General features: G+C 37.7%; 1 long non-coding RNA gene across 1 annotated transcript; it reads right to left on the reverse strand.

Moving 5' to 3' along the window:
* Nucleotides 1-32729: 32729 nt before the first annotated feature.
* LOC149224937 (uncharacterized) lies at nucleotides 32730-34167 on the reverse strand. Its single transcript, XR_016249114.1, has 3 exons — nucleotides 33965-34167; nucleotides 33443-33577; nucleotides 32730-33301 (listed from the first exon to the last, which is right to left on the reverse strand). It is a non-coding gene; the product is annotated as an uncharacterized LOC149224937 (long non-coding RNA).
* Nucleotides 34168-72089: the final 37922 nt, after the last annotated feature.

Raw genomic sequence — 72089 nt, forward strand, 5'->3', positions numbered from 1 at the left:
AATATCTGTCAAGTCCCACGAGGACCATAGGTAGAGTATGGACCTTCTAAGCAAAGTGACCTAGGATCAAACCTCAGAGGGGGTGGTTGTGCCTTGCGCTAGGGGAGGAGACATGTTGAAAAATACAGTCAGCTGAGAACTAGTGATCCCCGGGGTTAGTCAGCTGAGGACTAGTGATCCCGGGGTTGGTGTGGCTCAAGCTCAGTGTGATTCCTGGGTGACTTGAGGGGAAAAAAAATTGATTTAACTAATAAATTTACATAATTTTAATTTAATTAAATATTAAGATAAGTTAAAAAGTTAGAATGTTGTCTTTTTTTTAAGAATAGTGAAAACATGGTTGGTTAAATTGGATAGATATCAAAACACTTCAAGATACATCTCAAAATATCAAGATTAAAAAATATCATTAAAATAACTAAATTATAACTTTATTTTAAATCATTATTTTCTCTTATGTGATTTCTATTGAAAGACTTTGCTTAAATCATTATTATTATTAATTATACAAAAAATATATAAATTAAACATATATACATTTAAAAAATCATGTAACAAGATTCTAAACCATGGAGTTTCACCCCACTTTACTATAAAGATTTTTAACCTATAAAAAGGCTTTGTTACAATACCTTTGGTCAATATCATGTCTTACTAATATCATATGTTAAGAACAAACTAATTCATGTTCATATGGAAAATATTTTTAATTAATCAATTTAATTAAAAAGTTAGAAAGAGAATAACAATTTTCAATATAAAACTCAAATTTTATTTTGTGACTACCACTAAAAATTATTAATAATTATTAATAATTAAGTTAAATTTTTGAAACATTATTTAAAAATAAACACACTTATCAACCTAATCAATTTATTTTTTATTTGTTTATTTGATCAAATCAACCATAATCATATTAATTTTTTATTTATTTATTTTATCATTCTTTTAATTATACATTTGCAATGTTTTTTCCACGGAAAAATCACAACTTTATTCATAAATGAACAAAATCACATATTGTAAATGCTTAAAAAAATCATATGCATAAATAGCTCATCCTCAAATCCAAGATCAAAAAACAAAAAAACTCATAAAAATTATACTCCCTTCTACCTTTCTTTTTTTCCACTTTCCTTCAACCATTATTGTTGGGACTAGAAGATACAATAGACATTTGCATTTCTGCTATATTTGCAACTGATTCTTTATCGAAATCTGAACTTTCTAATGCATGTATCCTTTTGGTGATGCTAACGTCTTTTCAAGTTGGGATTTTCTCTACATGTTGTATGGGAGACATAGGAACTATTGAGGTGTTATTTTTTCTGCATAGATTCCTGGGGCTTCTAGACATTTTCATTTGTAGGTTTTTCTGTGATTCTTCCTCCTCTACTTCAGCTTCCTGTGATTCAGAAAATTTGTTAATTTTAGATAACAATGGTATGTTTTATGTTCAAGAGAAATTTACTTCAGTTTTTCTTATTAGCCGAATATCAATTTCCAGATCAGCAATCACATCGGCATGACAGTAAATGCAGATAGAACATAAATAAAAATAATAGAAGACAAGCAAAGAAAAGAGGACACAAGATGTGGTACATGCCAAGGACAAACCCCAATGTGGGGAAACCCTTTGATCAATTCTTCTTATTATTCTTCAAAAGTTCAGTAGAGAGAGAGTACAATATACAAAATTCACTTTCCCAATCAAAGTCAAATTTGTCCAGTCAAACTGCGGTCACAAGAAGCCCTAACCAGAATGTCAACGCTCATCAATGTGGTAGAATTTCTTCTAGAAATTAGCACGGTCAAACCTGGTCAATTCGGCCTCTAAAAGCAATCCAAATCAGCCCAAAATGGTCCCGAAATTATCATTCAAACTTGGTCAATGCAGAGGTCAAACTTATGTTCAACATTGGTCAAACAACTCAAAATTCCTCAATTTATGTGCCCATAAATGCGGCTTGCCCAAATAGAATATTCCCTAAGAAAAATGTAGTCAAACTTGGTCAAGTGTTTCCTAGTCAATGCTGCTCAAACCCTCCTGCAATTCAGTCAACGCCCAAAATAGGAAAGTGCAGACTGGCCTTCGCACGTGTGGAGAGAGAGGCTCCTAGTAATGCCTTCGCACGTGTGGAGAGAGAGGCTCCTAGTAATGTGTACACCCAATCTTATGAGAGAGAGAGATGTGTGAGAGATGAGTGTCCAAATGAGGTAGATGCTCCTTCTATTTATATACAACATTGAGGATGAATAGACATGTCTTTTGGGCTTCTGGGCCTACATTAGATTTGTTGGTTGGCCTTGACAATTTATCCATAAACGAAATAAATTCATAATTCCATTTGTACATGTCAGAATGAGATGATCTTTACATAAATCCTACACCTCTTAGAAAGAGGAATCCAATAAAAATATCAATTGCATCATATGAGTTGTCCAAGGTGGAGTTTGGCCCTAGTTTCCAAATTTGACAAAAGTGCTCTCCTTTTGGTTTTGAAGCTTGTAGGCTTTTATTTTTTGGATCTGTTTTTTCTTGTGGACATGTATTTTGAAGGTCACCGGTTTGTAAACACATACAACAACGAAAGGTTGTATTCTCTTAATCAGGTGGCTCAGTCCACTTTAGATTGTTATGGAGCAGAATAATTCTACTGGGTAATCCTTTACTGAGATCTACCTCTACACGTATTCTCGTAAAGGTGAAAATGTCTTTTAAGAATTGGTCTGCATCCACTTTTAAGAACTTCCGAGGGAATTCCCTATTCCCTGTAATACTGTGTGATGCCAAAAGTGAAAAGGAAGATTATGTAGCTGGACCCAGACTGGTATTTTGGAAACCACCATGGTATTTGCGTTGAAATCTGGGAACCATGGTGTCAAGAAGAGACCTGTATTACCCCGAAACCATGGTCCCTCTTTTAAAACATATTGCAAATCTGTTGTTCAATCAAACTTGAATATGAAGAACCCTTTTGGGCATAGATGAACTTCACAGTTTTCTGTCTAAATAGAGTATATCCATTGATGTAAATTCTTCGATTTGGGCCAAAATCCATTGAATATGAATATTATTGCTTTTGTATAAAATTCTAACTTCTGGCATGTTGATTGTCAATGCCAACACCTGGTTCACTTTCTCCACAATATAGGGTTCAGGTATATTGGGACATTGTTCTTCATCTCCTTTTAACTGTGTCTTTGAAAGAAGTTGGGCCTTTGGAGCTGGATCCCAGATAGCCTCCAAGTAAACATGATTTCAGGATGATGGTAGAATCAATTCATATACCATAGTCTGGTAACTTAACTCCTTGTAGAGATTTCACTGCATAAATCAAACTTTGAAAATGTTTTGGAATACCTATGTATTGATGAATATTCTGCTGCAAAAATTGTACTTATTCCCAAATCCTAATCCTCATACTTACTAACGGCCCGGTCAGGGATTTAATACCAATTTGGGTTAGTTCTCCTTCATTCTGATATGAGGGTTGACAGCCCAAATCCACCCTCTTATGGGTCAAGTCTCCAACCTCCATCTCTTGATTCCACCAAGCCTTGTTTTTAAGGCAGACTCTATTGTTCCTTCCACCGGATCGGCGAGTGAGAAAGAGGGAAGACTATCTTGACACAGTGACTCTTTGGCGAGTGAGAAAGAGGGAAGACTATCTTGACACAGTGACTCTTCGGCGAGATCGAAAAATTTATCTGCACCTACATCAAAAAGCTTCTGATAATCAGTAACCTTTGTTGAGATCACATTTGTTCCCACTAGATCTTTTCCATGTGTTTTCTCAGAGCACAAATTTCCATAATGGGGGACGTCGTTTAGGTATAGAGCCAGATGGAGTTCCACAACGTCAGGAAATTTGTAAGTTATAACCCTTGCTATCCATCGCTCAACGCTTCAGCTCTCTCTCCAACTTATACTTCTGACCCTAGATCTACCAGATCCACAGATTGTTTGGCTAGGGTCGGGTCTAGAGTGCTCATGTCTCCATGGATTGCCTAAAAGGATTTTGAGTTGCTTCTTGTGAAGCGTATCCCCATCGACGTAAGTATTTGCCTTCTTTGCCTTAAGATCCAGTACGGGGGAGGCTGGAGCTATAATTACAAAGACAACTCTGCATAAATCTAGCCGTGAGTTTTCAATATGATCTATGTTGATGTGCAGATAGTAGGAAACCTCTGCTCGATTAATAGTTATACGCTGATGCTCGCACTGATCCCAATCTTGCCCAATGATTTGAGATTGTGATCGGTGCATGTCACTTACAAACTTGGAAAGTTTTTCCTCCCATGCGCGAGTCGTTTGGCGCGTCTGTGACTGGTTATCTGAAAAATCTTCGTCGATCTATTTCCCATCCACTTTCGGGGAGTGGAACCTCTTAGCTAGTCTTTCTCTAACTCGGCCAGATCTGCCCTCATCCAATTCTTTGAAACAGAGAGTTCCATATTCGCAAAGAGTTGCAATGCCAAAAACCCTAGCCTCTCTGCATTCGCCGGATCTCGTCATTTCGTCCTCATATACATTTACAATGTTACTTTCTATTATAAACTATATTACATGTTTTATCTCTCTTGTATTGCAAACTTTTATATATATATATATATATATAACTAACATGATAGTATGAGTGGTAAATGAAGGAAATATTAAAAATAAATAAATATGAGATGGTTCTATTTCTTCCAAATAGTAGAGACATGAAAATCATTGATTTTTAAATATCTCATGGTACTATTTGCTTCATAAAGGAAACATTAAGAAATTTGATCGAATTTATTGTGATACATTATCACCATATTCTCTTTTTTTTCAAGTTTATTGTTGTGTATATGTAAATAATAAACTAATCCAATGTTTGTTAATTTTATTATTGTGTATGTATACGTGAACAATAAACTAATTTTATATATATGTAATGAAAGATAATTTTAAAATTGATTTTTTTCATGATAGGAAAATCTCATATCCTCTCATGCTTGTGATCTAAATTTAATTGTAAACATTGGTTTATCGCAACATATAAGATTCAATGACATCATAAAAAGCATAATGATAGTGTTGTCATTATTGACATAATGATACAAGATTCAACGATATCATAGAATGCATAATCATAGTGTTGTCTTTATTGACATAATAATTGATGAATTGAATTGGAATTAGATATGCCAATGACAAAAAAAAATTGGTTTAGTATATGAGATGCATTTACGAAAATGAGGGATGGAATCCATATGCCAAGAAAATAGGTTTGAAAAATATAGGAATAACTAATAAAGACATTGGTATTCTAATTGTATGATTAGATGAGAAAAAGGTAAGTTACATCACCAAGAAAAGAACTTCAATAGGAAGATTTATGAGAAACCAAAATTTATCGCTCCATTATTTTAACTAAAAACAAAAATTTGGAATCTCTATGGAAGAAAATTTAGTGAGGAAGTTAAACTCAAATAAATATTGGAAATTTATAAGTGGGAAAATACTAAAGTGAAGGAGAAAGGGTGCCAATATTTTGAGCCTCAGACTTTATTGTTTACAAGGAAAAACTAGGAAAACATAGTAATTAAAACTCAACCATGATGATAGGAGAGAAACCTAGGAAAGTGATCAAGTTTTCATCTAATTGAGTATACTCATAAATCTCCAACAAGAAATTATGAGAGAAATAAAGGTGTTGTTTATGAAGGAAATCACCAAATGAGCAATTATATGAGTAACCAATTATGTTTTCAACAATTGGGATATAGTTGTTTAGTAGTATTTTTTAGACATTATTGAGAAATATGATCATTAGATTCTTATAAGTCACAAGTTGATCTCCCAACTTGTTCACACAACAGTTTTGGGCTTACCTCTAGAAACTACGCAATCCTTGAAGGCAGTCAACCTTGATGATTGGAATTACGTAGTTCAAACTGGCAATAAGCCTTGAGCTCAGAAATTGTGCAGACATGGAAGGAAGTCAGCCTTGATGATTGGAATTGCACAGATCATAGTGGAAGTCCACCATGAGCTTAGAAACTACGTAGTCATGGAAGGCATCCCAACGCTAAGCTCAGAAACTACACAACCCTCACTAAGCCCAAAAACTGTGTAGTGTACACTGAGCTGGAAAGTTTCTTAGTTCCCCAAAATTGCGCAGTCTTTCCCGATAGTTTGCACGGCAAGCTTCCCCGCATAAAAGAAATAAAACTAAAGGGAAGAAAGAATCCCCATCAAATAGGGATCTATTTTTAGTATCCCAAAGGAGGCACGTTCACTATTTTTATAAACTTTCCCCAAGTGTCACCTTTTCCTTGACTTTCGGAATGTGCATCATAAATTCCAATTTTCTCAATTCTATGTAATGGAAACCTATAGATCTCATTTGTACATTCAATCATCAAGCTCTAGCACTGAGGAGATCAATGAACCTTCAAAACATTGTTGTCACTTTTCCAAGTGAGTTTTTCTTTTATCAATTTTTGTCATTTGTGTGATTGTTGTTTCACTTGTTTCTCTTCTTGGTTACTGGCGTTTTAACTTGCTTTATCTTGTGGAAGTGGTGTTTCAGTCTAACATTTTCCTTTCACAAGTCTCACATTGATTTTCTTGTTTTTGCACCAATGGTCATCGTCTCGGTGACTCTCTTCACATACTTGAGTTTCTTTTTGTTTGTTGATTTTCTGCACTTGTTTTTCATGGACTTATCCTCACTTAGTTAGATATTCACTCAAACTTGCATTGTCACTAAGTTCTTATCATTTTTCATGCCTCCATCGAGCAGATCTCCACCTCCCTTCGCTAGATTTTTCCTTGCCTAGCTAGGCAGTGCACAATCCTAAGGCTCAAGCTCCAAGCATGGCCTATGGAACTGCGTAGTGCATAGTACAGGCTGGCCCAGGCTCATAGTGCAATTCCAAGGCTCAGCCTATCAACCTTAGCCACTGAGACTATGCAATGTGCAGTCTCTCCCAGGCTCTGCCTAAGATTAACTGTGCATTGTGTAGTCTCAAGCCTTAAGTTGCACCCTTGGCTACTGGGACTGTGCAGTGCACAGTTCCCACAACCTACCAGTCCCTCTTATGGGTGAAAATTGTGCAATACCTCTCATTATATTCTCGTATTTCTTCTTGATCATGCTATGAAGTTAGATTTGCAAGATCTAATGATCTGGATTTAAATAGGAACACAACAAATTACAGATATAACCATACATATAGAGATGCAATAGAAATAATACTTCATTTCATTACTGTAAAATATTGAAATATGCTTACAAATAGAAATGGAAATAAACTAGCTAGGACGATGGTAGCTTATCTCTGAGAAGAGATGTGGTGGCTACATGCCTCTGAATTGTGCTAGAACGAGGCTCGAAGGCCTATTTATTGTTGAGAAACAATGGAAAACCCTAAACATCCAAAAGCCTAACCCTAGAAGACGAAACGCAAAATTGTGGGCCTCGTTTGGGTAAATTGGTACATCAACTTCCCGGGGTCGTAACTTTGGATACGATCTCTGTCTAACGTGCACAATATCTCGTTAGAAATATCTATCCAAGAACTACAACTTTGGAAAGAGAAACATTGGTCTACAGACCCATGCTCCTAGTTTTCCTAAAAAATGTTGTTTAGGGCCTCAAAACGACTCTGGAAGTTCACAACCCGAAAAATTGCTAAAAATAGTAAATTGTGCTACAATTAAAGAAACTAAAAAGCTAAAAGAAACAATGGTGGGGGTCCAAGTAGACTTGGTGGGTGGCCACCAAAATCCACCTAGATCATTCCTCCCCCCAGGAAGCAATGGTCCCCATTGGGTTGAGTTCCTCCATGAGATGAGGAAACTTCTACAAAACTTGGTCCTGGTGAGCCACTTGCCCTGGTGAAGGAGTTGGTCTGCTTTGACAACTCAATATAGTTGGATATTTTACTGGCGAGTGTGCTTGATCTATGTGTCCATGATCCGATCAGTGGCAGCTTATTCCATGCAATCTGGATTTAACTCTGTGGGTGTGAGTTATTCTACAATGTTAGATGTGTCTACTAATAGTGGAAAGTATGGTTGAAGGTGATCCACATTGAACATGGGGTGCAGGCCAAGGAATGGGGGTAAGTTGAGCTCAAATTCATTATCTCCCACAGCCTTGGTAATGGTGTAAGGCCATATCGGAGTGGTCTAAGTTTTCGATAGGCTTCGGTAAGGCGTTCCTTTTGTAAATGCAACCAGACTTTGTCGCCCACCTGAAACTTGTGTGGCACCCGATGTTGATCATGTCGCTACTTGTACTTGGCATTTGATTTCTCCATAATGTCATGGACCTACTGGCGAATATGTTGGATGTGCTCAATGAAGTTGTTTGCCTTATCTGTTTCGAACTAGACATGAGTCGAATCTGCGTGAGTAGCTACAAATGGCATGGCCACATCAATGGGATATATTGGCTGGAATCCCACGCCCACCTGAAAGGGGTTGTGGCTAGTCGAGCTGTGGAGAGCCCAGTTGTAGCTGTGCTGAACATAGGGGAGGCTTTCATCCCATGTGTGTGGATGCTTTGAGTTATACATGTGTAGAATGTGTATGATCATCCTGTTGACAACCTCTGTCTGGCCATCAGTTTGAGGATGGAAGGTTGTGGACTTAGTGAGTTTGGTGTCCAGCATCGACCAAAGACTAGATCAAAATGTACTGAGGAACCTGTTGTCCCGATCTGAGATGATAGACTGTGGGATCCCAAAGTGTACCCACACTCGTTCAAAGAAGAGTTTAGCAGTGGCTTCTGCTGTGATATTCTTCTTGCAGGCCACCATAATGGCCATCTTCGAGAACCTATCGAAAACCACAAAAACACAGTAATTTCCACGCTTAGTAGAAGGAAGGCCCGACATGTAATCCATCGAGATGGATTCCCAAGGTCGACTAGGGGTAGGCAACAGGGTATAGAGGCCTTGCTTCTTGATGGTCGGTTTGGCAATGGCGCAGGTAGTGCATGATCTGATGTACTTCCCGACATCCTGTCAATATTTGGCAAGTAGAAATACTTCTATAGTACTACCACCATTTTCTCGACCCCGAAATGCCCAACAACTCGACTGTAGTGTGCTTCCCAAATCATATTGGCACGCTTGCTTGAAGGAACACAAAGGTGACCCATGTGGCATAATAGGGCATTCTGGAGGTGAAATACTGGAACATGCTGACCCTCCAAGAGTTTTTGATATGTGTCGCCGAATTCTGGGTCTCTTTTGTAGAGTAGTCGCCAATCAAAAGTCTTGTGCCCATAAGAGTTGAGCACGGTGGTTAACGCCATGGTCGGTGGTCAATTGAGGCAATCTACAACATTATTGGTGTTTCCCTTCTTATACTTGATATTCAAATGGAACTGTTGCAAGTATGTGGACCACTTCTGATGGTGATCATTCTACAATTTCCCTTGGGTCTATATGAACTGCAGGGGTTGGTAGTTTGTGTGGATGACCGTTTCCTTCCCCAAAATGTAATGCTTCCATTGTCGGTAGGCCTGCACAATGGAATACATCTCTTTTTCATAAGTGGGATACTTTTGAACTGTGTCTAAAAGTGTCTCACTGTGATATGCCATTGGATGCTCGTGTTGAGTAAGGACTACCCCAATAGCATATTCAGAGGCATATGTGTCAACCTCAAATGGTTGCTGCAAGTTTGGTAATGCGAGCACTAGTGCTAAGCACATGCGATATTTCAACTCTATGAATGTCTTCTTTTGAGATTTATACCAAAAGAATCATTCTTTCACTCCTCCCTTGGTGACTTGACTCAAGGGCCAAGTGATATGAGAAAATCTCAACACAAAACTGCGGTAGAAGTTGGCAAGACCTAGAAAGTTGCGGAACTCTATCAGAGTGGTTGGAGATGGTCAATCCCGAATGACATAGATCTTGGATGGATCCACATGCACCCCCATTCATCAATAATGTATCCTAGATACTAAACCTGGGTCATGCCAAAAGTGCATTTCTCTAAATTGGCACATAACTTGTGTTGTCGTAGTGTTTGGAGAACCTATCGGTTGTGGTGGAGGTGCTCTTCCCAACTCTGGCTGAATATTAGGATGTCACCCAAGTATACCACTACAAATGAGTTGATGAATGGCCACAAGATGTCAGCCATTAGCCTCATGAAGGTTGCAGGAGCATTCGTCAATCCGAAAGGCATAACCAACCATTCGAAAAGGCCCTCCTTGGCTTTGAAGGCAATGTTCCACACATCGGAGGGTTCGATTGGTACCTGGTGATATCCTGACTTCAAATCAATCTTGCTGAAATATTTTTCCGCCTTCAGTTGGTCCAGGAGGTCATCAATTCGTGGGATCGGGTACCTATTATGGACAGTGATCTTGTTCAGCGCCAGATAGTCAATACAGAGTCTCCAAGTTCCATCCTTCTTCTGTACCAACATGATCGGGCTCCCACATGGTGATGATCTTGGATAGATGTGACCTTTCTACAACAACTCCATAATCTACCTCTTGATTTCATCGCTCTCTAGAAGGGAGCACCGATAGATTGGTCCATTAGGCAACTACACACCTGGGGTCAGATCGATGGAGTGCTTGAAAACCTGACAATGCAGAGGAACCCCTGTGGGGGAGGTGAAGATGTCCTCGTACTCCTCCACAACCTTGTCCATTTATAGTTTTTGTGTGGAGGGGCCTTGTCTAGAGCTATGGCCACCGTCTTCTTCTTTCCTTGAGGGCGTATCATCAGGAAAAAAAAAATTCCTGGTTTTGGAAATGAGCTTACTGCATTGTTTTACAGTAACAAAAGAGATGGCGATAGGCCGTGCTACCTCCGGTATCCTATACAACTTATTTCCCAAAGTAAAAATAGTAGCATGGGGCCTTGATTCATACACAAGCATGTCGCTTCCACAAGTATGGTTGTCCTAATAATACATCACAAACATCAAGGGGAGCAACGTCACACAAAACCTCATCCGTGAAGGTCTTGATGTTGTATGGAAGATGACACTGCTGGCTCACGTGAAGATCCTATCCTTCGTGAAGCCACCCTATGGTGTACGGTTGTGCATGTTTTGTGGTCGGTAAGCCTAGCCGCTTCACGACCTCTACCGAAATGAGGTTATTTTGGCTCCCACTGTCAAAAATGAACTGTAGTAGGGAGCCCTTTACCCACATCTGGGAGTGGAAGAGACACTCCTCCTCCTCTGGATCTTCAGGTTCCTCCTTCTATATCTTCGTGGTGGTAACGGTGGCATTGGGCTCCACATCGATAATCTGCTTCTCTTTGCATTCCCCTTGTCAGGTTCTGACTCAGAGTCAGAACATGCATCTGATTCTGAAACCTTTAGCTCGGCCACCAATGACTTCTTGGCCTGACACTCACTTGTGTTGTGAGTGGAGCTCTTATGGAACTCACACCACTTTCCCGTGTCCTTTTTCGGCTTCGCGACGCTGTTCATTTCTTGTAACTTTGGCGAGTTTTCTTCGGCCACCCCACATTTGCTTTGTCCTTTGTTTTACGATTTGAGGGCACCTTTCCCTTGCTTCACATTCATAGATCCAAAGTCTCACTTCTTCTGTTTAAACTTTTGCTTGATCTTAATGACATATCAGTATGTCGTGCCAAGTGATGAAAAGAGAAATTGGGGGTTAACCAAAATCCCTTTTCCTTTAAAAAATCGATCTTGAGGCCAGTGGGTTATGGCCCCACTAAGCCTATCGGAAGAATTCATAAGGCTTTAGCCCTTTGAAATTGGACCACATAAAATATCGGAGCCTTTTTCCATTATCGGGAGCATTTAGATATGCTTTTAAGTCTTTAAAACCCCAACCATTTGACTATCGGAGATATACGAGAGCAAAGGGCTTACAAAGGAAAACCCCACTCCGCTGCACTTAGCCGGACCTCAAAATTTATTAGTCCACGACTATAAAATCAGTGGTTCCACTCTTGCCCCATCGCAAGTCCGCAGCGCCACTCCAACCTCCAATCTCCAACTGTCCCGATCGCCAATCGCTGATCGGCTTATCGGTGATATCACATTATTGGCCTATCGCCTTATCGGCGTCCCATTGCCGACAGCCCTCGACCTTATGAAATGTGATCACTAATTTCTTCTAGGCCGTCGATCTGACGCCAGATTTGACGGCTCTCGCTTAATCGCAACGCCGCATTCGCAATCGTACTTTAGTCGGTTCCGATAACTAATAAAGAGTTCTGCCGATGCGATAAAATCCTGGCTATTGATATTCTAGATCTAACGATTCCTGTGCATCAATTCTTCATTTCCTCTTGGACTTGATCTCTTTCGATTTGATGGGTTTTTGTGTTAAAACACGGATCTACCACAATCTGGAAACACACGACATAACAGTTTTAGATTTCCATAGATCCATACAGTGATCGATGGTCGATCAACCTACAACATTTGAACACACTTATAAATGTTGGATTTTAAGTCATTAACACATATATATATATGAAATACATATAGGCGCACAATCAACACTGAAACACACAATTTACTATTATATACAGAATGATTATAAGCTAAGGCATTTTAGCCTTAGAACAAACTCTCCTCTCGACTATATTGTATCTATCTCATGATATCTCTTGAACACGCAGGCTTATCAACTAATATATAAGGAAACATTGGATCAGATCACTAAAAGGATCCGATTAGATCTCTACATGATTTTCTCCAACAAAAGCCCTAAACATCACTACATGCATACACATGACAGATTACATTATATATATATATATATATATATATATATATATATATATAAAGGAACATTGGATTGGATCATTGGGAAGGATCCGATCATATCCCTTCCTCAAATCTCTCAACTAATTCGCATACATGGCAAATTACATTTAAATCAATTCTTGGAGAGACTTATCCACTCCATATTTTAAGCTCTCCTATAACAGAATTTTTCCTGTTTTTCTCCCTGGCCCACGTCCTCCTCTTCACTCCACTTTGCATTCCTCCTTTTGACTAAGGGTGTTGGATGCTCCTGCATCAAACTCCCGAGGCACAAAAGTTTATGACCTCCTGGTCATATGCTTCTCCTTGTCCTTAGCAATTCTACCCACTTCACTTCTTCAGTGGAGCTTCTTTTATGATCTTTGTGAGTTGTAACCAACCTCTGCAGTAACAGTCTCCTTCTTCTACATGATACCTCACCAAGCTCTCCTCACTCATTCTTTTGGCATCCTTCTAGTTCACTCCTCTGGAACCATGTGAGCATTCCATGCTCTAGGTTTGCTGCAATCTTCTCACCTTCGTATGTCATTCTATGTGTGACAGTAAGACCATAACTCTCCAGCTCTATCAACTATACCTCCTCCTCCTCTACTTTCACCCCTTCTTCCTTCTCTTAGGAAATTCTTTAATCTTCATGAAGAATCTTCATCTGCTCTGATACCAAATGATGAAAAGAGAAATTGGGGGTTAACCAAAATGCCTTTTCCTTTAAAAAATCGATCTTGAGGCCTATGGGTTATGGCCCCACTAAGCCCATTGAAAGCATTCATAAGGCTTTAGCCCTTTAAAATTGGACCACATAACATATCGGAGCCTTTTTCCACTATCAGGAGCATTTAGATATGCTTCTAAGTCTTTAAAACCCTGACCATTTAACTATCGTAGATATAGGGAACAAACGGTTTACAAAGGAAAATCCCGCTCCGCTACGCTTAGCCAGACCTCAAAATTTATTAGTCTGCGACTATAAAATCGGTGGTTCCACTCTCACCCCATCACAAGTCCGCAGCGCCACTCCAACCTCTGATCTCTGACTGTCCCGATCATCATATCGGCGATATCACATTATTTGCCTATCGCCTTATCGGCATCCCATTTCCGCCAACCTTTGACCTTCTGAAATGAGATCACCGATTTCTTCTAGGTCATCGATCTAACGCTAGATCCGACAGCTGTCACTTAATCGCAACATTGCATTCGCAATCAAACTTCGGCTGATTCCAATAACTCATAAAGAGTTCTGCCGATGCGATAAAATCCTAGCCGTTGATCTTCCAGATCTAACGGTTCCTGTGCATCAATTCTTCATTTCCTCTTGGACTTGATCTCTTTTGATTTGATGGGTTTCCGTGTTAAAACACAAATCTGCCACAATTTGGAAACACATGACATAACAGTTTTAGATCGCCATAGATCCATATAGTGATCGATGGCCAATCAACCTACAACATTTGAACACACTTATAAACACTAGATTTCAAGCCATTAACACATATATATATGAAATACATATAGGCACACAATCAACACTGAAACACACAATTTACTATTATATACAGAATGGTTATAAGCTAAGGCATTTCAGCCTTAGAACAAACTCTCCTCTTGACTACATTGTATCTATCTCAAGATATCTCTTGAACATGTAGGTTCATCAACATATATATAAGGAAACATTGGATCATATCACTAAAAGGATTCGATCAAATCTCTCCATGATTTTCTCCAACAAAAGCCCTAAAGCTCGCTACATGCATACACATGGAAAATTACATTTAATATATATATATATATATATATATATAAAGAAACACTGGATCAGATCACTGGGAAGGATCCGATCATATCCCTTCCTCAAATCTATCAACTAATTCACATACATGGCAGATTACATTTAAATCAAGTCTTGGAGAAACTTATCCATTCCATCTTTTAAGCTCTCCTATAACAAAATTTTCCCTGTTTTGCTCCCTGGTCCACGTCCTCCTCTTTGCTCCACTTTGGATTCCTCCTTTTGATTAAGGGTGATGGATGCTCCTGCATCACCAAGCAAGGAGATGTTTAGAAATTATATTTCTTCCTAGATGTACCTGTGCAGGTAGCCGCGGTATTTGAGTACCAAATGCTGCTCCAAATCCTTGATACCAACTTTGTGTGAATGGTATGGAAAATATTTGTAAACTCTGGCACATCTTGGTCCCTTCCCTGCCACAACATGGTCCACTTTATGTATTGATCCTCATAGCTTCTGACAGGGTAGTACTTCTCCTTCATGGTAGTCCAAAATGAATTCCAAGTGCGTGTGGCTGAAAACAGTGACGTTGTACTTTCATCCTTCTGCTCGCAGTAGGTTTCCCACCAGTCCTTGACGCGGGGGGCAACTTTGAGAAGAGAAAATATAATATTTTCCCGATCGAAAAAATCATGAATAGAAAAATACCCTTCTAGCAGATTTAACCATTTATCTATAGTGTATGCATCTATATGACCCTCAAATATGGGAATGTCAAAGTTAACTTGTACCTTAAAGGGTGTGGCCCTTCCAGAGTATCTACTGGAAGTAGATGTGTCGCCCCTGGGTAGCTGCTAAAGGATCTAGGAAAAGTTTTCCATCATCGCGTTCCTTTGTCACTCGAGGACCTCTTTAAGCAAGATTTTGATAGGATCTCCTGCTCCCTCATTTTTCTTTTCATCCACCCTAGGAGGCTGTCGGGATTTGCAAGGCTGGTCTTGCAAAGGTTTGACTAGTTCAAGCCCTAACTCCTTATATCCCGACGTCATTGGAGACATGCAAAGAAAGACATAGAAAGAGCAGACCACTCTGATACCACTGATCTAGATTTAAACAAGAACACAAAAAATTACAGATATAGCCATACATATAGAGATGCAACAGAAATAATACTTCATTTCACTACTACAAAATACTGAAATATGCTTACAAACAGAAATGGAAATAAACTAGCTAGGGCGATGGTAGCTTAACTCTGAGAAGAGATGTGGCAGCTACATGCCTCTGAACTGTGTTACAATGAGGCTCGGAGGCCTATTTATTGTTGAGAAACAATGGAAAACCCTAAACATCCAAAAACCTAACCCTAGAAGATGAAACACCAAACGGTGGGCCCTGTTTGGACAAATTGGTACATCAACTTCCCGAGGTCGTAAATTTGGCATACGATCTCCATTTGATGCGCACAATATCTTGTTAGAAATATCTATCCGAGAATTACAACTTTGGGAAGAGAAACATCAGTCCATTGACCCATGTTGCTCCCAGTTTTCCCAAAAATGTTGTTTAGGGCCTCAAAACGGCTCCAGAAGTTCACGACCAGAAAAACTGCTAAAAATAATAAAATGTGCTACAATTAAGGAAATTGAAAAGATGAAAGAAATAATGGTGGGGGTCCAAGTGGACTTGGCAGGTGGCCACCAATATCCACCTAGATCATCTAATGTTTACTTCTCATGAGTGTCCTTTCTCTCCCACGGGTACCATACTCATGAAGAACTTCTCTCCAATAGTCATTATTACCATGGCAACAAAGAGGGCTACCTAGAGAGAGACAACTGAAAGAAATACTAGGGAAGCAGTTGGACAAGTGCCATTTAACTTTCCAATATATGTGGACACTTAATTGTTCATAGAAAAGGAGTGAACACTAACATGGAAACAAGTCTAGCAACAGTAGCAGAAGGCAACAATCAAGTACAAGATCAGGGAAAGAGAAAGTTGTTGATAGAATAAAGGGAGAACAAAGTTGTAGAGTGAAATTGAACTCAATCTTCATGTAGGCAGCTTTGGTAGTAGAAGCAAAAGTAAGCAGAGGATACAAAGAGCATAGCAGAGGAAGAGAGAAAAGTAGAGCTTATAGGTAGCAGAACTAAGATCAAAGCAAACAGAAAAAGAACTGAAGGAAGAATGGGAGTTGAGGAAGAAAGAAAAAAAAGAGAAATAGAGGAAGGAATAATAATAAATACATGCTACAATGACAGAAGAAACGACGCCAATTAAAGAAAAAAATCACCCAGTAGCATAGGGAAAGAGCAAACAGATGCAGGATGGGGATCTTGCTCAGCTGATCAAATATTTGATTGAAGTTGAAAAGAAGGATTGCAATAGGAGCCGTAGATTGAAGATGTTGACCTGATGCTGAGAGAAACACATGTCATCCCTCAGTCTCCACCACCTCCGATAGTAGAGGCAGACCCAAGAGAACAAGGAAATGTTGTTCTCCTTTATGATAATCTGTCATGGATGTGTACAATCTATCAATGGATGAGTTTCACAAGAAGATTGTGCAAGCATGGAGGAAGAAATTTCCAGATGATCATGCATAACCTACATTCATAAAAGAAATGGTGATAATGTCGGACACCAAAAAGCATCTAACTGCTGTCGAATCCATCTTGGCTTACGTAGGAGCAACAAGATCAAATGTTTCGTATTTGACGGCTGAGAATGAGAAACTAACACAGAATCTGCAGGATGCCATGCAAGAGGCAAAACAACTCTGAGCAACAACATAGAATGCAATTTTCGCATTGGGGGATATGAGAGCAGCAATACTTGCTAAAGTGTCAACACTTGGAAAAACCATGCAGAAACTCTATGACAAATTTGTCACCGTGAATAAAGAATTTGTTCGTTTACATGGCCTACAGCAGCAAAGAAAATAATTTGTTAAAACTCTAAAAAACATACATGTTGTTATCACCTATGTACAGGAGTGGACAATGCGGTACAAAGGAGCCCCACTTGAATTAGTGAAGAAGATGAATCCACAGGTAGAGATGGAGAAATAGAAGGTTCGAATGTCAATTTAGAACTACAAGCATCTTGCCTCATTCATTGGTAACATGCATGCCTCATATGTGTGGTTGTAAAATAGTTTGGATGTCTTGCTGAGAACAGACCTGATCCCATCAATCAGTTCCCTCACACAAGCTAAACCCAAGAAACAAGTCTGGCAGGAGGTTGAAGAGTACCTAGAGAAACTAAGATAGGATGCCACCAGGGAAGACTTGGTGTTGAGTGCACAAGACATGTAAAATTCATCGGTGGTCCTGTCAAAGTCAAAACAATGTTGCTCATGCTTCAGAATGAGTTGGATAGATGTTCCAATACAGTGTACCTAGATTCCATGGAGGCTACAGTCCGCTTCCAACAAGACACCATTAAGCAATTTAGGGACACCATCACACAGTACCAAGCTTGGCACCAATATGTGACCAAGAACCACCAAGTGGAGGTTGTTGAGTTGGAATTACCCCAAACTCCAAAATCACAGTGTTGTGTCTTATTAGGTTGTCCCTACCCTATTTTTTCTTATCTGGGTACAAGTGGAAAATGTAATGTTATTTGTAATTATGTTGTAAGTGAATTTCCAAGTGTCAATATTGGAATATGAAAATTCATCATGTAATGTAATATGTTATTTTGTGAAGAAGTTGTAGAGTCATGAGAGTAGTCCAAAGGTCGCAAAGGGGAGTTGAAGAGCTACCCCCTCTTATTATAAATAGAACCTCATAACTCATGTAACATGCTTTTGGGAGTCATGATTTTGGCTATGCTTAAACTTAGAAACTAAAAACTATGAAACAACAGGTTTAAACAACATATTTGTGCGTAAGGATCTCACACTTATCTGAGAATCGCTAAGAAGCATTGTTCTCTTATAACATTAGGTGTGTTATCATTTATTAGTTCATAGATACATTGGTCATTCATTTACAAATCAAAGCATGAGGAGATCCATACATCATCATTATCATAATCCATGCTTATAACTAGCATAATAACAATAGAAATATCAAGGACACCTCAACCATAGAATCCACATTAAACCAACAAATTTACACATAAGATCTCAAGGAAAGAACCTCTTATTAATGAATTAAAAATCCAACTCGAGATGGGACTACCATGTTCCACCCGACCATAGATTGGTTGAGCCAAATATATCTTCAGCCAATCACCCTTGTGCCATATTCCAAGCATGAATGTGGGACTCAAACCAAAATAAACAACCAAGGCATCCCAAGGCTAAACCACCTCACCCTCATCAATAGAAACCAGGCTTTCACGAAATCCACATCAGATCACTGGGCCAAAACAAGCATGGATGCCACCGATTTCTCCACCTACATCGTGAGGAATTTTCATGTCTCCTAGTCTCTCAGGCTTTACCACAATCCACAGTCTGATCCAGGGATCACTATGCCCTAAACCGAGACTCCACCCTCTAGGATTTACCATATATCCCAGCATTCACTAGCAAGGATTCCTAGGCCTAGTCAAGGGAAACCACTTCTAGGATTTATAGTATAGTCCGCCATTAATCGGTCAAGGATTCCTAGGCCCGCCGAGGCACACAAAACCTGGATTTATCACAACCCATAGTCTGCCTCAAGGGTCACTATGTCAGTGGATTTACCACAATCCATACTATGGTTCAGGGATCAGTAGGTCATGTGTTCTTTCTTTCAGAGATTCACCTCACTCAGCTTTGAATCCATCCAGAAATCCAACTCAACCAAAATATGAGAACCCCATCACACCATGGCTATCTGAAAATGGCAGGGCTAGGCTGAAAACACTATCACACTTGGAAAAACCCATGCCATAACAACAAACAACCACATGCAACACCACGCATACAAAATATAGCAAGGAAAACACACATGAAAATCGATACCTGGAAAAAAAAATCCTCCTGTAGTTGCTAGATCTTGCTCTTCCTTGTTGGCTCCTTCCTTCATCTTTCCTTCTTTTCCTTTCTTGATCCAATGCCAAAGTGCTCCAAGAAAACTATAAGTTTCCAAGAGTGAGAGAGAGAGAGAATAATGAGAGAGCTCCAAAACTAAACGGGCAAAAGGCTCTAAATTGATCCTCATATGCCTTTTTATCAATGAGGCCTCTGTTTTCTTCAATTTCCATTATTTTCTTTCATTTTCCTCCTCACACGCAACCTTTGACCTTTCACCTTCCTTTTCTCCTATTTTCCATCATTTTCATAAATAAATGTGCCAAAAATGTCATTTTTCCTTTCCAAAGCCATTGCCTTTGCCAATTTCCTTTAGCCATAATAACCGAAATGAATACCGACTAGTATGTTTTTCCCACCATTCATCTTGGAATACATGTCGCATGACCGTGGTATTATATATTTTTACATGGAATTTTAACCAAGGTTGTTACATTCTCCCTGGTCTTTGACCAAATATTATGTCTCTCTTATTCTTAGTTTCCTTCTATTGTGCATTGGATTTATCGTTCTATCTACAATTGTTTATTATTATTATAAGATTGAATTACATTGGATAAATTGATTGCTAATTGAAGAAGAATTGGTATAAGTTATTCATGTTAAGTATAGAACTCTAGAAAATAAACAGTTCCAAGCATAACCATTTGGGACTCTGGTTCGTTGCCGGTGGTTCTAGTTATGAGAAGCTATCTAGTGTCGAAACGTGTGGGTTACCGAAGTGGCAGCGTTGTTCGTGTCAACTGTGGAGATTTTCTCTTTTTCTTTAGAGAAACTAACACTCCCTTGTTTGATTTTCATTTTTGTTCATATTTTAATCGATCAAGCCTTTGTAGTGGTTTTTGGAGTGTTCTTGGGTTTCACTAGGGTAGCCATAAAAGTTAATGGAATCCCAAGCATGGCTTGCACCCATTTTCTCCATAGTCATTTGTCTTTGGAGAGGAGGAGTGAAAGTGAATTGGGAGCTCTCAAAATTTCATTTTTTTGGGAAGGGTTTAGATGTCTATTGTTGGGTAGGGGGTTTTGTAGTAGTGAGAGTTTGGGGCATTTTCATTGGCGTGTTAGGTATGCAGAGTGAGGTAGTTGGCTTGATGAAATTTGTAGGTTGAAGGGTGGTCGTCTTTGCAGATGTGGGAGTTTTGATGCTTAGTTGTTTGAGAGGGGAGTAGACTAGTCAGTTGATGTATTACCTTGGGTCCATGGGAAGTTCATCATCCCTAGAAGTTGGGTCTCCAGTTTTGACTTTTCATGTGGGTTGTGTGTGGTGACCAACTAGAGCACCATGTATTGCCAATGATGACGGGCTTGGAGAGGCATTGGTCCTCAAATCCAAGGGGTAGTACATCGAGTGGAGAACCATGATGATGGAGAAGGGGTATAGAAACAACCAAACACCTTGCTAGGATGATTGGACCTTGCTCCACCCTTTAGAGGTGCAGATATTCCATGTTTTAGTTTTGGTGGAGAAGTTGGCCCATGACCGACATGATGATCGCAATGAGGTCATAGCCTTTATGAACAACCTCTAACACAATCAATGGCACTTGATGGATTAGTTAGTCCCTCTTCGTCGATGATGACAACTCTCGGAGAGGTTGGACACATTTGAAGGTACGATGGCTCATATGGAGGCACATGTATACGAAGTTTTTTGTTTTCCATGTGGAAATGGTCCAAATGACCCAGCTCTCGATAATATTGTTGATTAAAGATGATTATGAGTTGTATTTTGATCCTTGGGCATTTCTGGTTACTTTGGGCAATCTATCTATGGTCCTTAAGTTTTTTGTTGTTACTATCAATGTTTTCTTGGCATTAGCATCTAGCCAACAATTCTGATGGGAATGAGGCTGATGATGTTTTTAGCCCAAGCTCCTCATGATGTAATTTTTTTATGAATTAATAGCATATGTTGATTTACAAAAAAAAAAATATTAAAAATGTATTAAATATATGAATAGTTTGAAACGTATCGGCAATTTAAAATATTATGTGATGGATCTGGAAAATAGATCTTTGAATGTATAACATATTTTCAAATATTTTTTTTATAAATTAAAACTTGAATTTTTATTTTTATGCTTAAATCTATTTTATTAAAATAAAAAAATTAATTCAGCCAATTAAACAACAAGATATATTTGAAAATATAAAGTATAATATTATTGTTTCAAAAACCATAAATAATTTAATACACATGTTTTTATTATATTTAAGTCCCTAGGAGGTAGCTCAATTGGTGATGGACTTGTAAATGAAGTACTAGTGAGAGGAGGACAAGTGTTCAAATTGTTTTATGAAAATGTGGTTTGTTTAAGATTTGATTCATGGAAAGAAAGAAGCTAACTCGTGATGAACAAATAACTACTGACAACATGTTTTAGTAGTGTGAGGTTATCCAAGTACATGATGAATCTCACTTTGAAGTTATTTTCTTTTATCATATTTCAATTATTTCTTTCAAAATTTATCATTTGTAGGGTGTTGTAATAAACCATTATACACTAATCCATGTGCTATATAGGGATCAACAACCAGCAAGAAGAACATAGGATTGATCGGAATTTTTAACAATGTTCCTCTAGGAAATCTCTCAAATTCTAGAAACAATTGGGAAACTCTTTGCATCTCATAAACAACAATTTCTGAAAGAAATCAAGAACACATATTCCTCTCTAGAAGTGATAGAAGACCAAAAGTTCCATGAGCCATAAGAAAATCTAGAAGTATTTTATGATCACATTCATTAATCTTCCAAGGAGACCAAAGAATCATGGGTCAAACTTGATGGAAAGAAGCCATTATATCAAGGAGTTCCTAACAAGCCTTGACCATAATGTATTCAAGGGACCAACCATTCAATGGAAAAGTATCTTTATGGCATGAAAAAGGAGGACATGTCAGTTGAGCAAGAGATCCAAGAGCATTATGACTACATTGAACATTGGTTCTTGACAATCATTAAGCCAAAATACCACTCTCTTCTTCAAAAACTCTTCATAGCACATCATCTAAATTAGTTGGTTTCTCACGCTATGGTATACATTGAAGCTTACCTGTCAAACTTGAGTATGAATATAATTGTGATCTTGTTACATACATGGCTTCACTGGAAATACTCCTACACTTGAATGAGAATGTTATTTTTCAAGTAGGGTAGGATAGTATAGTAAATAAATGAATAAAATAATAAAGATAAAAATAAGTCTAAATGTAAAAACTATGCAACTTAAGTGACTAGACATGAAACTTGCTTGAAAACCAAGCCTCCTAGCAAGCAAGCTTCACAATAAATTGTAACTTCATGTTGATTTCAACAGTTCTCCGAATTTTTTTGGTTCTATGATCAAGTTTGTTGATATGGGATTCCTTAAGGCCCACCTTCCAATAGATCTTGTCCCATTGAATTCGGCACCTTATTTGGGACCAAGATCAAAAATATTCTTTTGGATGCCTTAGAGTTTCCATACATCAATGGCAGAATTACTAACTGACAACAAGGGAATACCTCAATGGCTCTTGATTTCCAAATCTCATAGATGACTCAACTTCAACACATCCATGCATAACTTTTAGAATGTACTCTTGCACTTTGACACTCATTGACATCAAAGGTGATTTACCTTGCCTAGTTAACAACATCCATCAATGGTTAGTAATTCAATGATTTCTTTGTGTTTTTTACTTCAGCAAAATTTATTCACATAGATAAAATTGTGCTAGATGCAGGTTTATGGTTCATGATTCTAAGATAAGTTGCAGCAACATGCCAACAAAAAAGAAGTGAGATCCACTCTCCAATATTAGCTTATAGTTCCCTAGTCTCATTTTGGTTTCAACATTGTTTCATTAGGTATGTATACAACCTCAAATTCAATTCAGGTAGCAGCTAATATACATTAGCATCAACCCCAACCTTCTTTGATCACAACATTGGTTTCAAATATCTTTCCTCTATACAATCCAATATTGATCTCCACAACCTTAACATGCTTAGATATAACATTCTATTAGTGAATGCTAAATAAATTTTGAGTTAAAATTGCTTTAATTCTTTTAATTTATTCGGAATAAAGGAAATTTATATGGAAATTCTTGTGTGCTTGTCATTTTACCTTCTCCATGCCTAATTTCATCCCTTATTGTTATACCATCTATGTCCCTTTAACCATTTTATATAATTAGTTATCTAATTTTCCCCTTCCCGTTGTAGTAAAAATTCCATATTGTTTATCAATTTCCTTAGGTTTTGAGGACCCCTTCTGACCTATATTTATGGTTGGCTATTCTTTTATCATCCACATTCATAGTGCAAAAGGGAAATGCATTTGAGCAGTTTGATGAAAATATTACGAGTACAATTGTGACAGAGTAGCAATGGATGGACAGAGAACCCTGTTGCTTTATTCGGGTTGATAGCTTTTGTTTACATCAATAAAATAAAGTCGAAGGTGAATTAATTGTGGTTCTCAAGAGTTCTTCCAAGTTGAGCCTTCAATGGCTTCTAGAGAGTTTGTTTTCACTCTACTAGTATTTTTAGTCTCAGGTGCAAATTGCTTCTATCTTCCTGGCGTAGCCCCTCATGAGTTCAACAAGGCTGATGAGCTCCAAGTTAAAGTGAGCAAGTTGTATTCCATAAAGACATAACTACCTTAAGAATGTTATTCATTTAATTATTGTAAACCAAAAACAATGGTCAACAATGCTAAAAATATCGAAGTTCTTCACGGAGATCGCATTGAGAAATTTCCTTATGTATTCCACATGAGAGAGGAGAAGCTCTATAATTATGTACGTCAGATAAATTTGGATGCAAAGTATGCAAGGAAATTTAAAGAGAAAATAAATGATGAAAATTGCATTAATATAATTATGGATAATCTACCCGTGGTTGTAGCCAGACAAATAATAGATGCAAATTTAGTTAATTCATATGAACCTGGCTTATGTGTTTGGTCTAAAGCTCGCTATGTAGGGAGTTCAGAAGAGAAATACTTGATACCTCTATTACACGGAACTGTTTTCAAGAGTTGGGAAACCTGTTCCAATGGTTCCCACGCTCCCAAGAGCTTTGGAACTGTATGGAAACGTTTCCTTTTCAGGGGAGCTGCAATGGGAGCTTGAGAAAGTTTCGGGAGCTTTGAAGACTGTTTTTTTTGGAGTTCCCATGTTCCTTGGGGTTGGGGAATACAAAGCCTGTAGAGAAATATGTTAAACTGACCACAAAACATGAGCCTAAGTTGAAACCTTCGCTGGAAGAAAGGCCAAAGACATCCTTAACACCGATATCCTTAATTGAGAAAATGAAGCAATCCCTTGATGGGTTAAGGAAGTGTGTGGGACCTCGATGTAAGGGTGATATCTGGGATGTTATGCTAATGAGTATTTCTTTTGTTGTTTATGTATATATATGGCAGAAGATTGTGTGTGCACATTGTATGTGGTAGTCAATGCTTAAACATCAGAGTTTCTTTACTTTTTCTCTTAAAAATAATTAGAAAAACATATGTAAAATTGTTCCTTTGTATTTTTAAGCCATATTGATTCAAAGACTCGTCATGTGTCATAATGTTAATATTTTATATATATAAAAGCCAAAGACTCAAGGAGAGAGACACCCAAAGAATATATTTATATATAAGAGAGATTATATATTTATTATTTATATATTTAAATTGATTTTAATATTTGAATATTTTGATTCAATATGATTTTTTATTATTATATAAATTATATAATTTAAAAAAATATTTTTTATTTTTTATTTTTTTATCATATAATATTACCGTTCCTGATTAGTCATTTTCTGTAAATTTTGGGGAAACCTCTAGCCGTTTTGGACACCCGTACCTAAGTTTCCAACATTCCCACGTTAGAGAAACTCATGCAACATAACTTAATACACAACCATCTATCTTTTGAGGCCAAGTTTCACAAATATTTAGAAGCTCAGATTGTTGGATTTGAAGTCACACCATATAGCGTCAAGCATGAGTATGAGAAACCTTGGTATGAAGATGATCCACCAACAATTTTTTCTGTGTGTCATTGATCCTATCTAAGTGGATGGTCAGATCCACTTTTCGAATTGGCCCAAGTGTATTTCGCTTTTTTATGAGTTATATCCAGAAGATCCCATTTGATGATTAGGTCTTCCATCTTTTATTGAAAGGAATCTCTAGTGACACTTCCTCCAAGTTTATCCATAGGGAGAAGAACAATACCATTTTATAGATGATAATTACCATTTTAATAGATGATGGGTGATAATTAACTGAAATTGTAGTTTAAAATTAGTGACAAAGGTTTCATGCATTCATAAATTTTGGTGGTAAAATATTTATATGGAAACTAAATTTTTAGAGTAAAACTAAAAAAATTTAATATACTAAAATTTCAATTATGGGTCTTCAACCTTCACTTTTGAGCGTATATAGTATAGCTCTTGCTCCTTCCCTTCTAATCATTTTCCTCCCAGTTTGGTAGTCCTTGGCCTGTGCTTTGAGGTCGTTTGTCTGCTTGTTATGCTTCTTTTCAGTGTATATTCTTGGCAGTCTATTTAGTGACTCTTTGGGTCCCTTATTTATTGGGTAGTGCTCTCTTAAGGCATGTATTGTTTGCATGTTCTGCTAGTCGTCTTGGATTCAGAGGTATCATGGCTTTATTGAAGTCTTTGTTACTGTTGCTCTATGTTGCTCTATGTTTTAATGGATGTAGAAGGGATATTGATGGTTCTCCTTCTAAATTTTAATATCAATTTCCACAAGCTGATGCCTTGCTAGAAAAGGTCTAGGACACCAGACTTTATGTGTTTTCTTGTGTATTGCATTCATATTTTAGTTGCAGCTCAGAAAAAGACAACTTCCAAAAAGGATTCTAATGAATACCATAATAGTATTGTCGAGCTTCTGCTCTATTGGAGGATACTCTAATGGAAAAGCTACATCAAGAAAATCACGAAGATAAAAGCATCATCAAGGGTCATCAGACTTATAAATAAACAAAGTGGCTGAATTGTAATTGTAATTTTTATTTTTTGATTAAACACATTTCGTATTATGATAAGAGATGTAATGGGACTACTAGCATGTAAAAATGAAATACCTATAAAACAAAAATGGTTTGAAACTTGAATAAGAAACTAAAAAAAGGGTCCTTTTAATCAATTTTGGCATGTACAATTTGACTAACTTCAAAACCTTATTTCCAATTTGAATATTTAGTATTAGTTAATTAACACTTAAACATAACACATGGATTCTCATAAAATAACACTTAAGCAAAGCATGCAAAATTGGCATGATTAAGACAAATGTTCATCATAGCAACAACAACCGAGAAGCTTTCCTGGTTTATAATAACATATCCACAAACACAGCGGCAGGAAACGCGACTCTTTCACCCAATTCCACAATATCCAAAGGGTCGCCTGCGTTAATGGCCATCTCACATTCCTTAGTATCCCCCTTCCCATCCAAGACAAACATCACGGACCACATCCATCGCAAACCAAGATAATCTCCGGAGTTGTTCTGTTTGAGTTATTTATAGATTTTTGGTTTATAACCATAACCAAGAGCTGTCATTGGGTTGTTATTTGTCCAGGTTCGAATAGATTATTATTTAGTTATTAAAATACCCTGAGGTTAAGATTAAGTCGATTGTTGTCAATTTTTTGATCGCGTTCATGTCCGTCTGATCCCAAATATTTGAGGAATCAATGGACATAAAGATGCCCTTAAAATACTATAATGATCAAAGTCAAAACATGTAAATAATTAAAATAACTAGTTCATATAAGTTTTTATATTTAAAATAACGAATTTAAATAAATTCACATTTCCATAGATGAGTTAATGGAATATTAATAAAGACGAATAGCTCTAGCTCTATGTACATATATGTATAATTATACAGCTATGTTTAACATCGTAATAAATCTAGAAGAGATATAATGTTATTTGTCTTTGTTTAATAGACTAAAAGATTTTACTTTTTTATTTTTTTATAAATTTAGGGTTAAGATGGATCTAGATTGGTTTAATTTCCTTTTATCAATAAATTATGTTCTATATAAATACCATGGATCAATATCGTAGATTCTTATATCATGGGTGAATACCATGAAATTATTTTTATTTAAAAAAGAAAATAGTATTTTTATTTTATTAAATAAGCTATATTCCACATTAATACTATGGGTCAATACCATAGGTTGTACTACCATAAATAAATACCATGAAATTATTTTAGTTTTAAATTTTTTTATTATTTTTATTTTATTTTACCTTAATAAAAATGTTTTAACATTATTAATATTTTTTAATATAATTTAACCTAATCAAAATGTTTACTAAACAATTATTACTAATTGTTAAAATATTTTAATAACCTAAATCAAAACATTTAAATAATTAAAATAACTAGTTCGTATAAGTTCACATAATGGATAATCATTCAAGGCTATCATGAAGAGCTCTCACTATGTGTATATAATCGAGTTATATATTCACATTAATAATCAAGTTATATATTGACATCATTGATTTATAACTCATTGATTTATACCCAAAAGCATCACACTTCGTAACATAAAAACCATATATTTTATAACTCGTTGATTTATACCCAAAATCACCACACTTCCTAATATAAATTACACATCTCATTTCCACACTTCCTAATATAAATTACACATCTCATTGGAAAATGGAGAATCATCAAAGACTTTCCATTTAGAGTTCACACTATCCATATAACCATTACGAAGGTAATGAACTCTCTTACCATTAGTGGAAAACTAAGATATGTTTGCAGACGAGTTGCTTTGTTTTAGTAGACTAATTCTATGCTCCTGCTACTTTATTTATATCTATCATAGCTATATTTTATGGACCATCATAAGCTAACCATCTCTAGGTGTTGGTTTGTCAATCGCTAGGGTTTTAATCTATAAAGGTGCTTCACAAGCATGTTTGTTGTTTGCACTTAATCTGAAATAGGGAAATTATGTAAATATTGTAAATATAAAAATAAGGAAAGTGAAGAGACATTTGAATTTGGATTTCAAAATTTTCTCTACAATGTACTTATCAATAATCTTAATGCAGATACACAATCATATTTGTGAAATTACTCTTGACTTGACATGATATCAAAGTCAACTCCCAAAAATAACCTTTTTGTTGTAACTCTGGCTATTGTCCTCATTTTCCCTGCCCTTATTCTCGGTCCCTCTCGGTCCCTCTGCCGAATTTGACGTTTTCACCTGTGTATCCATTTTTCCTTGTCTTGTGTTAATGGTTACGTTGAATTTTCTGCGCTCCTATGCGTTGAGCTCCTGCAAAAAAATGGGTTCATTTTTTAATGACTGTATCATAGCAGAGGCATTAAGTTGAATTCTTGGAATGGTGTTGGTTCGTATGCGTTGAAAGGAGTAGAATTTTATCTGTGTGCATTGAATGATGAGAGTGTGAAGGCGTTTCAAGTTTTCAAGGACTAAGTTGAATGGTATGGTTGTGTTCAATTTTTGTGTGCATTGAACCATAGGTACCAAATACGCCCGTATCAAAGAAATAAATACGGAAATTCGGCAATTCGATTTGAGCATCGAATAATACGATGAAAATTCAATTCTGTTTCTGGTAATTTCGTTTGGATAACAGAAAATTCACTATTTATAGTTTATTATAGTTTATTGCATGGATTTGTTAATTTGTCTCTCAGATAATAGTAAGTTCAGTGATCTTTGTTAATTTGAATTTTTGAGAATAGTAAAGTAGTAATCCTTAATCATAAAATAGATAGATGCCTTATTGCAGTAGGAAATGGAAAGGCCACCCGATTGTATTGTAGGTAGGAAATGGAAACAAATTGTGAGTGGAGAAAATTTCTTATTTTTAATTTGAGTATTGCTTCAAAGGATTTAGATAATAAAGAAAGAAGCAAAATCTTGAAGAGTAAATTTTCTAATAATTAATTGATTTTCTAAATATAATATATTTATCTTAAGAGGAATCTTATAAACATATTTTTGAATGTTTAATTTTTAAATATGTATTAATTATAAAAGATTTTAGATAAAATTTGAAATTAAAGAAAAGTAGTTTTGAGTTTAGAATATTTAATTTTTAAATAAATATTAATCATAAAATATTTTTAAATAAGATTTGAAAGTAAGAGGGAAGTTTTGAATTTTGAAAAGAAGAGAGATCTTGGAGCTAAGACAAATGTGGTTAGAGTTTTAGTAAGTAAACTCTAATTTTAAAATTGTCTATATTGATTAAAATTATTAAAAGTTATTTAAATTTCAAAATGAATGGGGAAAAATTGAACGCATTGTTGTTACAAGAAAAAGAGTATATATATTTAATTGTTTAAGATATATACTTTCGAATTTTTTCCGAATTGAAATTTTTCCAGTCAAAATTTTATCGTATCAAATCTAAATGCGAATTTGGTAACTATGCATTGAACCATCGTTCACATGTTCTTGTGCATTGTCTTAACATTGCATATATTGTATAGGGAGACCTGACCGTGTTTTTAGGTACGATGACTTTCCTTGAAGGCATAAATATGTTGGAACAAGTTCTTACGGAGGACCCAAAACAGTGAATTATGTATGTGATGAATGCCTTGGTGCGGTGTGAATCCTTCATTCATTAATATATTTGTTAATCCTGATGTAGTCATATATATGATACGTTGAGTTTTTTTGTATAAGGGTCATATGGTGTTCTTTTAAAGGACCGTAGAATAAGCCAATGAAGCGTTATGTAATGCAATTGTCATATTTCAAGTAATTATATAATGGTGTTTTAAAGGGGCCGAAGCATATGAAGTTTTATGTAATGGCATAAGAAATTTATTGAACCCTTTTTTTTAATGGCCATATCAAATTAACATATGGTATATGGAAGGTATAAACTAGCATTTGCAATTAATGTTGCAAAGGAAACACCGTAAGGCATAGAGTGTGGAAGAATATTGAAATGTGAATGGGCATTTATGAAAGCAAGGGTCATAACAAAACATCACTAAGGGTTCCAATTCCAAGATAACAATTTATAGGTTGACAAAAATAGATTAAGACAAGGTTACATCTTTTGTCAACTATCTGAAATAAGAGATCATAACAAAACACCCACCGCATTCATGAGCAGTCATTGAACATATAAAGGCTATATGACAAGCATCCCTGCAAGATATCCATATAAAAGCCTAATACCAGCTATGCTTGCTCTGGATACTGTTGTAATCATTCTTGTGACAAAACATCACTAATCGTGTGCAAATTGTCTTATTTTGTTGCCTGAGTAATGTCATTCAAATAAGGAAGAACCATTCTTGAGACAAAACACCACTAACTCTCTGCAAAATGTCATGTTTTTCTACCTAAGCAGTGTCATTCAAATAAGGAAGAACCATTCTTGAGACAAAACATCACTAACCCTGTGCAAAGTGTCATGCTTTGCTGCCCGAGTAGTCACTCATTCAAACAAGGAAGAACAATTCTTGAGACCAAACATCACTAACCCTCTACAAAGTGTCCTGTTTTGCTGCCTTACTGTCACTCAAGTTAGGTTGCACTGGGGTTATCCCTGTCTACTGAGGGGAAATAGAACTAATGAGGAAGATCGGAGCATAGAATTGAATAATGATGCAGAGCTTTGATTCCAGTTGGCTGTGAATCCAGCCCAATTCTTATCATCAAATGGTGAAACTCCACTCTGGACAGCTAAAAACAGTCACCAAGGGCTTGCAGACTACTTCCTCAATTTATCCTTTGCACTCTGACTTATTTGTAATGCAGCCTAGCATGTGAAGGGTGTGCTAGTTAGCAAAGTAGGGTAAAGTCTAAAAAAACGATAGATGAGCAAATCCTAAACTCCAAAATGACAGGAACTATGGCTTGTAATTGTAGTCATTCTTTTAACAAAGATTTCCAATAAATTCTATATCTGGGCTGGGAGAGGTCTTGAATACTTTAAAATCAATCTGCGTTGTTATGTTATACCTTACAGCCTCTTATGTGCATGCTTTGATTTAAATCAATATCACGGTCACTTTATCTTCAAATTTAGAAGTTTAAGGTCACGTTATCCTCAAATTTCACAAACCATGCCTCACATGAAGAAATGGAACAGGAAAGCATCTATAGTCATGGTCATTGTATGGGGAAATCAATTTTGGAAGAGTGGGAAATAATTGCAGCACAGTCTTTAGTCATGGCACAGTTTTTAGTTGTGGTCACTGTATGGGGAAATCAATTTTGGAAGAGCAGGAAATAATTGCAGCACAATTTTTAGTCGTGGCCACTGTATGGGGAAATCAATTTTGGAACAATGGGAAATAATTGCAGCACAAAAGGGCAATCTATTTTTTCATAAGAAAAAAATGTTGATTTTAGAATAGTGGGAAATAATCGCAGCACAACAGGGAAATATTTTTTTTCATAAGAAAAAAATGTTTTTTTATTACAAACAATAAAACCAATAAATGTGCATTGTATTTTCATGCAATTTGCAGAAATTGGTTCAGCGAGTAAAAATTCAGGAGAGAGAAAAGCCCCTTCATCAATGATGTATCCTCTCACATTTCATCTATGGTTTCATATTAGAAAATCAACACTTTTATAATCCTTGGACATAATAAGCCCCATCATTTATGAATGAGCTTATAACAGAACATGTATTTAGCATAAGGAGAAATGCACAAGCCAGTTGATATAATTATGCCATTTCATCTAACGAGTTATCATTGTGCATATCAATAACCATGAGCTTTGAAGATTCAGATTAAAAAAAGTATCTCATAAAAGCCTCATGTAAATAATGTTAATGATTGAGAACACAGCAAGCTTGGTGTCATTTATAACAAACAAGATTACGTGCACTTGAAATAAAACAAAAATGGAGGTTGGGAAATCAATTTTGGAACAGTGGGAAATAATTGCAGCACAACAGGGCAATATTTTTTTCATAAGAAAAAAATGCTGATTTTAGAACAGTGGGAAATAATTGCAGCACAACAGGGCAATCTTTTTTTTCATAAGAAAAAAATGTTATTTTATTATAAATGATAAAACCAGTATATGTGCATTGTATTTTCATGCAATTTCCAGAAATTGGTTCAGCATGTAAAAATTGCTATATATGTCAAAATTATGAAAAAACAATCCTCTTTAAAATATCAGTCATACTTATCTTCTGATATGCATAAACAGTCTCTAAGATTATCTATCCATATACTTTCATTAACATATAATTATGTTGTCTGGAAAAATACCAAAAAACAGAAAGGGAATGTTGGTATGACCAAAAGTGTCACTCAAGGCAGTGCCTAGTCCCATGTAATGTTGTCCACCATGTATCTCAATTTCATAATTCAGTAGGGCTCTCTAATGCTATCTTTTGACAATTTGTCTGGCTCCAATGCAGCTTAATTATCTATGAGAGATTTAGAATCGCTATAGATATATAGATAGTTTAGTTAGTTTAGTTTCTTTGGCTGTGCAAACTAGAATAATGCCCTAAAACGATTGCTTCAGCTCTTTAGTTTCTTTTGTTGTGCAAACCAGAATAATCCCCTAAAACAATTGCTTCAGCGCTTATGTTGGTACCTGTGCCATGCTACTATACCTTGAACCTTAATTTTTCCAATAGTTTTCTTTGGCTTAGGAGCCGTTCCTTCCAAGGCAACATCTGCAGTATAATTTCTCAATAGTTCTTCCTCTGGTTGCAACAGTATTTGCTGTAGTCTACACAAGTTGCAGACATTTCAATTTACACAATTACTTAATAATATGCAGAGTATTACCTTCATTGTAAAAGAATTTTCATTTTCTGAACAACATGACAATTAAAAGAAATCAACAAAGACAATTTTGTTAATAACCTACCCAAAGGCATTACGCAAAACAATGCACTCATTATGAAGGAATTCAGGAGCTTCCATGTGACCACTGGCCCATGCCCAGAGACAAAGACGCACACAGGCCTCATAGGCAATGAGGGCTTGTCAGGCTCCCTGCCCACTACACTCAATAATTGCAAGCGCATTATTGTCAAAATGCATAGCAGATGAGAAATAAAATCTATCTGATAAATAATTATTGATCCACATTAACATGAAAAACAAATATTAAGACATCCTGGGCATGGACCAGCTACAATCATGACAGCTGGCTCATGCCTAGAAACAAAGGTGCACACATCCCCCATAGACAATAAGGGCTTGCCCACTACACTCAATGAATTGCAAGCACATTCAGGTCAAGATCCAGAGCAGATGAGAAGAACATTCTATCTGGTAATGAATTACTGATCCACATTAACATGAAAAATAAATCTTAAGGCATCCTGATTGTTTCTTTTTATATATCAACATGCACAAGACCTTAGGTAGGAAGAATCAGTCAAACCTGAGGTGAAAAGTGGGTGGCTGGCTTGCTGAAGCTGTTGATTGCCGGCAAGAACCTGCTGCCTCTTTAACATTCACAGAAGTGGGCCTGTAAAAGCAAAATCAGAGACTTTTCTTATAACAGTTTGAAGTTTGAACTCATGTATGACTATAAACAAGTGTACTCATTTACCCACTGACTGCATCACCTGCTTCAACATTAAAATTGTTGCATACTCTTTGTGTTGAATATCTCCTGCTCCTTCAGATGCTGCTAAAACATTGCAAGACGGGCTTGTAAGTTAACTAAACCAGCTGCTTTACATGACAGAACAAAACTTAATTGAGAGACATAACGATCTATGCGGCTCCCAGGTTGATCAATTTCAGACATATTGCAGGTTGAGACATGGCAGGTTGTTGAGACATATTGCAGGTTGAGACATTCTTTTTGAGATAAAGTACATCAAGACTATAAATGCAATTCTATTTTGAGAATTCTTAGCCTCATAAATCTTACATGGTCTCCATGGTTTTCAGTGGCCGTAAAGAAAAATATGATATTCTGTTATTATGAATAGGTCACAGAGGGACAATATATGCAAATGGGCAAAGGAGAAATGCAAGTGCCATGCCTGCAAAATACAATCTATTGGACATTCAAAGCATACTCTGGATCGATTGATTATCTTCTTATGTAAAGACAAGTGAATTGGTGAAAAAACTGACCAACGTAGGACGATATGCCAGCGATGGCACAAGCCAACAGAAACAATGCAGAGAAGATTAGTATAGCAAAGCATTAGAGAACTCTGAAAAGGCTCAGGAAATGCTGTTGCTGCCTTGAATCAAATCTCAGCTACCTGGTCCTCATGATGATGATCCTTTGGTGTGGGATCAAATCCATCCACCACCACTTGATTGTTATAAATACACAGCTCAACTAATCTGAAAAAACAAAAAGCCCTAATCCCTAAGCCTACTGCAAATCTCTCTCAGGGCGAAGATTAATGTGACCCCAAGGGCCCACTACCATCTCTGTTCTCCTCCTTCGTGAGAGCTTTCACATGAAAAATTGAAGTGGGAATTAAATGGGGAGATCCATTGCCACAGAGCAGAGAAAACTATTCATTAATCAATGTTATGAAGCAGTTGATCATGGTAATTAGGTTTTGTGGATGAAAAACACATTTGGCAACAGTAAGATGCAATGGGAATTTTGGAAGAAAAATTGTTTTGATAAAGGTCTAGTGGGTTCTGACCAGGGCCAACAGGTCCTGGAAATATAAATGCTAGGTTGTTGAGACATATTGCAGATTGAGACATGGCAGGTTGTTGAGACATATTGCAGGTTGAGACATTCTTTTCGAGATAAAATACATCAAGACTATAAATTCAATTCTGTTTTGAGAAGTCTTAGTCTCATAAATCTTACATAGTCTCCATACTTTTCAGTGGACGTAAAGAAAAATATGAACTGCAAAATTTACATTTAGTATCCAACTTCAAATAACACACAAAAGTAAGGATCAGGCTTCGGCAGTAATGACGATGAGTAGATTAAGCCATTAAATTACAAAAAAATATCTCTGAATAATAAATATTACTGCTCGATGATGAAAGTATTGCAACTTTAAAGAGTTAGGGGCATATTGTTATGGAGGATGATGATATATAAATAATTTATAACTTAACAACAAAAGGGTATGTATCAGATAATTCCATCAAAGTATATATGCTCAAGTGCATTACCATTTGCACAAATACACTTGATTTCATCTGTACCCAACTCTTGCACCTTCAAGTAAAATTACCAAAAGAATGAAATGCCCCTCAAAATAGCAGTTACCCACTGATTGCATCACCCGCTTCAACATTAAAATTGCTACATAGTCTTTGTGTTGAATATCTCCTGGTCCTTCAAAGGCTGCCAAAACATTGCAAGACGGGCTTGTAAGTTAACTAAACCAGTTGCTTTACATGACAGAACAAAACTTAATTGAGAAACATAACGATCTATGCAGCTCCCAGGTTGATCAATTTCAGTGAGAAGATTCATTTCCTAAAGAATGAAATAAAAATGTCAACTACAAAGTTAACAAAATGCACACAAAAATTCTGTTATTATGAATAGGTCACAGAGGGACAATATATGCAAATGTGCAAACGAGAAATGCAAGTTCCATGCCTACAAAATACAGTCTATTGGATATTCAAAGCATACTCTAGATCGATTCATTATCTTGTTATGTAAAGCCATCAAAGTATATATGCTCTAGTGCATTTCCATTTGCACAAATACACTTGATTTCATCTGTACCCAACTCCTGCACCTTCGAGTAAAATTACCAAAAGAATGAAATGCCCCTCAAAATAGCAGTTACCCACTGACTTCATCACTCACTTCAACATTAAAATTGTTGCATACTCTTTGTGTTGAATATCTCCTGCTCCTTCAGATGCTGCTAAAACATTGCAAGACGGGCTTGTAAGTTAACTAAACCAGCTGCTTTACGTGACAGAACAAAACTTAATTGAGAGACATAACGATCTATGTGGCTCCCAGGTTGATCAATTTCAGTGAGAAGCTTCATTTCCTGAAGAATGAAATAAAAATGTCAACTACAAAGTTAACAAAATGCACACAAAAATTCTGTTATTATGAATAGGTCACAGAGGGACAATATATGCAGATGGGCAAAGGAGAAATGCAAGTGCCATGCCTGTCAAATACAGTCTATTGGACATTCAAAGCATACTCTGGATCGATTAATTATCTTGTTATGTAAAGCCATCAAAGTATATATGCTCAAGTGCATTACCATTTGCACAAATACACTTGATTTAATCTGTACCCAACTCCTGCACCTTCGAGTAAAATTACCAAAAGAATGAAATGCCCCTCAAAATAGCAGTTACCCACTGACTGCATCACCCACTTCAACATTAAAATTGCTACATACTCTTTGTGTTGAATATCTCCTGCTCCTTCAGATGCTGCTAAAACATTGCAAGACGGGCTTGTAAGTTAACTAAACCAGCTGCTTTACGTGAGAGAACAAAACTTAATTGAGAGACATAACGATCTATGCGGCTCCCAAGTTGATCAATTCCAGACATATTGCAGGTTGAGACATGGCAGGTTGTTGAGACATATTGCAGGTTGAGACATTCTTTTTGAGATAAAGTACATCAAGACTATAAATGCAACTCTGTTTTGAGAATTCTTAGCCTCATAAATCTTACATGGTCTCCATGGTTTTCAGTGGCCGTAAAGAAAAATATGATATTCTGTTATTATGAATAGGTCACAGAGGGACAATATATGCAAATGGGCAAAGGAGAAATGCAAGTGCCATGCCTGCAAAATACAGTCTATTGGACATTCAGAGCATACTCTTGATCGATTGATTATATTGTTATGTAAAGACAAGTGAATTGGTGAAAAAACTGACCAATGTAGGACGATACACCAGTAATGGGACAAGCCGGCAGAAGCAAATGCAGAGAAGACTAGTATAGCAAAGCAGTAGAGAACTCTGAAACTGCTCAGGCACTGTTGCTACTACCTTGAATTATCTCAGCTGCCTGGTCCTCATGATGATGATCCTTTGGCACGGGATCAAATCCATCCACCACCACTTGATTGTTATAAATACACAGCTCAACTAATCTGAAAAAAAACAAAAAGCCCTAATCCCTAAGCCTGCTGCAAATCTCTCTGAAAATCTCTCTGAGGGTGAAGATTAATGTGACCCCAAGGGCCCATTGCCATCTCTGTTCTTCTCCTTCGAGAGAGTTTTCAGATGAAAAATTGAAGTGGGAATTAAATGGGGATCCATTGCCACAGAGCAGAGAAAACTATTCATTAATCAATGTTACGAAGCATTTGATCATGGTAATTAGGTTCTGTGGATGAAAAACACATTTGGGAACAGTAAGATGCAATGGGCATTTTGGAAGAAAAATTGTTCTGATAAAGGTCTGGTGGGTTCTGACCAGGGCCAACAGGTCCTGGCAATATAAATGCTAGGTTGTTGAGATTGAGACATGGCAGGTTGTTGAGACATATTGCAGGTTGAGACATTCTTTTTGAGATAAAGTACATCAAGACTATAAATGCAATTCTGCTTTGAGAATTCTTAGTCTCATAGATCTTACATGGTCTCCATGCTTTTCAGTGGACATAAAGAAAAATATGAACTGCACAATTTACATTTAGGATCCGACTTCAAATAACACACAAAAGTAAATATCAGGCTTCGGCACGAGTAGATTAAGCCATTAAATTACAAAAAACTGTCTCCGGATAATAAATATTACTGCTCGATGATGAAAGTATTACAACTTTGAAGAGTTAGGGGCATATTGTTATGGAGGATGATCATATATAAATAATTTATAACTTAACAACAAAAGGGTTTGTATCAGATAATTCCATCAAAGTATATATGCTCAAGTGCATTACCATTTGCACAAATACACTTGATTTCATTTGTACCCAACTCCTGCACCTTCGAGTAAAATTACCAAAAGAATGAAATGCCCCTCAAAGTAGCAGTTACCCACTGACTGCATCACCCGCTTCAACATTAAAATTGTTGCATACTCTTTGTGTTGAATATCTCCTGCTCCTTCAGATGCTGCTAAAACATTGCAAGACGGGCTTGTAAGTTAACTAAACTAGCTGCTTTACATGACAGAACAAAACTTAATTGAGAGACATAACGATCTATGTGGCTCCCAGGTTGATCAATTTCAGTGAGAAGCTTCATTTCCTGAAGAATGAAATAAAAATGTCAACTACAAAGTTAACAAAATGCACACAAAAATTCTGTTATTATGAATAGGTCATAGAGGGACAATATATGCAAATGGGCAAAGGAGAAATGCAAGTGCCATGCCTGCAAAATACAGTTTATTGGACATTCAAAGCATACTCTGGATCAATTGATTATCTTGTTATGTAAAGACAAGTGAATTGGTGAAAAAACTGACCAACGTAGGACGATACACCAGTGATGGCACAAGCCAGCAGAAGCAATGTAGAGAAGACTAGTATAGAAAAGCAATAGAGAACTCTGAAACGGCTCAGGAACTGCTGCTACCTTGAATTAAATCTCAGCGGCCTGGTCCTCATGATGATGATCCTTTGGTGTGGGATCAAATCCATCCACCACCACTTGATTGTTATAAATACACAACTCAACTAATCTGAAAAAACAAAAAGCCCTAATCCCTAAGCCTACTGCAAATCTCTCTGAGGGCAAAGATTAATGTGACCCAAGGGCCCATTACCATCTCTGTTCTTCTCCTTCGCGAGAGAGATTAAGGGTCTGTAGTCTACAACAAGGTGGAAGGTGGATTCCTTTTGAATGTTATAATCGGCGAGGGTTCGGCCATCCTCCAGCTGCTTGTCGGCAAAAATGAGCCTCTGCTGATCAGGAGGAATACCTTCCTTGTCTTGAACCTTAGCCTTCATAGTGAGGTTTTTAATTCAACCTTGTAAGAAGGCAGAAGTAAAGCTGCAATTATTTTGAAAATAAAAATCACATAGTTATTTTTTATGATGCATTCACTAATCTCTATTGTGGGAGTAGTTCTCTCTCAGGAGTGGTCCTGGAAAATAAAACACACTTTTATTTTCTATGAGTTGCGGAAAGGTATTTGTGAAGGAGAAGGAGACAATGCACCTAAAAATCCCACTTCAGACAAGGAGATTTCCATTTTGGAAAACAAGGACACCAAGGCCTATGCCTCGATTCCAGCCTCCGTAAATGAAAAAGTGAGTCAACATATTTTTCCATTTTCAAATTCTTTTGAAGCCACATGTTTTTTCATTTTCAAATCGCTTTGAAGCCTTAAAGAAGTTGAAGGAATTGTATGACTCACACTTTGAACTTAAAGTTGTTCAATTGATGATTAAGTTGTTCAATCTTCAGTTGAAAAATCATGACCCTCTTCCCTTAGCATCATAAGTAAGATTGATTATGCATGACATAAAATCCACTGGTTTTGAAATAGACATTCCTCTCATAGCTTATGTCAAGGAACTATATACCACTTATTCACATTATCTTGAATCATTGCAAGCAAGTGGAAAACTTTAAGGAGATTACCTTTGACTCCCTTGAGAAGAAGTTTGTTGAAAGAGAGAAGGATGTTTGGAAGAAGAAAACTTCTTAGTCTTCTTAAGAAGATGTGTGCCTTGCACAGAAAGAGAAGAATCATGCACAAGATTCTTCTAGAGGAAGCGGTGGTCGAAGAGGAAGAGGAAGGAAGAATTTTAGAGGCAAGGGGGAAGACATTTCCAAGGAGAAAGGTTTGATCTTCATTGCATATGATGCAATAGAGATGGACATGATGCTTCCACATGTGATTTTCCTTGGAATAGAATCGAGCAGGAAATAAATGAAGAGTATAGTAAAACACTTTGTAAATGGAAAGGAAAAGCACCACGGTACATTCATTATGTTGCATTGCAACATTGGAGTAACTGAAGACTTATTCAATGCTTCACTTGCTTAATGGAAAAATTCTTGGTTGCTTGATTCAAGAGTAGCTTGCCAGATGACTTCCAGAAGAGGTTTCTTTGAAGAATTCACTGACAATGTTGACAGAGCAATCTACTTTGCAAACAAGTCAAAACTCAAGCCATCAGGGCTTGGCACCATCAAGCTCAGACTGCCTAGTCTTCCAAAATTTCTTATGCGTGATGTTCTATACCTCCCAGAGTTGAGGATAAAATTGTTTTATTTGGTCCATATCTGCCAATAAGGAAACTCCATTCACATATCTTATGGCGAGGTTGAGGTTAGAAAAGCATCAAATCACTCACTTGTCATGACTGGGATAGAAGAAGAAAGACTTCTGAAGATATAACGAACCTCTGCTCGTGCACATAACTTTTCATACAATTCTCACTATGATGAAGGTACATTTCCATCAAGGCAGCAGTCAGAGAGCTGAGCACAAGAGTGTGAAAAGACTCTGCAAACCCCGGTCAGCCATTAAACCCCAGGTTGTTTTAAATAATCTAGCACTACACGAGCATAGGGATCACATGGTGGCATACACAGCTATATGTAAATTTATGGGGATATGGCGAACGAAGAAGGCTTTGTAGGTTTGGATAAGAAACCAATGGAAACCTAAGGGGGAAATAACCCCCCACCTTGGGTTCAAGGGTTTCTTCACAGTGGTGTTCACAAACCTAGAGGACAAAGACAAAGTGTTCGAAGGAGGACCACACTTTTATGCTGCGGCTAGCCTCTACATGCGACCATGGGTGATGAATTTTGTCCTGGAACAAGAATCATTCACATTAGTACCGGTATGGATACGTCTCTACTCCCTACCTTTAGATTACTGGTTGCCTGAATCCTTAAAGGCCATAGGCAATAAATTAGATCATTTTTTAAAAATATCAGAGGTGACTCTGTGAGGAAAATACACATCCTTTACTCGCATATGTGTAGAAATGGACCTATCATGAGCACTTTCGGATGAAATCATTCTATAAGTTTATGATGAAGAATGGGTGCACACGATGGACTATGAACATGTCCCATTCAGATGTCGTAAATTTCATGAACACGGGCACCTCATCAGAGATTTCCCTTTAAACAAACTGGAGGACAATATGAAAACCAACAAAGGCAAAGACCCTAAAGGCTTTACCAATATGGGAGGCAAAGGGAAAGGAGGAAAAACGTACCACAGGAAAAATAGCGAGGATAAACACCCAAGTCATAACAGCATCAGAGGATAATCCTGCGGAGAAGGAAAAAGATGCTAGCATGGAGGATGTACCTGAGAACAACAAACTAAAGGAAGATTTGCCAAGCATCATGGAACTTGGCAGGGACCATGAGATGACCCCAAGTGAAGTTGGAACAGAGGACCACGAATTATAGGAGATTCTTGAGAGGGATAATCTCGATCTATAAAAGTTCTTGGATTAGGGAACCACTAAAGGGGTTGATTCTCTACCACAAGAGGAGTTTGACAGAGTACAACAGCTCTTCCTCTGGAGATCTAAAGCAAACGGTTCTGGAGTCAAAAGAAATTGTGACAGTTGTTTGGTCAATTTAGTGTGTCCTAAATTGCTACATTAATTATCAATCTGGGAGTCGTAAACTGATGAAGTGTGGCGCACTATATGTGCAAGATAGCCTCTTTCCTATATTTTTGTCGTTTTTCAATTTTCATTTTGTTTTTTTTGGGGGGTTTTATCTTCGTTTATCTCCTAATGTGAATGGCTATTCCTGGGTCTTTAGAAGGTAACCATGGATATGGATTTTAGGAAATTATGTCCTCTATAATGGTTTCCAACACTTAACACTTCAGAAGATCTTAGAATGTACTAGTGATGACAGTAATGCTTGAACAAGAATGAAAGATGTGCTACTATCTAAAACAAATAAGTAATGAACTACTGATCATGAAACTATAATCTCTGCTGTTGTCTAAATACAGAAGAATGATTTAAGCTACTGCACTAAAAGAAATAAAAAATTGCAAGGAAAGTAAAACTAAAATCAAATTACATCATTCATAGTTCGATCTCTCGCTAGTTAGTCTAGCTATGGCTTTCAGAGATAATCATCAATAACATGAGCAATCTGATATCTAATTGCAAAAAAGTAAAACTAAAATCAAATCACACATTCATAATTCGATCCCTTGCCAGTTAGTCTAGCTATGGCTTTCGGAGGTAACCGTCAATGATATGAGAAATTTAATATCTAATTGCAGAAAAGTAAAACTAAAATCAAATCACACATTCATAATTCGATCCCTCGCCAGTTAGTCTAGCTATGGCTTTCGGAGGTAACCGTCAATGATATGAGCAATTTAATATCTAATTGCAGAAAAGTAAAACTAAAATCAAATCACAACATTCATAATCTGATTCCTCACCAGTTAGTCTAGCTATGGCTTTCGGAGATAATCATCAATGACATGAGCAATCTGATATCTACTTGCAGAAAAGTAAAACTAAAATCAATTCACAACATTCATAATCTGATCCCTCGCCAGTTAGTCTAGCTATGGCTTTCGGAGGTAATCGTCAATGACATGAGCAAGTTGATTTCTAAACTAACTAACAAAGCAAATGATCAAGACTGAAATCAACAAAACAGAACTGGAAAAATACTAAGAAAAGCAAAGTCAGCAGAGAATTAATCCCATGTCATTAGTCATTGCGAAAATTATATGCAGATGCCCAGGCTGCCTACTCTATCCTGAAACATACATGCACTGATCAGTGTCATACAAACTTGTAAAATCATGAACAGAAGTGAAATACCATAACAATTGAAATATATACAGGTGGATAACTATGGAATATATGCAATGGAAATAAGAAAACGATGCATAAAACTTTACAGCAACAAGGGAAATGAAACCTCAGCGTACAGGGGCCCTCTGCACAGCCTCGGTCAACAGGCTATCAATCCAAGATTATGTTCACGCAATCATGTAGAAACAGAGTCTTCTCATATATTTTAAAACAAAGTTACAACAATAAAACTAGTGTTACGGCACAGTGGACTTTGAACAGCAAAATTACATTAACCAAAGACTAACTCTATGCGTTATAGAAACGTGTTATTTATAACAAAGGTGACATAACTATTTTCTTGTAAAACTACGTGAACATGGGACACGTAAAAGACAACGTCCATGGATTTAGCATAATGGTTGCCGAGAATATTAAATCTATCAATTGTGGCTATTAGATTCTCGTCATGGGTCAGTCTACAGATGGCAACAGACCCCAGAGAGTTAGGAACGGCCATGCATCCTTTAGAATCCTTCACGTGTTGGAAAACAGAGTCTGGCTGCCGTAGGACTCATATGTTGGACCACCGTTTGACCACCGTTGACCACAACTTCCCTTGATAAATCTGGTTTAACCAATAGGACCTGATCCATGTCTAGGTCATTTCTAACTTTCCCATGTGGCTTTTTTTGCCTAATGACACCTGCAACATAGAGTTTAACAAAAACAGCTGCGAAAAGTTGAATCAGCTGCGGAAAGTGACTAGATTCCGCAACTAAAGAGCAAAATCTAGTTCAAATAGAAAACACAAAAACATAGTCAGAAAACCACTTAAATGCTCTTTTAAAATCAATATGCAATGATCTCTGATAGCTTATGGAGCGCTGGTTAGGGAAAAAAGTCTGGGAAAATGTGTAGGAGAGGTGTAATTTCAAAGCTCTACAATGGCCAAGAAAATAAAGGGGTTAAAACAATGGAGGAAACATCAGGACACTCTTCCAAGAACCCAGGCAGGAAAAGAGGAAGGAAAAGACAGAATGAGCTGCTGACAAAGTGTGGGAAACTCATGATTAACTCAGGTAAGATGAAATATCTTACTAGTTACTCATTTACAAATCTTTCATGATGAAGCTCAGAACTTGGAACATTCAGGGTCTAGGAATTAAAAGGAAACAAAGAAATCTTAGCAATAGAATAAAAGAAGAAAAACCAGACATGGTGTTTATCCAGGGAAAAAAATGTTCAATAGATAAAATCAAAGAGATACATAGCAAATGGCTCATTAAGTATGAGTATCTAGAAGTTAAAGCAGAAAACACGACAAGCGGGATTCTCACACTTTGGAATCCCCATAAACTTGGAAGAACTACCTTTCAATGGTGATCCAACCTTTGGGTGATAAGGAAATATATATGATTACAAATGTCTATGGTCCTCAAAAACTTGAAGACAAAATCAGGCTTCTCACCTCACTGGAGGAGTTGAGAGAGAGACATCCTATTATGCCTTGGATTCTAGGAGGGGATTTTAATATGATTAGATCTCTTACAGAAAAAAAAAGGCAGAACCATAACACTAGGTAGAGACTCCATTGCCTTCCAGAACTTCCTAAATGACATGAGGCTAGTGGACACGGAGACAATAAATGGTACTTTCACCTAGAACAATAAGAGGGGAGGGGCTTCTCAAGTTGCCTCTAAACTAGATAGATTTATAATCTCAGAGGACCTCCTTCTCACTGGCCCTGACTTGACTGCATCAATCCTTCCTTTTGGAGGCTCAGATCACTGGCCTATCCAACTTGAAGCTTCTTTTATAGGCACTCCAAGGAACAGACCTTTCAGGTTTGAAAATGTCTGGCTCACTCACCCTGACTTCATCAGTAATATTGGTAAATGGTGGGTGGAAGATTTTCCCATTCAAGGCACTAATATGTTCCTTCTACAACAGAGACTGAAACACATCAAACTCAGGCTTAAAGAATGGAACAAAAAGGAGTTTGGAAATATTTTCAAAGCTAAAAGAGAGGTTGAATAGAAACTACAAGGAATCAATCAGATCCTTATCACAGATGGCTTTACCGAGGAAAGAAAAATGCAAGCTGACACTCTTCAACAAGAATGGGAAGACAGATGCCAGCAAGAGGAGATCTTCTGGAGGCAAAAATCGAGAGTGCAATGGCTTAAAGAAGGGGACAGAAACACAAAGTTTTTTCACAAGTCAACCATGGATCACAGGTCACATAACAGGATTTCAAAACTCAGAGACACTCAAGGGAAAGAGCTCAGCACCCATAAAGAAATGGAATGTGCTCTGGTACAACATTTCCAAAGCATAGCAGAGGAGCCTCTCGTAGACAGATCACAATTTATCAACAACTTCACAAAGTACATTCCAAAGCTTGTAACTAGGGAAGACAATTACAATCTTAATAGGCTAGTGACTGAAGAGGAAGTGACTGAAGTCATTAAAGAAATACAAAATGGGAAAACTCGAGGACCAAATGGGTTCAATGTTGACTTCTTCAAATCATGCTGGGAAATAGTCAAACAAGATATCTTTGAAGTTGTGGAGGACTTGAGAAGATCCAAAACCGTTTTGAGGGCACTTAATACTTATTTCATAGCTTTGATTCCAAAGGAGGAAAATGATATGACACCAGACAAATTTATATCCATAGCTTTATGCAATGTGGTGTACAAAATTATTTCCAAAGTAATTGTGAACAAACTCAAGCCCCTACTTCTAACGCTTGTGTCTGAGGAACAAACTGGTTATGTGGAAGGAAGGAAAATTCTAAACAACACCATTCAAGCTCACGAGGTGGTTCATTCTCTTAAGAGCAATAAGCAAATGGGAATGATCATACAGCTTGACGTAGCGAAATATTATGACAAGCTCAATTAGTCGTACGTTAGGGAAGTACTAATAGCGTATGGCTTTGACCACAACTGGATAAGATGGGTAATGGCCCTTGTTACTACAGCTAATTTTTCAATCCTGCTTAATGGCTCTCCATACAAAACCTTTAGGCCCTTGAGAGGCCTCTAACAAGGATATCCGCTCTCCCCCTTCCTCTTTATTCTCATGATGGAAGGATTAGGCAAAGCGATTAAATCTGCCAATATAGAAGGTAGAATCCAGGGTCTCAAACTCACCCCAAATGGGGATGCCTGGACTCATCAACAATTTGTGGATGACACTATGTTGCAAGGTACACCCACGGTCAAGGAAGCTAAAGCATTCAAACAAATCCTAAACGACTTTGCTATGGACGTTGGTACAAAGGTAAGCCTCACCAAATCAAAAATTTTCTTTTTTAATACTGACATTGATATTCAGAGAAACCTCTCCAGAATTCTTGGCTTTCAAAGAGATCAGTTACCATCCAAATATCTGGGAATACCTCTCACTGATAAACCTCTGAGCAAGGAAGTTTGGGAGCCAGTGACTAATAGACTGCAGGATAAAATCAGGAAATGGACAAGCAGGTCTTTGAATTTAGCAAGACGACTAGTGCTTACAAAGGCTGTCCTGCAAACTATTCCCACCTTCATGTTTTTAGCTCTTCCTGCTCCTAAAGGAGTTTTGCAACTCATCAGGAATATTCAAAGATATTTTCTTTGGGGCAAAGGGGAAGAGAAAAAGAAATGGGCTTTGGTAGCTTGGGATAAGCTCTATAAACCTAAGAACCATGGGGGTCTGGGACTTCATGACCCTGAAACCCTTAGCAAAGTCTTGGGGGCAAAACTTTGGTGGAGATGGCTAAAGGAGTCAGCAACCCCATGGGCCAAGCTCTAGAAACAGAAGTATGCAAACAATTGGCAAGAAAGGGATCATATTCAGATGTCTAGGCACATCAAGGGCTCCCACATTTGGAACAGTGCTTGGGAGAATAGAGCCATAGTTCAAAAGCACAGTTTCTGGGAGATCAAAGATGGAAATCTAGCATGGTTTTGGGAGGATAACTGGCAGCAGTAACCTAACCTCTGTAGAGAAGAATTAGCCAATCTTAGGAATGACACTGAAAATAAAGGTTTACTCAGGGTAAGTAATTTATGGGATCAAACAAGATACAAGGATAAATGGAGAACATGGAAGAACCTGGGATACAGTGAAGAAACCCCTTTGAAGGCCCAAGTAGATGCTCTTGCATTCATCTTGGAACAAAGAAAGATTTTAATATCTACATTCTCTAACCAACTAAGATGGGGAAGAAACAATGAAGGCAACTTCAACCTCAAAGAAGCTAAAAGAATTTCCATTAGGCTTGACTTTCCAAACCCTAATAAGATATGGAAGGAACTATGGCAGAACTCACACTAGATGAAAATGAAATTGTTCATGTGGTTGGTGCATCATAAAAAGATTCTGACTTGGGAAAATCTTCGGAAAAGAGGTCTAGTTGGTCCATCTAGATGCCAGTTGTGTGGTCTACAAGAAGAAACGATGGATCACCTACTCAACCTCTGCCTATTCACCTCTACCTTTTGGAATTGGGTAGCCTCAATCTTCAGGAAAACTGACAAGGATGCATCCAACATTACTGGCAATTTAAAGAATTGACGAAAGATTTCTCAGAAAATGAAAAAATCAACAAATCCTGGACTCTAATTCCAGGTTTTTTGATCTGGGATGTCTGGAAGGAACACAATAACAAGGTTTTCAAGAACAGAATTGGCTCAACACAGAGCATCATAGCTCGGATTATAAGACAGCTCAAAGAAACTATAAATACATGTCTAAAGAAAGCCCCCAAAAACCCTCCTCTAAACCAGGATGCACATATACTTTTGCAATTGGGTCTCTAGTTGCCGATCCCCCAGGGCATAAGCAAGAGCACAAGCTATACAACAGCGGGTAAGGAATTATGGCAACCTCCTCCACATGGTTTTCTGAAATTTAATATAGATGGAGCCTCTAAAGGAAACCTTGGAGTGGTTGGTTATGGCGGAGTCATAAGAGATGAGAAGGGATACATACAAATCATCTTTCATAGTCATTTGGGGAATGCCAATAATAATATAGTGGAACTCATGTCCCTAGAGCAATGCCTAGAAATCCTAATTAAGTTAGATTTACACAATGCTATTGTAGAAGCAAACTCTGAATTGATAATTAATTCGGTCAAGAATATATGCAACAGTACAGCACCAGAAAAAGTGTCAAAACACTGGAGGTTACTGCAGGTCTATCAACATATACAATCCCACCTGAGGGTCTTGAGAACACTCCAATTTGTTCACGTACCCATAACAACCAACAGATTAGTGAATTTCTTGGCGAATGAAGGAGTGCTTTGTTCAAAAAGTAATATAAGATATACTTGGGCATTGACACCCTCAGGGACATTGCGTGAGGACTATCATAGATATGCATACATAGACAAGGAGTCAGAACATGTAAATTCAGCAGTCAGGGACTGATAAAAACAGTGGAAAATGGACCAAGCGCAAGGGGTAAACAGCGGGCTAGTTGGCAGGTAGCCAACCATAGATTGCCTTGAACTGCACCATCCTATGGATCGGGTGGAAAACCACACGAGGGTTAAATCTTCAAACAGACCCGAAAAACGTTAGTGTGGTGATTTATGACATTCATCGGGTCCGAAAAATAAATTATTGTGTTGGCAAGTTATCGACTCGAAACCAGCTCTAGACCGTTGGATCTCCAAGGATGGGATCGCACCGTCTTTGGGGTGAAAATAGATGTCGACCGTCCAATCGACAGAGCAACAGATCGACGATCAACGCATGGTGAAAGAGCATAGAGGATAACACAGAGAAGAGGTGATTTCTCAAAACCTTTAGTGGTATTTCGAGCAGAGGAAGGATTTTAAGTGGTATTGAAGGGTAGTCGCTCGATTCCACTAACCGAGCGACATGTAGCAGCAGAGGAAAAGAAAAAAACCGCCTTTCGGGCTGGTATTCTCCGTGTTGTTTGTCAACTGGAAATGGTTGTGGACCGTCAGATCCACTGAGCACAGATCAACAATGGAGGAGTGTCATGTAGTTTGATTGAGCAGGAAAAGATATTGACCGTTGGATCATGGAAAGAAATGGATTGTGGAGATTGCTTTAATCAGTGATCAGAGGAAGATTAAGTGAAGGTGTGATGGAATGTAGTTAAGTGATGCGCCGATAGCGATGGAGCGGACCCGATGAAGTTATGAATGCGAGTAAATTCCTTTTGAAGTCCAGCAAGGACCGAGGTAAAGGGCAAAAAGGTAAGTTATTGCGTGTTTGTGGTTATTTCTATTATAAATGTATAATAATAGAAATATAGCGCGATCAGAAGGTTTATGTGATAAGCGAGACTTTTGACATCAAGAGCTTAAGGGTTCGTATGTGCTGGTTATCTAGAGTGCCACTCTGAGGACAATTAGATAGATGGGCAGTTTCTTTGTACTCTCTAGTGGACAGATTGTTTTGACAACAATCCTAATGTAGTTTTGATTAGTCAACCCAGCTGTTTATTGAGTGGTTCACAAAGCCGGTGTTTCTATTGTACAATATGTATTTTCTCTTGACTAATGGAAGGTTCCACTCTTGCTTGATCAGAAAAATAAGGTACATTTCCATCAAGTATTTTATGGCATGCTAGATTTGGACACTTGAACTATGACAACTTCCACTTATTGAAGAAAAATGTTGTTATTGGTTTGCCTACAATATCTAGGAAACTTAAGTAATTTGATGCTTGTTTCTTGGGAAAACACAGTAAATGGTTATTTCATGATTTTCATTCTAGGGCACATATAAAACTTTAACTCATTCATTCTTATTTATGTGGACCTATGCATGTTCCTTCTACAAATGGAAATAAATATATGATGACATTTATTGATGACTACACTAGAATGTGTTGGGTTTATTTATTGAAGAACAAATCTGAAGCTTTTGAAACATTCAAGAACTTTCATGTATAGATTGAAAATGATGCAAAATCTCATATTGGATCTATTCATACTGATAATGAAAAAGAATATACATCGAATGGATTTGAAAACTATCTTCAGCCAACATGGGATAAAATATCAAACAAACATGCCTTATAATCCCCAGCAGAATGGAGTAGCTGAAAGAATGGACAGGACAACTTGAATATGGTATGTTCAATTATGTTTTCAAGAATGTTAAGTTGATGTTTTGGGCTAACGTAGTTTTGTGTGTTGTGTATATAAACAATAGGTGTCCATCTCATGCTATAAAAGACAAGGCTCCTTATGAAATGTGGTATGGCCACAATCCTTCGATGAGGCATCTTAGGGTTTTTGGTTCCACCTGTGATGTCTTGAAATCTAAGGAACATAGAAACAAAATCAGTGCAAGGGGTAGAAAATGTATCTTCTTAGGGTACATAGAAAAAATTTTATATTTTCAAAATCCTTACATTATATTAGATTACAAATTATGTTATGTTATTAAGAACGCCCTCCACGTATATACTACATAAGATAACATATTTTAGGACAAACCTATGTCATATAAGTTTTATGTAAACAAACCCACATAAATGAATGGACATAATGATACTGTAAATATTTACGCACACATATGTTACATTGTCTTGTTAATATATCATATTGGGAACAACGCGATATAAATTATGACCGTGCGCATTAATAAAAATGAAATCTGTTTTGAGGTGGAAATATATAATTGGATGGTTGCGTGAGTGCATGTTCACAAGAAACTGCCAGCTTAGACTACGCAACATAAGGCTACCATCAATTCACATAAAGGTTGAATGAAACCACAAAGTAAATTATTTTGTGAGAAGTTAATAATACCAAGGACAAATGGTGTGTGAACTATATAGTATTCAAATCCATAAACAAATCTTCCACCAGGATAATCCAACGAAGAGTGGGCATGCATTGTATTTTTTAACTTGCAACTATACTTTAATATTTAACATATTATCCACATCTAAGAAAAAAGTAAAGCAAATTAATCATTCTAAAACAGGTTTGCGACTCATGCTGAAATTGTATTTGCAATATGTAAATGTGTATGATACAATGAAAAATACAAATGTTACAACCGCATCCATGATTTACTAAATTATATGTAACGCTGCCACTCCTTCACCATGTCACGACCAATGACTAAAAGTTGGTCGTGGTATAAGATACTGTAAATTAGCTACTATTGGTCACCAACTGAAAAATGATCATTTATATGCAAATTTTATTCGTTTTTTTAGTAACTAATTAGCCATTTTTCACTAGTGGAAAAAATAAAAAATACATTCTTAGACAAATACAAGTATTATTGTATTCGTCATAACCTTAAAGATGAAGTCTTTAAAATGATGCAAAAAGAGGATGAAAATCTTGAAGATTTCATTGAAATATTTGCTTATAATGTTAAAAGGGCTAAGATGCATAATCTAGATGAAGAAAATTTGAAATCTCTTTTGCTAAAAACCATTAGAGATGAGTGGATAGATCTTCTCAATTTAATGGGAAAAAGGATCTTTCTCAATTATCATTTAGAGACATTTGTGAACTGTGTACACACATTTCAAGAGGAAGGGCTAGAACCAGGAAAAATCCAAGAGACTCTGTTATGCCTAAGATTAATAAATCTAAAAATGGGATAGTAAGTAGAGAAGAAATAGGCAATTTTCTTGACAAATTTAAAACAGATATCTTAGGGAGTATTAGTGAACAAATAGATACCGTTAAGATTCAAAACAAGAAAAAGTTGAAAATGTCTCATTATCAATATTTTATCCTAAATGTAAAAAGAAACATGCTCTAAGATAATGCCCTCTTGATAGTGTGGAAATGTGTGTTATATGTGCATAAAGTCATATCACAAAGGAATACCCTTCAATTCCTGGACTTAAAGCAGTCTTGCAAAATTAATTTGAAGCAAGCCAAGCTGTGTCACTCTATTTTATTGGTAAAACAGCATGGCCACCACAACAGTAGAATATGGTACAAGGTCTTAATCCTCAATATCAATCATATGCACAACCTCAAAACAATTGGAATACTCTATTGCCTTGGAAAAACTGGCCACCTCAAAATCCCTTATGGACATAATGTTGGTAGTATCCTCCTAGGAATCCTTAGTATAATCAATTTTAGCAGCCATTTATTCCATATCAACCTCCATATTATCCTCCTTAATCAAACTCCTTTCCACAATCTCAAATTCAAACTCAGACTTCTAATAAACCACTTCAATTACCATCCACATCATACCCCCAAAAAACCAATCAAGTACCTACTCAACCACATCCAAATCAAAATAATAAAAACTAACAACCTGTTTACAATATATAAGGTCCAAATCTCCAACAAACATCACACTATGAGAAGATGAAATCAAAAGGAAATAATCGTTTACCTTATCTTTCGATTTGGAAAGAACTGATGAGGGTTTCTCATCATCCGTTGTTGGTGGTTTGCTCGCTGTCTCAGCACATTTCCCAACTTCTTTCCTGGCATACCCAAGTCCTACCTGACTGGGTAACACTACTAATTTGATGGGATTGACAATGCCTTGGCCATTAACGCCCAAGCCTTTTCCTTCATACCCCATTCTCTTTAACAATTTGGAGCCAATTCCTGTGGTATGATTTTCGAACACACCGAAATCATTATCAAGAAACATACATGAAGATGGAGAACTACTTTTTACCTCACATGGGTCTCGCTGCAGCTTTTCCAAGGCCTCATCCTTTGCTTGCAGCTGTCGTAGCAAACTTTATTTTTCCTCTTTCTCTTCATGTAGGCGCATCTTCAATTCATCATTCTCTATTTGAAGATTATGTTTGTTTTGCTTCAGTTCTTCCATGGCCTCTTCTGTGGCTTGCAACTGAAGCTGCAATTGCTCCTTTTCCTCTGTCTCCTTCTGTAGAGTTTCATACATGATTTCCACTCTTTCGGAAATGTTAAGCATGCTCTTGTACATCGCTCTTTCATCCTCTATCATTGCACGTTCCATCGTTCACGTTGGAATTCACATCAATGCAAAGACTGCTCTAATACCACTTGATCCAGGTTCGGGTGTGACGAAGGACCCTTCCAAGACCTTTTACTTTTGTGATGTGTTAAATTTCATTTTAAAAGAAAATTAATGAATACATCTGCATGCGGAAAAGAAGAGGAACATAACAGTCATCAGCACATGAAAACATAACTGTTGATAACGGAGTACGACCAAGAGCGACTACGTCTCTCGGCCCCGTTGTCAAGATGGTGTAGGCCACTGCATTAAGTGCTATCAATAATGGTGATGTACACAAGAGATGATGTTGCGATCGTACAAGGAAAAATACCCTCACGCAGGAGTGGCTCAAAGAGATATTCTACAACTTGGAAATCTCAATCAAAAGACTCCTATCAGTATAATACAAAAACATACATGATGAACATCCCGCCAACATGGCATAAAAGCGATTTCAAAATAACACATGCATGACGAAAACAAGAGTATCCCAACAACATAAAACAAGGGATCTCAAAGAATAACATGATGAGTTATGACAGCAAGTACATCACATAGAAGATTCTGCATCAAATCAAGCAAGGAATCATGACAACATGTAATAAACAAGATCCTGCATCAACATCAATGAAGGATCTATACAACATAATGCATAAAGAATAAGTACATGAACACATCATATACCTCACAACCAAGGGCCATCTGAAGAAGTGGATGTCACATTGCTGAAGCTGCTCAGGCCACCGATCTCAAGGCATCGATCGTATGAAGATGACTGCTCACACATGAATGTGGACATCTGCATTGGTACTTAGGAAAGTGAATAGAATAAGAAATGAGAGAATAAGAAATCTGAAGACACCAGCATATTTGTGGCGTCAAGTAGTGCTGAATCGACTATCCAAAATCCAAATTTTGAGAAGTTGAGAATTCTGGGCTCAAGGAATCTTTTAGATTCCCCAGAGTCCTCAAAGATTTTGTTCCATGGATGGACTGGAAATATGCAACTCAAATGGCGAATCGGATCTCGCCATTGCAATCCCTACGGAAAACCATGAAAAACAAGTATAAACTTGACTATATTTTGAAATGTCAAAATTTTACCTCATTGGGAAAATTTCATGGCTCATGGTTCCGCTCCCTGTTTTTGCTAAAATCATGGTTCCACGTGCATTATAGAAATGACCGAAAAATGCAGAACTCTGATGAAGAAACGGACAACACTATTGCACTCGTGGCAATGAGAGGTGTAAAAACCATATAAAATTTGTTAAATTTTGACAAAGTGAAAATTTTTCCCTCTTGCAAAATTCATGGTACCTGCATTAAAATATTAATTAACTGCCTCAAAATTCGTGCCCATATTTTGCCTCCTCGAATTCTGTGCAAAAGTAAAATCTCTGAGTTTAAATAAAAATTGTTGGGCAGATTTACCAACAAATAGGTCATTATGGCTCAATGGAAAACATACAGGTTGGTTGAGGAGAGGTCGGGGGATCAAATCCCACCCCTGCCGAAATAAGACACACAGTTCCTTTTGAACTGAAATAATGTATTAATGGGGTCGGGTCCACATTAGGCGGCCAGCCCCTTAAACCCCGCACTGACACTTTATCGGCGTACTAAATACCGACCGTTAGAATTGGCGCTTATGTATCGGTGGATTAATCGCAATCGGTGATCGGCGCATTAGTGGTATGTCCATCAGCACATTAAAATCGATGTTTCACCGATATATTGGTGATCGGTGCTGATCGGCGCTGATCAGCACTGATTAAAGCGGCGATAAAATCGGTGCGATAGCAGACATGTCGGCGATCGACACAAAAAACGGCGTTTGTTTAATCGGCATACATATAAGGGTCGGGGTGATAGGGTGTGGGTCGGGTCCACCGCCGATGGCCCGTGCCCACCCCTTAATACAACAATATATATATATATATAGATATATATATATATATATATATATATATATATATATATATATATATATATATATATATATATATGCGATGTATAGTTTGGAAGGTTCGACGAGGGTTATGGCCACCGATCCTAAACATATGTGATTTGTTCCGATTGCTATGGTTATTAAAGGGTTCGGTGGCAGTTATGGCCTCCAATCCCGAAATAATATTTTGTTTTTATATAGTTATTAATAACTATATAATAAAATGAATTTGTTATCATTTTCCATATTTTGAAAATTATTTTTTTATCTTATGCAAGTTTAGGAGACCAATGAAAGAATGCCAAGTGTCAATGGGTGATGGGCTGCCATGTGGGTCCCACCTGCTTACTGGGATGACATGTGGCATATTGTGGGCCCCACTTTTTCCCTGTCATGTCAAACTTTGAAAAGATCTATCTTTCGCATACGAGCTCAGTTTGATGAACCGTTTGCACCACCACGATCATGACGACGAGATACTTAACATGAACCTCTTCTGAATTCATTTTGAGCACTTTGATTTCTGATCCCTCTTTGTCTTGTGTGTCTCTCTAGAGCCACTTGGATCAATCCTCCCCACTTAGGACCCTTTGGTCCTCCAAAAGCATGAACAAATTAATCTTCACTTTCTTTGTACCCTGTCTGCATCACAAGCATCCTGAAAAGGTCTCGCTTCCATCTCCTTCACCTTTGTTCTTCGGAGCCTTAAGCGACGAGCCGACACCTGCTACTTTTGCAACCTATAGTACATTGTTTTGCAAATTACATGCTTAAATGACATGACCAACTAAAGACACAAAACATACATACTTGCCACGAGTTGATAACACATACTCGGTGGTCAAGTTTACAACAAGATGGACGTAATACTCCAGCTATGAAAACGAGACCAACATATCATTGTTGCTTCAAAAAGTGATGGAAAACACATCATCACTGCAACACATGATTTACATACATAAGGCTAGACACTATTTTTTCGACAAGTGATGGAAACATAACATCACTTTCAAATTTTTAACATGCAACTCAAAATACGACTGAAAACATGGCCAGACATCATTGTTGCTGAGCAAGTGATGGAAACACATCATCACTTTTACACTTTAAAATGCAACAAATGATTTACAAAAGAATGACCATGAAATGACAACATGTCAAAAAAACCATTTTTCACTTATAACAATGTAAACTTTGAAACGGGAACTGATACTGTTACCCGTTTCGTAGAGATAGCAAAAAAATGACCTGATTTTCAAAAGTGGTGATGCAGAATACACATGTTTTTTTTAGAACATGGTTTTTGGAACTTTAATTTTTTTCATGTGAATTAAGTTTTATAATGGTAGTGATTTTCATGCTGATTTTAAAAAGTGAGTATTCTGCATCACACCCTTTTTTTAAAAGACCTATTTTTTGACTTTTAATTTTCTAGTGTGTGAAATGTAAAAAATTATTTTCTAAATTTGATAGTTTTTGAAGTGGTCATTTTATTCATATTTTCTTGTTCTCTATCTTAATTTTTTTTTTTTTTTAGTGGGGTTTTTATTGTTTTGTGTTTTTAAATTAGAAAGTCGATAGTTTGAATTTTAGATAATCTACATATTTATACATCCTCAATTAATTTTTCAATCCACATGAAATAATTGTTTCTAAAAAACAACATTTTTTAACAATGGACATAAAAATAACCATTTTTAACATAAATATAACAAAAAAACTAAACGTTTTGATAATTTTTTGCTAGAATTAACATGTCAAAATCACAATTTCTATACAAAAATATTAACTAAAAATGGTCAAATAATAGGTTTTTTTATGAATTTCATGTCAAAAAAATAATAATAACAACTTTTTTTTCAAAAAATAATAATTAACTTAAAAATCAATGCGAAAATCACAAATTACAAATATTGAACACATAACAACTTTAATTCATTGATTATTCTTTTCATGAAATGTCAGAGAAAAAACATTTGCAAAGCTTGATTTCCAAGTATAACTTAAATTTAATCAACAATGTCACGTAATCCAAACTCTTCGTCCTCTAGAGTTTCATCATTGTCATCTTCCACAATATTTTCTGCTTCCTTTTGCGCAATTTCCTCTTCTAATGGGTCTTTGATGTCTGCAAATCTCCCAATATATACATCTTTCCAAACATTCCATGTAATGGTGGTTGGGGTTCCTTTACCTTTTTTGCCACACATGATTCACTAAAGTCCCCTTTCTTCAACCCAATTTCTTGCATTTCATCTGGAAGAAATTGAAGAGCATTAATTCTTTGTTGAATGAAATTGCATTGTAATGGATCTTTCTCAATTGCAATGCAATTTCTTCCTTTTTGAAGACAGCATGCTAGTGTTGTACCTAATTATCAAGCACAAAAAAATAATGAAGTAAATTAGTACAATGACATATTAATTAAAAAAAAGAACATATTGAAATTCAATTCCATGTGGCAAAACCTACCTGAGCCAGAAAATAAATCCAGAACCCAATCTCCTTCATTTGAACATATGTCTATAAGATAGTTAATCAATAATTGTAGTTTCTGATAAATGTTAACTATCTCTCCTTTCGTTTCTTTGTATTCATATGTTAGTTTTCTCACAACAGCATCATAAGTCAGTATTTGGCTATGACTCTTTCTCTCCACCCGATTAAAAATCATAGACATATGGCTATCATCTTTTGCTCAACTATCAATATGAATGAACTCACAGTCATTTATAAATTGTTGATCTTCATTGTTAAGAAGATTTGACTTTTTCCTGTAACATAAAATAGTAAAAGTTCAATTAACTTGTACATAAATGAATTTTTCAATATTAATCAAATATACCTTTAAACATCTTACCATGTAAGCTGCATCCTTGAATTTGTTTTCCCCTTGAAGCTTGACAATACCATTGCCAATTGTGTGTCTGAATGAAATGTCACAAATCTCCATAATGGTGATGACATCACTTCCATAAATCCCGCCACCACTTTATTAAAAGCTTGATAAGTATAAGGGTCACTATCATAGTAAATGTTTGGAATATTGAAACCATGGGGAATATCTGCAATAACCAGGGCATAATCCCTTTTTGGTACGAGTTTAGCAATGTCTTCACAGTCGCCTTGTATTACTTGATATTGAATAGTGTCTAGCCCATTCCAAATGAAATGATTAAGAGTTGGATCAAGTTCAACATTCTTAATACGTTGCTTTCTCAATCTTTCAATCTTTATTTTTTCAATAAAATTCTTGAAACTGTCTGGTGCTCCATTATCTTCTTTCCTCATCTTTTACCAAACAAACAAATGTATGTGTAAGTTTTAAATTAAAAATAGTACACAGATGATTAAAACTGAATGTATAAATCAAGTTACCTTTTTAAATGCAAGATAAAAAGCTTTTAATTTTGATGTAGAACTTGAATCTGGATAGTTGCTTACAACATCATCCCAACTATCTTCATTCAACAGTTTAACCATTTGTTCCTGAATTTTCATGTAAACTTTGTGACTGCATAGATAAAGTAAGAAAAAGTTAATATAATGATATGTATAACAAATACTACCAATAACAACATGTTTTATTTAAAAGATAACTATAATCCTGGAAATAAGTAAAAATAATTCAGCAAACTTACTTTTGAAATTCTTCAGACATTTCTTCCAATGATAATTCCCCTGACCTCACACGAGATAATATTGTTTTGACAATTTTTTCATCTTTCACTCCTTGCATCACCCTCCAAGGCGTGATGGTCATATCGTCTGGAAGTTGCTTCAGTTCAGGAGCTGATTTATTGTTGCTACATATCAATGGCTTAGACTTTTTGACCCTCTGGTTTTTAATGCCAATGTCTTCCCACATGCTAAAAATGTCATCAATGAAATTCCAAATATCTCTAGTTCTAAATGCCAATTGGAAAGTGTTATCAACACCTCTGAATAAATCTCTATATCTGCTATCTTTTCCACCTTTTGAATTGGTTTTCTCTTCAATTTGATAGCCTATTTCCATACAACATTCCTTTCGGAAATCTGCAGTAATATTTATCTTATCCCCACCACATTTTTCTACGAAATCACTATGAATAAATCTAACCTTTTGGATCAAATTCATAGACATCCTATATTCATTATCTGAATTATGATCCAATGCCACTAACTTGGCTTCTGTTTCATTTAAACCAGCATAAATGATACATTTCATTGTTTCAAAACGTGGGTTATTAGGATATTCCTCCATTAATTGTCTTTGAGCTTCAACAGAATGGTTCCCCCCAAGAACATAATAATTGTATTCAAAAAATTTTGACTTATCAAATGCTTCTTTGTTGGGAACTTGAAGTGGATCAACAAGAAGCACATAACTAACCACATGAGCATATGGATTGTACCTCATCAATGTCTTCAAGTTGTGAACATGCAGATGATGTGGCTTTCTGATTTGATATTGGCATTGTCCTTCACTTGCCTTATAGGTTTGTCTGACATTTAACTGAAATGTACGACCACCATCAATTAAGTTTCTCTTTGTCAAATTCTGTCGAATGGCATTTTGTTTTGTTTTGATTATGCCATCATCTAAATCAGCTCCTGGTGTAATGATTTCTCTGCTTTCTTTTGAAGTTTCACTAGGTTCTTGACTGCTAGTAATGACTACTTCAAGATCTTCAACTCTACTTTTTTTCGTCATAACATTCTCAAGAGATCTATTCTTGGGCATTGTTACTTTTGGTCTTTTATGACCTTCTTTAGTTCCAATGTCATCTTCAGTAATGGCAACATATGCTTCATTGTCAATTTCAACTTCATCGTCCTCAAAAGTAACTTGTTTATCCTTGCTAGATTTATCCACCAGAGGCCTTTTTTTCTGATTCTTTGGATGTAGTTTTGTAGCATCATCAATTACTATATTTTCCATGTTTTCCATATCTCCTTCTAACACTGAGTAAAAATGGCTGACAACTTTCATGATATCATGCTCTATGAAATGAATGCCTCCCAACCTAATTGAACAGCTTTCAACAAAATTCTGCCAAACAAAATATCATATGTTAATATAAACAAAGTTAAAAAAATATAGCAAGACACTTTCAAAACGCAAAATAAAAATACAAATAACAATACTTACGATGTTTTATGTCATCTCATTTACGATTTGTTTACACAACTTTGTAGATACCTCTCTCATGTCATATAATGAATATGATAGTCGGTATTTAATCCTTTCATGTGACTTGGGAGATTTTGTAAGTACGTAAACAACTTCAATGTTTGGTACCGAACACATATCTATGTCTCTTCCCATCACCTCCAAATTTTCATTATTATGGGGTATATCAATGTATAGATATATATTCACAGCTGTGCTCTCTCTTTCTTTCACATACCAGACTCTTGATGGAAATTTCACCTCTTTTGAACTTTTCCAATCTGAGATTAGCTTCTTATCACTTGAAGCACTTGAAATATTTGTAGGCATGAGCTCAGGTGGAGTTCGTTCACCAATGTTTTTTGAAGATACACCTTTAAGACTCTTTAGTCCAGAAAGATTCACAGAAATTTTCCTTGATGCCATTTTCCTAAAAAAAACACATAAATTAGTAAATAAAAAAACATATTAACTTAAATTAATAACAAAAATATACCATAAATTTTTTATTTGTATAATGAGAATTGCCCAGCCACCTCTAACGGGCAGGCGGGTTGATGGGCGAGCGGGAGGTCAGGTGAGGGATAATGAGGCTAAGTAGACATTTAGGCAAGTATGGGCGAGCCCCTACCCACGCGCCCCCCACAACCCCCTAAGCTTCCCCCCCTCCCCGCCCCCCCTCCCCTTCCCTCACCCTACCAAAACCCCCTCCCCCCCCGCCCCAAAAACCCCCTCCCCCCCCATCCCTCGCCCCCAAACCCCCTACACCCCCCAACACCTCCCCGCGGCTGCCCCTCCCCACACCACGTGCCCCCCTACCCCATCCCCCCCCCCATCCCCGTGCCCTACCCCATCCCCCCCCTCCCCTATCCTCGTGCCCTACCCCTTACCCCCCCTACCCCCCCCCCCCCCAAACCCTTATCCCCCCCCCCTACACCCTACCCTTACCCCCCCCACCCCCCTATTCCCCACCCGCGCCCTACCCTACCCTACCCCATCCCCCTACCCTACCCTGCCCCATTCCCCCCCCTACCCTACCCCTACCCCCCCCCATTCCCCCCGCCCCTACCCTACCCCATCCCCCCCGCCCCTACCCTACCCCATCCCCCTACCCTACCCTACCCCATTCCCCCCCTGCCCTACCCCTAACCCCCCCCATTCCCCCCCCCTACCCTACCCTACCCCCCCTACCCCACCCCATTCCCCCCCCCCGCCCCCTACCCCACCCCATTCCCCCCCCCGCCCCCTATCCTACCCCCCCCATTCCCCACCCGACCCACCCCATCCCCGCCCCCACCCGGCCCACCCCATCCCCGCCCCCACCCGGCCCACCCCATCCCCATTCCCTACCCGCCCCACCCCATCCCCGCCCCTACCCGGCCCACCCCATCCCTATTCCGCACCTGGCCCACCCCGGCCCACCCTGCCCTGCGCCTCCCCCTCCCCCGCTCCTACCCAGCCCACCCCGCCCCCTCCCCGGCCCCTCCACCCACCCCTCCCCCTCCCCTGCCCCTCCCCAACCCCCTCCACCTCCCCCTCCCCCTCCCCCGCCCCTCCCCGGCCCCCTCCGCCCACACCTCCCACTCCTCTGCCCCCTCCCTGGTCCCTCCGCCCACCCCAACCCCCTCCGCGCACGCAGCGCCACCCCTGGGCCGCCCCACCCCACCCGACTAGGGGCAGGTCGATTCCCGGAATCGACCCGCTGTCGGTCGGGCGGGGCGAGGCAGCCCGGGGGTGGCCCTGTGCGGGCAGAGGGGGCCGGGGAGTGGGCGGGGTGGGCGGAGGGGCCGAGGAGGGGCCGGGGGAGGGGGAGGGGAGGGCGGAGTGGGCGGAGGGGCCAGGGAGGGCGGGGTGGGCGGAGGGGGCCAGGGAGGGCGGGGTAGGCAGAGGGGGCCGGGGAGGGGCGGGGGAGGGGGCGGCAGAGGGGTGGGCAGAGGGGGTCGGGGAGTGGCGGGGGAGGGGGAGGGGTGGGCGGAGGGGCCGGGGAGGGGGCGAGGGAAGGGGAGGGGTGGGCAGGGTGGGCCGGGTAGGGGAGGGGTGGGCGGGGTGAGTAGGGTAGGGGGCGGCGGGGGGGGTAGGGGGGTTAGGGGGGTTAGGGTAGGGTAGGGCGGGGGGGGTAGGGGGGGTAGGGTAGGGGGCGTGGGGTGGGGGAAATGGGGGGGTAGGGGGATGGGGTAGGGTAGGGTAGGGGGAGGTGTAGGGGGGGTAGGGGGGTTAGGGTAGGGTAGGGTAGGGGGGTTAGGGGGGGTAGGGGTAGGGGTAGGGGGGGTAGGGGGCTAGGGTAGGGTAGGGCGGGGGGTGGTAGGGGGGGTAGGGTAGGGTAGGGGGGGGGGAAATGCGGGGTAGGGGGATGGTGTAGGGTAGGGTAGGGGGGGTGGGGCTAGGGGCAGAAGGGGGGGGGGTAAGGGTAGGGGTTAGGGTGTAGGGGTAGGGGCAGAAGGGGGGGGTAGGGGTAGGGCCAGAAGGGGGGGGGGGTAGGGTGTAGGTTGGGGGGGTAGAAGGGGGTGGAGGGAGAGGGGGCACGAGGAAGGAGTTAGGGGGTGGGGCCCATGGGACCGGCGTTAAGGAAGGGGGGGAGGAGTTGAGATTGGAGGGGAATGGGAGTTAGGGGGTGGGCTTATGGGGAGGAGAGTTGTGGGGTAGGGAAGGAAGAGTTGGGGAAAGGGTGCATGGGTGGGTGAGTTGGGGGTGGCAAGGGCTGGCGCATGGGTAGGGTAGAAGGGGGAAGAGGGCATGGGTGAATGGGAAAGATCGGTAATGGGTTGGGGGAAGGGGGCACGACGAGTCGACGATGGCCTACCCACGGTTATTGAGTGATTGAGTTTGATTGGGCCCACCATGCTCACGATTGACATAATTGTTATTTTGGCTTGGAAAAATTATTCATTTAAAAAAAAAAAATCTTCTTCGACGTTAAATTAATTTAATGTGAAAATTTTGAAAAAAAAAATTGAACTTACCTTTCAATTACGATAATTCTTCGTTGAAAAGGATAATTCTTCGTTGAAAGTGATGCTACTGCAATGTCATGGATGAAAGATTTCTTTTCAAAGCATGGAGAGTGTATGCCAAATAGAGAGACAATACATATTCCAGATAATTTTTCAAGACGAGAAATCTACAACTTATACAAAGAATATGCAGAAAGTGCTGAGGGACAGGGCCAATTTATTACATATCAATATTTTGTGAAGATATGGAAGAAAGAATTCAATAATGTTCGTATTCCTAAGAAGACAAGGATGGGGATTTGCAGTACATGTGCTTCTCTTAATTCAAAAAGGGACAAATGTGAAGGCTCAAAAAGAGGTAAGTGTTCATAACTTTTACTTTCAAAATTGTATAGTCATCAACTATGAAAACATATTTCTTAATGAATTTCTTTTATGTTGTGTAGATTTAATTGTCAAAGAACTTCAGGAGCATCGCGAACAACAAACAAATGAAAGGAATAAGTTGTAAAAGCATCGAAAGAAGTGTTATGATAATCCAAATAAATATTTGGGTTTGATAATTGATGGTATGGACCAGAAGAAAACACTTTTACCACATTTTGTTCGCACACCCAAAAATCTACAAGAGGAAAATTTTATTCAGTTTCACTTGGTCGGTTGTATGGTCTTCAATGGGAAAATGTTGCCAAGGGTGTACTTCACAGCTCCAAATATTCATAATGATGCAAATCTGACCATAACCATAATTCATGATGTGATTTCTCATTGGTCTGGTGATCTTCCTGAAGTTTTGTATCTACAATTGGACAACACTTGCCGTGAAAACAAAAATCAGGTTGTTTTTGGGTATCTGAACATGCTTGTTGAATTGAGAAATTTTCAAAAGGTAAAGGTTGGTTTCCTTCTTTTTGGGCACACTCATGACCATATTGATCAGATGTTCAGTCATTTTTCAGTCACATTGAGGAGGAGATAAGTTGCGAGCTTGCCATCACTAATTGAATGTATTAAGAAATCATACATGCCAGAGCCTTCTTTTGAAGTGTTGGAAGAAACTGTTGACATGCGAAGGTTTATTCTAGGATCATATGGTGAGGGGAAATGCATTGAACAACTTAATGATATTAGCTTCCAACATCAATTTTGTATAAAAAAAATTGATGGGAAAACACTAATATGGGGCAAGAAGTTTTCAACTACTACAGAATGGGCACCGTCATCAGGTTTGCAATTTTTGAAGTTCATTCTAGATCGTCCAATATTTGCATCAAAAATATTGTTATTATAATTAGTTGGTGAAGTTCAGAATGCACGCAGACAGAATAGACATATAAATTATTCTGATTTCCTAGAAGAAATTAAAAAATGTATTAGATATACATATGAGTACTTTGACATTGCTGATTCAGTTTGGTGGGAGTCATTTTTCAATAATCAAAGTGATATCATTTCAACAACAACCAATGAAGATATACCTTTGAAAAATCCATTTATTTGGCCACAAAATGTGTCGAATGAACAAGAGGAAGCAAACATTGTTGAACAACAACAAACTCATGGTATTATTAATTCTTCACAGGCAATGGAAAGAGAGATGTATATTGGTTCCAGAAGATCTCGTGCACAACGTGAAGCCATGGAAGACCTTTATAGGGGTTCAGTACATGGTATTAAGGAGGGTTGCATGATTGCAGTGCTAGCGGATGGAGATCCCAAAGGCTATCCATTTTGGGTTGCTAAAGTTATAAAGGTCTTTACAGAAAATGAGGATGTTACAAGTGTTGAAGTACATTGGTATGCCACAAATACACACCCATTCAATGGTGTGTATAAGCCAGAGATGGTAGTTGACAAAAAAAATAGTGGAAAAAGAAAAATAAAGGGTACAAATATAAATCGCCGCCGCACATACATATTACAATTGGAGGATGTTGACATACTTGTTTATGACTTCAATTTAACAAAGAGAGGAACTCTTCGCTTCAAGACGATAGAGATTCTGAAAAGGTTGTTACCAGAAGGAATAGTGTTGACATGGGAGTCTGCTGAAACCAGTCGTAGATCTAGAAGACTTTTGAAACCTGGAATGTTGGGCATGCATGTGGACTCAGATGGGGCACTAGTTGATGAAAGAGAAGAATATGGAACATCTTCATCAGCATCCAGTCACTCATCTGAAGATGTGAATTGTGATGGTGTGCAAGAAAATATGAGTGATTTTGAATAATTGTTTAAGATAGATTATATAACTCATGTATGCATCATATCTTCAAATAAAATTAATGTTTTCCATATGTTGTTAAATGAGAAGTTATGAAGCATTTTTATGTTGTTGGATTACGTCTTAAGTATGATAAATTTTATTGTTTAAATATCTACAATGCAATATCAAATTAGAGATATAATGTCTGTTTTATTCAGTATACAAATAAAGACTTTTGATTTCATTCAGTGATATACTTTGTTCATAATATCATGGTTTTTTAATTTTATAGTTGAAAAAATTTCAATTTCTTTTGTATCTAGCATGGTGTGGTTGAAAACATGTTAAATTTATACTTAGGAAAGAAAAATGATATTCTACCAGAAACATTAATGTGCTTTTTCCTTAAAAATTAACTTTGTCTGAGACATAAAAAATTGGTTTTATTAGCATTTTTTAAAAAGTTTGAAAATTGACCCTAAAAAAAAACGTTATTCCAGTAGCATCACTTTCATTTTGAAGCTATATTTTGCACGAAAATTTCGTAGTCACCGTCATTTTTAAAACACGTTAAAAATTGACACCTAAAAAAAAAACATCGTTCCAGTATACACACTTTTCATTTTTAGCACTGTTTTTGATGTTTTTTTGGGGTTTTTTGGCCAGAGTTCCCGTTTCAAAGTTTACATTGTTTTATCAATGTGAATGGGTCACCTCCTTGAGGTGGTTTTGCTTATCAAACAACTGCTCTTCCTAGTTCACGCACTGACGCTTTGTCTTTAAGGCGCTGCTCTGGATGGAGCTTCCAGCAAGTGGCTCTTTGATGGCCATTTCTGTCACAATGACTACAGTAGGCTTTCTTCCTCCATATCTTCTTAACATGTTTCTTTTCATGTTGTTGAGAGGGTCTTTCACGCCTCATGAGTGCTACCATTCTTTTCCAACACTTAGAAAAGGTATGGTTAGGTAAACCACAAAAGGTACATGTTTTTCGATGCCTTGATCTTTGTTCATTATTAACAACATGATCATAATCAAAATGAACATTCAAAGATCGAAAATGGTTATACCTTCCTTTGTTATTTTTGATGTCAGTATGGCGATGAGAGCTTGCCTCAGCTCTCTCCCTACAATGGGCACTGCCATGCGATGATGGGGATTTTTTCCCATCATTCTCCTTCCCCAATGATGTATCAGATGAATCTAACACCTTCGAGCACTCTCCTTCAGTGTACCTCGATCCTGCAAATGGATGTTCGTGCACAACCTCCATAGGTGGAGTTATGCCTTGGTTATTAACACCAAGTTCTTATCTCTCCTCATTCCTCATCCTTGTAAGGAGCCTCTTATTTGTCCCTGTAATTGGGATCTCCAAATCTCCAACAGACATCACACTATGAGAAGATGAAATGAAAAGGAAATCAACATCTTTTACCTTCTCTTTTGATTTGGAAAGAACTAATGAGGGTTGCTCATCATCCGTTCTTGGTGGTTCTCTCGTTGTCTCAGCGCATTTCCCAACTTCTTTCGTGACATACCCAAGTCCTGCCTGACAGGGTAACTCTTCTACTTTGATGGGATTGACAATGCCTTGGCCATTAACGCCCAAGCCTTTTCCTTAATACCCCATTCTCTTTAATAGTTTGGAGCCAATTACTGTGGTATGATTTTCAAACACAGCGAAATCATTATCAGGAAATGTACATGAATATGGAGAACTTATTTTTACCTCACATGGATGTCACTGCAGCTTTTCCAAGGCCTCATCCTTTGCTTGCAGTTGTCGTAGAAAACTTTATTTTTGCTCTTTCTCTTCATGTAGGCGCATATTCAATTCATCATTCTCTATTTGAAGATTATGTTTATTTTGCTTCCATTCTTCCATGGCCTCTTCTGTGGCTTACAACTAAAGCTACAATCACTCCTTTTCCTCTGTCTCTTTCTGTAGAGTTTCATACATGATTTCCACTCTTTTGGAGATGTTAAGTATGGTCTCCTACATCGCTCTTTCATCCTCTCCCACTGCATGTTCCATTGTTCATGTTTCATTTAACATCAACACAAAGACAACCTTGATACCACTTGATCCAGGTCCGGGTGTGATGAAGGACCCTTCCAAGACCTTTTACTTTCGTGATACGTTAAATTTCATTTTAAGAGAACATTAATGAATACATCTGCATGCGGAAAAGAAGAGGAACATAACAATCATCAGCACATGAAAACATAAGCATTGATAACAGAGTTCATCCAAGAGGGACTATGTCTCTGGGCCCCGGTGTCAAGATGGTGTAGGCCACTGCATTAATTGTTGTCAATAATGGTGATGTACACAAGAGATGATGTCGCGATCATACAAGGAAAAATTCCCTCATGCAAAGTGGCTCTAAGAGATATTCCACAACTTAGAACTCTCAATCAAAAGACTCCTATCAGTATGATACAAAAACATACATGATGAACATCCCACCAACATGGCATAAAAGGGATTTCAAAACAACACATGCATGATGACAACAAGATTATCCCAACAACATACAAGGGATCTCAAACCATAACATGATGAGTTATGACAGCAAGTACATCACATAGAAGATTCTGCATCAAATCAAGCAAGGAATCATGACAACATGTAATAAACAAGATCCTACATCAACATCAATCAAGGATCTGTGCAGCATAATGCATAAAGAATAATTACATGAACACATCATATACCTCACAACTAAGGGCCATCTGAAGAAGTGGATTTCACACTGCTAAATTTGTTCGGACCATCGATCTCAAGGCATCAATCGTATGAAGATGATTGCTCACACATGAATGTGGACATCTGCACTGGCACTTAGGAAAGTGACTAGAAGAAGAAATGAGAGAATAAGAAATCTGAAGACGCCATCAGATTTGTGGCGCCGAATAGTGCTAAATCGACTATCCAAAATCCAAATTCTAAGAAGTTGAGAATTCTGGGCTCAAGGAATCTTTTAGATTCCCTGGGACTCCTCAAAGATTATGTTCCATGGATGGACTGGAAATCTACAACTCAGATGGCGAATTTAATCTCACCATTGTGATCCCTGCGGAAAACCATGAAAAACAAGTATAAACTTGACTATATTATGAAATGTCAAAATTTTACCTCCTTGGGAAAATTTCATGGCTCATGGTTTTGCTCCCTATTTTTGCTAAAATCATGGTTCCACGTGCATTCTGGAAATGACTGAAAAATGCAGAACTTTGATGAAGAAATGGACAGCACCATTGCGCTCGTGGTGACGAGAGGTGTAAAAACCATATAAAATTTGTCAAATTCTGACAAAGTGAAAATTTTGCCCTCCTACAAAATTCATGGTTCCTGCATTAAAATATTAATTAACTACCTCAAAATCTGTGCCCACATTCTGCCTCCTCAAACTTTGTGCAAAAGTAAAAACTCTGAGTTTAAATAAAAATCGTTGGGCGGATTTACCAACAAATAGACTATTATGGATCAATGGCAAACGTAGAGGTTGGTTGAGGAGAGGTCGGGGGATCAAATCCCACCCCTCCCGAAATAATACACATAGTTCCTTTTGAAGCAAAATAATGTATTAATGGGGTTGGGTCTACATTGGGCGACCCACCCCTTAAACCCCGCACTGACATTTTATCAGTGTACTAAACATCGGCCATTAAAATTGGCGCTTATGTATTGGCGAATTAATCAGAATCGGTGATCAACACTTTAGTGGTGCGTCCATTGACGTGTTAAAATCGGGGTTTCGTCGCTATATCGATGATCGGTGCTGATCAGCTCCAATTAAATCATTGATCAGCGCTGATCAGCACCGATTAAATCAGCGCGATAACAGATGTGTCGATGATCAGCACAAAGAACAGTGCGTGTTTAATCGGCATACATATAAGGGTTGGGGTGATAGGGTGTACCACCCATTAATACAACTATATATGTGTGTGTGTGTGTGGCATATAGTTTGGAAGGTTCGGCGGGGGTTATGGCCATCGATCCTAAACATATGTGATTTGTTCTGATTGCTATGGTTATTAAAGGGTTCGGCGGGGGTTATGGCCATTGATCCTGAAATAATATTTTGTTTTTATATAGTTATTAATAACTATGTAATAAATTGAATTTGTTATCATTTTCCATATTTTGAAAATGATTTTTGTCTCTTATGCACATTTAGGAGACCAATGAAAGAACACCAAGTGTCAATGGCTGATGGGCTGTCATGTGGATCCCACCTTCTTACTAGGATGCCATGTGGCATACTGTGGGCCCCACTTTTTCCCTATCATGTCAAACTTTTAATAGCTCTTTCTTTCGCATACGAGCTCGGTTTGATGAACCGTTCACACCACCATGATCACGACAACGAGATACTTAACATGAACCTGTTCTAAAGTCATTTTGAGCACTTTGATTTTTGAGCCCTCTTTGTCCTGTGTGTCCCTCTGGAGCCACCTAGATCAAAAACTGTTAAATGTGAATTTCATTTACCTAATATCAAATAGTCAGTGGATCTCACCATTAGTCATTGTTCCAAAGAAAAATGAAAAACAGAGAGTATGCATTGATTATAGGGAATTGAATAAGGCTACCTCGAAAGATCATTTTTCACTTCCCTTTATAGATCAAGTCCTTCATACATTGGCAGGGAAAAATTATTTTGCATTTTTGGATGGTTTTAGTGGATGTAACTAAATCCAAGTAGCACTGAAATATCAAAACAAAACAACTTTTACCTGTCCATGGGGAACTTATGCTTACCAAGTACTTCCTTTTGGAGTATGTAATGCACCTGCAACATTCCAAAGGGAAGTTCTAGGTATTTTTTCTGATCTACTTCATGATTGTGTGGAAGTTTACATGGATGGTTTTAATATCTATGGTAATTCTTTTGAGGAAGCTCTTGAAAATTTATTAAATGTTCTCATTCAATGTAAAGAAACAAATCTCTCATTAAGCCATGAAAAATATTTTATGATGTTCAGAGAGGGAATTAGTTTTAGGCCACCACATTTCAAGAGATGGAGTTAAAGTGGATGCATCTAAAACTATAGAAGTTATTTCCAAATTATCAGTGCCTACTTCTCAAAGAGATGTTAGAAGTTTTCTTGGTTTTACTAGTTATCACAGAAGATTCATAAAAAAATTCGTAAAGATAGCCCCTCCACTTTTCAAATTACTTACAAAAGACTGTGAATTCATTTGGAATTCTTATTGCCAAAAAGCTTCTAAAACATTGAAAGAAAAGATTTCTGAACCACCCATCTTAAGAGGACCAAACTAGAGTCTTCCTTTTCATATTTCAACCGATTCTTCAGATACAGCCTTAGGAATTATATTGTGACAAAAAGATTTGTCCAAGTAAAAACTTGACTCCTGCAGAGTTGAAATATACTATAATAGAAAAGGATTTTTTAGTTGTTGTACATGTCATTCCTAAGTTTCAACATTATATCAACAGTTATGAACTTTTGTTCACATAGATCACTCTGCAATTATATATTTAATGAATAAATCAATTACTAATGGCAGAGTTACAAAATAGTTATTGTTATTACAAGAATTTAATATTACTATTTTGGATAGGCCTAGGAATGAAAAAACAATTGCTGATTTTCTATCTAGAATCCAAAATGATAATGAGGATGTTCCTGTAAAAGATAATTTTCTTGATGAATATATTTTTGCATTATCTATTAAATCCCCTTGGTTTGTAGATATTGTTAACTATTTGGCCAGATTAAAGTTACCTTCATATTTTCTCCTCCAAAGAAAAGGAAAGTTATTCAAACTAGTGCATCTTATTCACAAATAAATGGAGAATTGTATAAAAGAGGGGCTGATTTAATCATTCGAAGATGTGTCAGAGAAGATGAAGTACCAAAAATATTAAAGGCTTGTCACAATGAACCATGTGGAGGACACTTTGCTGATAAAAGGACTTCTTATAAAATACTTCTCTTAGGATATTATTGGCCTTATCTTTTTAAAGATGCCAAATAATATATTAAGAGATGTGAGTTATCAAAGAATGGGAAAGCATGTTCCTTTAGATGAAATGACTCTACAACCTCTGGTACTTATTGAACCTTTTGAAAAATGGTCGCTGGATTTTGTTGTTCCAATCAATCCACCATCAAGGCAAGAAAGATGCATTCTCGTTTGTACAAATTATGTCACAAAATGGGTAGAAGCTAAAGCACTTCCTTTTTCTACTGGAAATATTGTAATTTCATTTATTTTTTAGAATATTTTCACTCGTTTTGGTGTCCCAAGGGAAATTGTGATAGATCAAGGTACTCAAATTACATCCAAGTTGGTGCAAAAGATAATGGAGGAATAAAAAATTCAACATCAAAAATCCACTCCATATCATCCACAAGCAAATGGACAAGTTGAAGCTACTAATAAAGTACTTGAATAAATTCTTATCAAAATTGTACATCTGCATAGAAGGGATTGGGCAAAAAAGCTTCCAAATGCTTTATGGGTATATCATACCACATGGAAAAACACAACAGGGCATACTCCATATGAACTTGTTTATGGGAAGAAACACATGTTTCCTATTGAGTTCCAAATAAAGACCTTCAAAACAACAGTCAAATTGGGTCTTGATC

Source organism: Pinus tabuliformis, chromosome Q (assembly GCF_031772625.1).
Source record: "Pinus tabuliformis cultivar Carrire ecotype Pingquan chromosome Q, CPIR1, whole genome shotgun sequence".
NCBI classification, from domain to species: Eukaryota; Viridiplantae; Streptophyta; class Pinopsida; order Pinales; family Pinaceae; genus Pinus; species Pinus tabuliformis.